At 49.2% G+C, this 60,948-nt stretch overlaps 1 protein-coding gene across 1 annotated transcript; it reads right to left on the reverse strand.

The window, feature by feature from the left end:
• Nucleotides 1-7,844: 7,844 nt before the first annotated feature.
• Nucleotides 7,845-60,412, reverse strand: LOC144167368 (uncharacterized). The gene is made up of 5 exons (XM_077696652.1): nucleotides 60,251-60,412; nucleotides 26,666-27,017; nucleotides 15,230-15,462; nucleotides 10,073-10,514; nucleotides 7,845-8,381 (listed from the first exon to the last, which is right to left on the reverse strand). Exons 1-5 carry the CDS (start codon nucleotides 60,309-60,311, stop codon nucleotides 8,093-8,095), a joined length of 1,377 nt encoding a protein of 458 aa, XP_077552778.1. The 5' UTR covers nucleotides 60,312-60,412; the 3' UTR covers nucleotides 7,845-8,092.
• Nucleotides 60,413-60,948: the final 536 nt, after the last annotated feature.

Raw genomic sequence — 60,948 nt, forward strand, 5'->3', positions numbered from 1 at the left:
AACCCACGTCAACAGCCATCAACAACAGTATCAAAGGGGCTGTAACAGTATTCTGGATAAATGGACACGAAGGAATTGCAGGTAACAAAAAAGCTATTCCGCTAGCCAGGGAAGCTACAGCCCGGACTCCTCCTAAGCTCGAACCAAACCAAATGCTCACGGTCCAAACAGCACCTCAACTGAATGACTGCTCCACAGGAAGGAGAGAATTCGCACCGTGTTCTGACACACTCCGAAGACACCAAGCCGCTTTCATATTATAAGCTCAAACAGACACCTTCGATGCTCCAGCTAGACTACACAGCATATAAGGAGATCCTCGCATACCACTCCCAACTTGCTTCACATGTAATGTCATACTAGGCCAAGATCACATCCTCTGAAACTGCACAACCATACAGAACACTACAAACACACCCCACACAGGATGGCTGACCGCAACAAGCACCACCAAAGAGCAGAGGCAACTGGCGGCGTACATCAGGTAGCGGCTTGAAGACGTCACCAGAGGTCCTGTTTAATGTGAGTGCTATGCAGGCCACATGCACATATTCTATAAAAGCTTTTCCCTCGTCGTTGAGTGCCCCCCCCCCCAGCCATGACGGTGGAACGCCCGGCGTTTTTACAATAATGGATAATTAGCGAAAGTAAGCAAATTTAATTGTTATACTAGCGTACATGGAGATGGTTGGCTAAAGAGAAATATGAAAAAATGAAAACATTGTCTTCAATCCATGCTGTGAATGTGGTTGGAAAGCAAGGCTTTAAACGACAGCCACATAAATTCCCAATGCGACGTCACTTGAATTCACACACTTGGCTCTACAAAGAGTGAAACCAGAGATTTTTCCAGCCGTTACGTGGAATTCGCGGGGGTGGCGTCCCGAAAGCAGCAGCAGCGTCGTTCATGGCCGGGTTAGAGTGGCGGACGCCGCCACTGTAGCCCGGCCGTGAGTCGGGAGAAAGAAAACGGAGAGGAGCGTCTTTAGAAGAGTGAGACAGCGGAACGCAGCCATCCTGATGTGCTAGAGTGGGGCTACACCACCGCGCGACACAAGCGCAGGCACCGAAACAATTCGGCATGTGAGAGTAGTGATTCCCATTTATCCCGATTCAAACTAGATAGTTTAGTAAGTTTGAGAATTGCGAGAAAGCTGAGGAAATTTTAAATGCAGAGCATTTGTATAACTCACGATGTCACCCGTGCGTCGGCGTCCGCAGCAGCCAGCCTCCCCCTACACTATAAAAAGAAATAACAGTTAGCGGCGCCTGGTTTCGATCCCACGACCATGCGGGCGGAACGCAAGGTACATGGTGCTCTACCCACTGCGCCAGAAAGCCGACACAGAATGAAAGGCTACGAACGCGCCTTATATCCTTGACTCATTAAAACTACGTCAAGAAGCTGCTGATACAACGCATTCACTACCTGTGGGCGGAACGCGAGGTACATGGTGCTCTTCCCACTGCGCCACAAAACCGACACAGAATCAAAGGCTACGAACGCGCCTTATATCCTTGACTCATTCAAACTACGTCGTCAGCGGCGTGCGTTGGCGACTCAGCGACGTGCTAGCGGCGTGATAGCTGCGTGGTGTACACGTGATAGCACCAACCCCCCAAACACTAAACGTTAACGCAATACACCCACCCCCTATGCGACGCATTTACTCGAGTCCCCCTCACGGGGAGATTTTATAATCGCTATTTATTAGAACCACTAATCGCTCCGTCCACCTTTTTTAATGCAGTAAAACCTCGTTAATTGGAACTCGAAGGGGACCATAAAATTGTTCGCATTAAGCGGAGTTCGAATTTGTGGAAGGGCGCATGAATGAATCGACATCGCGCCGCACTGCGCGGGTAGAACGCAAAGAAAACACCTCTGGGCTTGTTATCACGAATTAGGAGCTACTACACGGGTCTGGCACGTGCTTTTCTAGATAATATTCGTAGAGGTGGTGTAACGAGCGAAATTAATGGATGAGTCAGTTATATTCCCAAAACAGGCACTGATATTGCATTCATCTGAGCAGTGAGCCATAATGTCGAAATAATGACACTATCTATGCGCGACAAAAAGTTTATTTGCTAGGCAGGGTCCAGGAAAACAAAATGAAAAGTATTCGGTAATATGCCTTGCCTTGCGTTTCTTCTGTTACGACTCCATGAGCATCGCTTGGAACTTGTCGAAGAGATTGTTTCATCCCCTTTGTGCCCCTCGTGCAGTGTGACTGGTTACATTGATCACTTCATTATGAACTGCTCCAAAACCAACCCTGAGCGGACGAAGTTTTTTCGTGATCTCCAGTTGTTAGGAGTGCCCCATGCTACATCGGAGGACATTATTTTTCCTAGGGACCACTGGATTGGGCAAAGAGAGGTGTCTCATCTCCTACTCGGATTCTTGCAATCCACAGGACTAATTGAGGTGTGGTGACATTGTGTGTCTGTTATTTTAGGACTAAGTGAGGTGTGATGACTTTGAGAGTCTCTGATATTGTATTGGGGACGATTAGGCGGAGCAATTGCCGGTAGCTATGCAAGGCTTAGTTCACCTCATTCAGCAATACTTACTAGTACTACTACTACTACTACTACTACTACTACTACTTCTACTACTACTACTGCTACTGCTACTGGTCAGGCGGAGCAATTGCCGGTGGCTATGCAAGGTTTAGTCCGCCTCATACAGCAATACTTACTACTACTACTACGACTACCGCTACTACTACTACTACTGCTACTGCTACTGCTACTACTACTACTACTACTACTACTACTACTACTACTACTACCACTACTACTACTACTACTACTACTACTACTACTACTACTACTACTACTTACTACTACTACTTGCTACTACTACTACTACTACTACTACTACTACTACTACTACTACTACCACTACTACTACCATTACAGAATCGGCCGTGCAGTGGCGCGGGAAACACGTTCAGTTTATTTGACACTAGAAGGGGCGCAAGTCTCCCAAAATGTTGCGTACAATAAAAACGTGAAAATCTTACCTTCAACCACCTCGCAGAGGCACAACCGCGTTGTTTTTAACGAGCCACTCTCAGCGCTGAGAGCCGACGCGAGGCCTAAATCCAGTGATCGCTCGATCACTGGATTTAGGCCTCGCGTCGGCTCGCTGGTGTATTCCATCGGCTCGAAGGTCGGTGACTCGGAGGTGACGCTGCAGTGTGCGTCGCACGGTAGTCTAGGCTGGTTCCATTCGCAACGAGCTTGGATTGTCCGGAAGCACTTCACATCCGTTTGTGCGGCCGTAAGTTCACATCGACAATAAATTTTCCGGTACGCTGGAGCTCACACGACATACGACACCAACTGGCAGCCATTTTGTAAGGAGGCGCAGAGGAGGAAGGGGTGAAGGAGGAGGAGAAGGAGATGGAGAAGGCGTGGGTGTTTTTAATACGCAGTATAGGGACCGGGCAGCTGGACGGGTGGCGCCACCACTCGGCGCTCCCCTCGTCAGTGGAATGAGCCGGTGCATTGGACTACACAGCCTCCCGTTGTTTTTGTCGTGTTTACTTCGGTGATTTGTATGTTTTGGTGGCGTTGTGAGCAGACATGTGAGATGAAATGAAGTCTAGACAGATGTGTTGGGTTCTTAGATGCAGTAATGACTACGTAAACTTTCCGGACGCGTCTAAAGTTGGGTATCGGCTGCAATGGCATAAGCGCTTTTTGCAGCGATGTGCGCTTGGCTCCACCCGTTCTGAGTACGAGTAAAACTACTATTAGTAGTAATATTTTCTTCTTAAATGCACTTACAGCTACGCAAACTTATTGGGTGCTTGTAAGGCTGGGGAAGGGCTACATTGACACGAGCGCTTTTTGCAGCGCTCTGCGCATGGCTCCGCGCGATCTGAGTAGGAATAAAACTATTAGCAATATTAGAATTCATTTCTACCACTTTAAATTATCTTCACTGGTTTCAATGACTACGGTTTCCACGCCAGCCTTAGCGCTGGGATACCTCGATAGGTGTGCTTTAAATAGAAAGGCACCTGCATACGAGATGGATTACCGCGTAGCCGTAGAAATGTTGCGGTAGTTTACACTGTCTGTAACCGTGAGCTTGTACCTTCGGTTTTGGTGAGCGACACTGTGACAGCATGGGAGCCTGAATGCCGAAGGGGAAATTCCACGTTTGTGGTGGTCATTTTATCAAGAGTCAAAGTTATTCACCAACTCAACAGCCCAAGCTACAAACTATCCCTCCCCCCTTCCCGTTTTACCATTTGCGTAGAATAAAGGCTGGCACCGATAGTTAAAAAATGTGCTTATTCACCAACTCAACAGCCCAAGCTATAAACCATCCCTCCTCCTCTTCCCGTTTTATTCTTTGCGTAGAATAAAGGCTGGCACCGATAGTTAAAAAATGTGGCAGTGTTAACGTCAGTCGGGGTTTTTTTAATGCTTAAGTATTCTTTACAGAGTACCTAAAAATCGTGTAATACCTTGTGAAGACATCAAAAACGCGCGATTAGTTGCCTCAAATATGGGTGCATGAGCCCGAGTCCTCCACCACAGACACATTTCCGACACGCTGGAAATAGTTTAGATTTCGAGAGGGGGCACGGAAGTTCAAAATTAAACAGCAAAATCATCTAGCCCTTCGTCTAATGATTATGATGGTTGAACACAAAGCTTTCTTCGTGCGAAATCGAATGGGAAAGGGTCAAAGTCAAAGACGCTGCGATCAAAAGATCAAACTGCATGCTGGTCAAATTCGACGCTTAACTAGTCAAAGTTTAAATCCAGAAGGCAACCAAGGAAACCCATACGATACAGCTTTGCGATAAACCATCATCGTCGAGACGGAGGTGTGCATGATTTTTCAAGCGTAGGTGGCATCTTCTAAACTGACCGCAGCATTCAGTTGTGAAGCTGAGTACAGGTTTCGGGCACCCTCCTGTCTTGCGTCCTTCAGCGACGCAGGAATTGGTTTTTGTAAAACCCTTTACCAACTAGCCAGCAACCATTGCAATTCTTGTAAAGCAATGCTTCTCCACGACAAGCACTAACGTTCTACTATCATGCGGTATTTAGTCTATCAACGATTCCCGATAGCTGTAGTAAGAGCATTTCTGTGAAATTAAACTCGTTTCAGCCGTAGGTAATGAAGTTACGGAAGCGTCGTCCGTCACAATTTCTGTTTTGAGGTAAATCTCTGAAGACACCCCCCAACTTTGTCTTTCGCTTGTGCACGACGTAGACGCCGTTTCGTCATCAACTGCCAAAGGCCAGCGCCGCAGCATTCCTAGATCGGTTGCGCACACCGTCTTTGTGGAAGCATTTAGCGGCAATATATTCCTCGATTCGCGAAACTGCATGCAGGCATGAAAAAATTGCATGAAGCAACGAACTTTCACTTCCAGCTTGACTTTCAGCTTGGCGCATTGAGCGTCGTCTGCTATTTGTAAATACTGAGTATGGGCGTAAATAACACACAAGGCAAGCCTCGCAAACGTCACATCCACGCTCAAGATTTACCGATCTGAAAAATGCACTTGGGGTTACGTACGCTTTGCAAGCCGCAGCGCAGGAAAACGACAGAAAGCCATGCACAACTACGCTGCGCTGACCGCCACCGGCATTCCACTGACGAGCAGTTCGCCACGGGCGGCGCTGTTCGCTGAAACGACGGTGGTGCCCTACAACGGCCGCCCGGTCCCTATTCACAGCCAGATACTGCGTTTTGTGAAGAGGTACAATCGTGGTAAATGCGCCTATTTACGACGGCTTGTGGCCCCTGGTGCAAACTGACAGTTTTTCCACCATCATAGTACCACACGTGGGAGCAGGCCGCCTGCCGTGAGGAGTTTAAAAGACGTAATCTCCCACGTAAACTCCCATTATGGCTAACTTGTGTTTTGTGTGTAGCTTCCACGGGCGTGCACGGGCGGAGCTGCATGCACCGGCGGCCACGCGCTCGCAGTGTCACGTTCCTATCCGTGAGCACTGTACATTGATCTGGCCTGGCTGCGTTAGCTGCCCGCCGGTCGAACATAAGTGAGGCGGTGGTAGCGAGGAGTGGAGGGGGGAGGGAGAGGGCAGAATCAAAGGCCCCAAAAGGGCGAGGACGTCCCCTTTCGCCACATCCACTGCACAACAATCGCGCGGTCGTCATGACAATTATAGTGCTTCTAAGGCCAACATGGCGGCGGCGTTACTATCGCAATTACTACGAACAAATGTTTCCCCAGGCTCACCAGGGGAACATGCGGCGTTTGTACCGGAATTAGCCCGGATGCTACGTTGAAGGCTAAGAGAGCGCCTTCAGGTCTGGGCGACGCTTCGGGCGATTCGGCTGCGAATCGCTCTTCGTTGCCGCTTTTTCATGCTAGCAGAAACGCTCAACGTGTGGTAGATGCATTTTGACTCGCTCCTACGGCGCCGCCGACAGCTGATGGCAGAGGTCACACTAACAGGCCGACAGGTTTCTTCGGCAGTATGATCCTGCCTTAAATCCAACCGCCGTGATTAGTGAGACGGCACGAGATATTTTTCTGCTGCTGTGTTGACGAGCACCTCTCTATGAGCGTGTGCATTTATTTATACACTTTTTCAGAAGTGGAGAGTGGAAAAAAGCGGGAAAATTGTCTACCATAATATTGCTACAAGACTCCAAGTTCACAAAGCCAAGCAGAAAAGACATCAAAAGGACCGGAAATATTAGTGTTAGATCCTCTTTTGAAGGTATCAGCGACAGCTTCGGATAAGAGGTGATTGGATATTCGTCCTGCATCACTGGCAAAATTTACGGAAAAGAGTCTTATCGCTGTCGTAAATAGAGAAATGGAGGTTTCTTTGCTTTCTACTCTTTGAACGAAGGAAAGAAAAATTGTTAAGCAAGGATGGTCAGAGGTCGCACGGGGAAAAGATCGGGTGGGAAGGAAGAAGGAAGCAATACTGGCTAACATGGAGTCATCACGGCAAAGGTTCATCGTGTGTTTAAAGCCTCTTTGGCTTCTCCTTCAGGACGGCTGGCTGCAGTCCTCGTAACAAAGAGCTCATGCAGGTCGGTGGGTCAACCGATGCCTCATGAGACCGCTACTGTTTCATACAAGGTGTTCAACGGTGGGTTTCAGTACGCACTTGCCACATGCATAGCGGCAATGGGAAGATTTGTGGGGTCGATTGCGTGGAAGTTGATTAACCAATCTTTATCCACTTCGTAGGAGTTGCTGCCCCGTCGGGTTCGGCTACATTTTGCTTTCCCCTGGCACGACCTCAACCGTTTGGGCGTATCCAGACCATGATGGACTGATGAAAACTTTTGCGGCACGGAGAACACCAGGTGGAACGTTATTCGCGTCGATGTGCACTTTCGCTTGCAGATTGTGGCCGAGGCACACCTCGCAGCGGCACCGTTTGTCCCTGTAGCCGGGGTGGACTTTTTGGAAAGAGAGCCGCGGACCGCTGTTTGTCGTGAGGATAATGGGAAGGAGGGCTACCAGTAACTCTTTGCATTAGGAGTTGCGGGCTTGTTTGCTTTTTTGTACTCAAGTAGTTTTTGTGACCTCAGGGCAAAGTCACAGAAGGTTAGTGAGCAATATGCTAAGGACCAAGATTGGTTTCGAGGTACTCGCTGGTACATTTGTCTCTGAAACTAGACATCCAATACGTTCTGCGATAAGAGATGGAAATTGCGCGCGCAGGATCCACGTCTTGTGAAATTAACATATTAGAATGACTGACGGTACGCATGCTAATGAGTATCACTAGCTTACAAACACATTAGCTAATTCGTGATACTTGGTAGAACATTACCCGAAAGACGCTGGTGTTAGACACAAACGCACTTCTGATGTCTTTGTAGATGTATTTTATTGAGAAAAGGCTTTATTGGCATCTTTGGTTTTGGCAGCTTCTAAACAACGCACTGTCGTACAAGCAGCAAACGAAATATTAGCGAAGAATATCATTATAAGAGCTCAAAAGCATCAGTAACTCACTAGCCTCTGACCTAGGCTGAGCGTCTGCAACATTACTATGAATGGTAAGCTAGCTCTAAAGATATTTCTGAAGCAACTGTCAAAATGGCTAAGGTTAAATTTTAACCCTCATTTTTGTATCTACGGAAAGCATCCATGATAGACGTGTCCCAGGGCATGTAGGATGCAGGATCCTTGATAAATTCTTCCACTTTGAGAACCACCGCTTCGATGTACCTTCTCGACGCATCTTCGAGGGTGTTAGTTTCATCTTCGGTGAGAGTCTTGTGCGGAGGCCCGATGAAATAAGCTACGATCGGTCCAACGAAAGGTGTCAGTATATACGTGTCAGTATCCACAGGCATAGTAAAGTTGAGTTGGTAGTCGACGACCTGCAGCGTTTTGTTAACCCTGAAAACAAAGAGCGAAGTTCATGTTATTAGTTAGTCATGGTTTGAGGCGGACGGACGTTAAAGGGAAACGAAAAAGGCGAAAACTCGCAATGGCACCAATGGATACTCTGTGTCTTGATGGCAAGACTCATCGCTGCATTTTTGCGTCGTATGCTAGCTTACAAGAATGAGGAGTCTCATATTTGTGCAATTTGTGTAGAATTCAAACAATTTTTAGATTCTAGACGAAGAGCAGTAGTGCCCTACAACTTACAGCCGCAACTAGAGACCTTGTTTTTTTCTGAATAAAATACTTAGCGAATTAGAGCGTGTGAATCTTTGCATGCGTAGTTTTGGCGTAAATGTTGAAATGTTATGTAATCGCCATGAACGTTATTAGCAATACAAAGACGGGCTAAGTAGGCCAGGAAAGTGCTTGTGGATTCGGAAAAAAAACCTTTTGGCTTCGTATAGGTTTAGTGTCGTATGCACCTTTTAACTTAGGTTTTCATGCTTTCCAATCCAATGCTGATTATCGGAGAATAGGGCGAGTTTTAGCGATGCTGTCTACAGCCATAATTACAGAGGGAGTGTGATGCCTTTGTATTGTAATAGATCTTGTCCTATTAAGTGTTTGTTCCTCTGGCTTGATTTGGCCAAACAAAGCGCCTAACAAAACTAGGCATCGCGGCTGGATTATGGGAGGTAAACGGTGAGTTGATAAGCCACAGTGAAAATGGAAGTCTCGTGTTCATTTTTTTTGTATTGTCAAAAGTCCGACTCAAAACTTCGGAAAAACGCTACAAACAAAACTACAGCAGCACTAGCTGGAAGTGTATTCTATGTAAGCTTCGTAACGTCTTTCTCGAGTTCCTTTAGCCGCATCTAAACGCCTCCGAGGTGATATCAGTGCAAAGTGCGTTGCAGAAAAGGGGAAAAGACTAATTAGTTGGTGGTGGAGACTTCATTTCAAACCGGCGCTGGATAGTGAGTACAAATTTCAGAGCTTAACGACTCCCACGCTGAGCGAATGCCAATACTTTTGCTCGTACGAGATGAGCTTTTGTTTACGGTGTTATTTAGAGAAGAAACAGTAAAGTTCCTTAAGAATGATATTTGGAGTTTAAAGAAAAATGTACGCTTACATTACCTGTAGCCCTAAAACTATGGGGTGAATTTTTGCCATTTCCTAAAATTTGCACACTTGACGTGGATGCAATGACCCGTGGTAAACGCAAGCCCTGTGTGGACGTTACACGCTGATGATGATATTTGTTTGTTTTCTGGCGCAAGGGCAACGAAGGCCCAAGAGCGCCAACACAATGGGACGTTACATGCAAAACGGGGGATAATACAGTGGTAATTTCTTGTTGCCGGATTTTAGCTGTCACCCCAGCCATTATAATTTGAATCATTCCGAGCTTGAGGCTATCCTTTTGCAGATGCCTGCATTTCACAATGCCTGGAGATATACGAAGCAAGGTAATACATGATTGTTTGCTGAATGGTTTTGTATTGTGAGTCACATCCCGACACGGGTAGGTAATTTGGGAGAAATGTTTTCGATAGTTTTTGTCGTTACGTAAACACCGGCTTTGTTAAGGCTAAATTAAGAGGAGAACTTCCGGTATAATACCGATGGAGCTATCAATTTTACGCGATGCATCTTTTAACTAAACCTTCACACATCCACGCGTACTTCATACTTACTCACGTACTTCCAGGACAGCGTTAACTTCGTAAATGTGCACGTCGAGCCTCCCTGTAACGACAGACGACTTCGCGTAGATTCGGACCTTGATGTTTTGAAAGAACAGAGCAACGCGAGCGACCAGACCACACTCCTCAGCGCTGACGAAGATGTCGCCGCCCCTTCTGATGTTGATGAGTCCGTCGACGGTCACGTTGAGTATCTGGAACGTTCTGCCGTTCCAAGTGATGTCAGAAACATCGGTTAACGTCAGTGGGTCGAGGCCATTGTGCAGGACCATGCGCTTTATGCAGAAGTCGAAGATGCCCCAAGCGCTGGTATCGTTCCACGTAATAGGATTGTATATATCTGGGCCGATATCCTCGTTGCGGTATCGGTTGGCGAATATATTGACGAAAATGTCCCCTGTATACTCCGTTTCAGGCCGTGGCTGCTTCACATCTGAAATGACGGCAGAAAGAAGGGTAGGCGATACCAAGATGCTTTTTACGTGTTTAAAAAAGCTTCTTTTTAAACTGGAAGCTGTATAGTAGAAACAAAGTGTGGTTGTAAAAAGAAAAGAAATAAGGATGCAAGGTTTTCTAACAATGCGGTTGGGGCATCGCCTCAGGCGCATATAAGTGCGGATAAAAAGTCACAATAGATTTGTTATTCAAGAACGCCTCAAAAGACTGCCAAATTCTTCTGTTTTTTTGTAAGGTTCTGCGTGGTACGCGCAAGACTTTCACACGCTACGTTTTTTCTCCAACTAATTAATAGGACCCACAAGTTTCGGGTAACTCCTCCGGGTTATCAACAACACAAATTACACCCTAAGTGCGTTGAACGTATTTTGAATAGGAACTATCGTCACGCTCTTTTAACATAAAACAAAAATTCCCTCGCACTTCCCCGAGGGGGAGAGTGTGTAAGTGCGAATGCACGGTTGTTGATTGCGCGATTACGGTGGATATCGTGATCTTGGAGTGGAGAGGAGGCGCCCAACACCCGCAGTCACTGAGCGGAGAGAGGAGGAGGAGAGTAGCGCCCGCCGTTACGGCGAGGGCTACACGAGCGCCCTCACGCGTCGGAATGCGGAGCGCCCGCTACGCGAGCGAGAGCTCTCCCGCCTGAAGTGGAGAGGAGGCGCCCAACACCCGCAGTCACTGAGCGGAGAGAGGAGGAGGAGAGTAGCGCGCGCCCATCTCCCCCCGTTGCTAGGGAAGACGAGGAGGAAGACGAGGAGCGCGCGCACCCGCAGCTGTTGCTATGCGGACGACGGCGGCGGACGATTCAGGCTCGCTTAAGAAGTGCATTCGGACTTAAAATAACTTGCCAGCTACCCACAAATCATCATGACGAAGGCTGACTGTCGCTTCATTTAGAATATTGGAGGATTGGAATAAGTAGACGGCCTCAACATCCGTTGGGTTAAAGATATGTGTATAAAAGGTACGGGTTTTACCGCTGTCAAGATGAGCACATCTTGCCCGTCCTATGGTCACATTTATACGCGACTAAAAAAATCGCGTATTTCAGTTTTTGGAAACTAGTACCAAGGGAGCTCTTGTTAAGGCTGCAAGTACATCGAACATGAGGTCACATTCGGGTATTGTAACTTGGCTCCCTATATCCACCCTTCATAAAAATCTGGAAACCTGCAAAGGGGCTATCTAACATATCTGAACTATGTAAATTTAAGGAACCAAAGGAAGTGACGAATTGCGTTGGGCGAGTGAAAAAGGCCATTTGAGGATACTTAAGGCATCAAGAGGCCGCAATGTAATAGGGGTGTACTTAGTACAACAGGATGGGACTGTACTTAGTAAAAACAGATAAATCACTCATAAACACGAATAATTTATGCGCCGCCCTTTGGAAAGACAAGTTACTTGAAAAGGAGCTCTCTTGGCTCAGGGTGCTGTACTGGTGACTGCGTTGCTCTACGCTCTTAAGAAAATGTACTTTCTCTTGCAGCTTTCAAAGCTTTGTTTTGGCGGTTGCGTGTTAGGGTGGCTGCTGAGATTGAAAGCATCGAACTTATTTACCCTAGTTCTTTGGAGTGAGAATCCACATGGGTGATTCTGGTACGCCGCTATATACTTGCGACAGCAATGGATAGTATGCCTCAGCTCACTCGTAGCAGGTTACAGCAGCGTGGGCTAGCAAACGCCTCATGTAAAAATCGAACTGCACACGGGATTGGACTTAAGAGGAATATACAATTGAACGTCGTTATAACAAACACTAATATAGCGAATTACCGGCTCTAGCGAACTAAATACAAACTTTGTTTGGTGACACTTTATTTTGGCGGCACTTATTCTTTTAAAATGAAAGTTAACTGTGAGAGCCGCGCCCACTATCGGATATAACTAAGGCATACTTGACCAGTAGGCTGAGAAGCTACTTGGAAAAGTTCCCGTCGTCCAAAACTGGTGAAGCAGAACAAACCCTTTGGTTCATAGACTGTGGAAAACTTCATCCTGCTCAGTTATGTGAATAGCCACCAGACAAAGATCACATCCTTCCTCGAAAAAAAAAAAAAATGGGAACGCAGGCCTGATGTGTCAAATGAACTTCGTTCGGTTGTAATTTCCCCTTCCAACACGTACTGGGTCATTGAGCTTGAAATGTCACTAGGAGAAGTATAATGGTTACCTTGTTCATAGTAGGTTCGAAGATTAAAATAATGCGTTTTTGTATCAAGGAATTTTGCGGGAGCCGGATTAACAATTGCTTTGAGCCGACTTTTAGCACTACTGTTACAATGAATATCGGATATAGCGAACTAAAATTACGGTCCCGATACTACTTCGGTATAACGAGGTTCGTTGTCCGAAGGGTACCAAAGGTCCCACGTGACCTCAGTGGCAAGAGCTGCGGAGTTGAAGAGAGAGGGGGGTGCTCTAGCGCCTTCGCTATACTACCCCGTCCACTGATTTTCTCGGTGCGCGAGCATTCGCGATAGTACAGGTCGAGCGCTCCACGGGAAAGCGCGCAATGCTGTGGTACTCTCCCGCGATTTCTCGCTCAGCACGCCAGCGGGGTATATGAGATTAATGATTATCAAAGTAACGAACCATTTATTGCAATGGTTTATAGCAATTGATAACAATAAATACCTTGTTGGGATTAGATTCGATTAATATCAAATGAAATTAACTTAGATCATATTACAACAGAATAGAATGAAATTAGATGGTGTAAGAAATAATAATGATTGAGGGGAATTCGGGTGACATTTCTTATAACGTGCGTTTAAAATGAATTAAAGTCGATTAAGGTGGATCACAAATGATTTAGGCGGATTGGGATGAATTGGGAACCTGAAAATAACGTTAATGATGTGGCGACAGATAGACCTATATTTGGTTTTGGTTTCTAAAAGCGGAGGGAGGGGGGGGGGGTTCAAGGTACGTGAAAAGACATAAGCGTTTAGAGAAATTTTCATTGCATGAGCAAAAGATTTGACATGTATGCAATATTTTCGAAACACTCTGTCAACAAAGCGAGCAATAGAAGAGAACAGAACGGCAGTGGCGGAACAAATCTCGTCGAGAAAAGTGTCTTCGAAAGTCGAGTGAGCTGCTTCTTCAGCGCTGGAGACTTGCCATAGATAAGAGAATTCGAACCGCGGCTCGCAGGTTGCTGTTACCACGAGCAATCTTATAGCTCCCGCCACCGCTTATAACAGATGTGTGTAAGCGAGCCCGCAGCCAATGTCTAAGGGCAAAACATGAATAGGAATGACAGGAAACAGATGGCGGTGCCAATCGGAAACAAAAGGAGGAACAAGCACCCAATGCAGAAGGATGCCTAATGTGACAGGCATCCTTCGGGCAGAACTTCTTGGGTTTATCAAAATTGAGGACAGAGCCACTGGTTAAGTTGCCTGTAATGGTGGGAACCGAGTCAGGGAAAGTCGGTTTATGCCGATGCATGGCGTTGACATTTGGGGGAGACGTTGGCATTTACGCCACAATCTCTAAGGTGAGGAGGGAAGGACAGGTTAATGCAAGTTACAGATTTGGCCCGCAAGCGAAAAAAAATTGCTTCAGGGGAGGACGCAAGGAATTTATTTTATGCTCCGCTTTGCCAAAAAAGCGTTGCAGCAGGAGGGTTATAGACTGGAATAAAACAATTCGTCATTCACACAGCAGACTTCCATCACTTGAAGTAAATCGGCTGTAGCAGAAAGAAGGGGGCGAAAAGTGTCATAGCATCCGTATAGCAGTCATGATAGCAGAAAGTTTCGAAAAAATTCTAGACCGAGGATGATGTCTTGAGGGCAATGACAAAGGACACTGAACAAGACGGGAACGTGGTGATCGGCAAAGGGTAGCGTGCAACGTTACGCTTGTCAAGAATCGTAGACATGCCCACACATGCCGGTCCATGTTTAATTATAACGTTGTGGTGCTTACAACATAGACAAGGAGTGGTGGCTGAGATATTCGCTCCCGCATCAAGTAGGCCTGCACAAATACATCTTCATTTCATTCCTCTCAAATGTGGTCACTTTTATGTTGGCCAAACGGGCCGCTGCTTAAATGTTAGTTTGCGGGAGCATGACAGTTGACTTAAGGAAGTGCCTTCAGGCCATCTTTCCACCCATTGCAGTGATTGTGGTTGCACGCCTTTCCTACATGATACAACAGTAGTTCCGGCACGGTGACCAAAAGGCGGGGAAGTAGTGGAAGCAGATAAATTTTGAAGAATGTCTGACTCGTGTGTTAGCGCTCCGTCTTTGTCGCTTTCAGATGCAGATTTTGCATATCTTGATGAGAGCGGTACATGACAACGTGCGCCTGCGCAGTTGCTTTTGATGTGTTCATGTGTCAAGATTTTCTTTGTTTTATACCTTCAATGGTTTTATATTTGTGTCTTTTCAACAAAAAATTAGTTTTGGTTCAGGTCTAGTCCAGTGTTATCCTCCCCTTTGCCCTGTTGTTTGTGCGCTGCGAAGATTAATCTGCACCAACCAGCCCGGTTTTCTACGCAACTACCCGCGGCCAACAAAGCCGTTCTTACTAAGGGAGGATGAACGATGCAATAAATTGTTCACAGGTTTTCTGATCACAACATATACAGCTTTCCTGGTCATCGGCTTCACAGGGGGATTGGCCACGACTTTTTTTCAGGCACGAAAGAAAAAAGCAGTGTAAAACACATACCTCCTAAATTGGTTCCATTCCTGGCGTAGAGCTCCACCATGCCTAAGAACTGGTGCCCGAGTTTGTGAATCACTGTGCCCACCTCTTCGGTGACCTTGTTCTCGATGTCGTCAAGTTTAAATTGCTTGCCGAGATCGAACACAATGCTGGATTCACCCTCGTTGATGACGATGACTGCAGCCTGTTTGGTTTCCGATGCGAAAGCTTCGAGCGTCAGGTGTGTGGGCACCGGCCTACGTTGGAAGTGTCATGGCACAAACAAATAGATGCAGATTTCATAACATTGAAAATGGGCTACTAGCCAAACTGTAATAGAAACAGGACAGGATACACGAACAAGAAGGTCGACTAACTACATAAAAGAACAATTAATTAGTTCTCAGAATCTGCAAACTGCACGACTAGTTTAATTCTCCAAATTATTATTACAGCATAACTTACATGAAAGCGAGTGTCACTGCGTTTATGTTCTCATAATAAATATTGATTAAAAAGCTAAAAAAGTTTGAAGGCAAAAAGATTTTTAATCACTTCTTTAGTATCGTACTTGCAGTTGCAACAGAACTAAGCAAATTTGCGAAGTTTTAAACAAAACTGGCCGCTGCCTGACTGGTACGGACGATTGCGTACTCTGCAGCCCTAGTAACGCTTGGTGCTTTAGACATGACCGACGTAGTCGAGCAAGATAAAGATCAGAGTGTAGTAAGATCAGTCATAGATCGTGTTCTGTCACCGGCAACAGCGTACAGAGTGGTGAAGGCGACAGGATATTTTCTTCATAAGGCGGCAGGAGAAGCCAGTTCATAAATTAGTCGCCAATAAGAGTAACCAGCGATACGGCACCAGACTGTGATCAGGCGCGTCGTAGCTAGATCTCGTACACGAGCAGGTGAATCATTTAGCCACGCAGCGACATGCACGCGAGGAGGCACGTGGCTGTTTGGCGATTCCGTACGGGTCTCCTGATGAATCCCGCCCGTATTATTTGACATGAGGCCACATAAAACCGGCTGCGCACCAGAGGATGTGCCATCAAGGAGTAACACTAGCTGCAAGCTCTAGAAAACCTACTCTAAGCAATGCATGGCGAAGACCAAGACGGCAGGACTTTCACCGGTCTTTTACCTGCCTTGGCCGTGCGAAGAGATCTGCGCTAGCGGAGTACGTGTTCGAATGTAAATTTCAATTAAAAAAAGCATGAAATCGACGGAGAGGGTTCAAATGAGGCCATTTGGCGCAGTGTGTTTGGAAACCTAGCTTGCGAGCGCTTATTAGATGTGAGTGCTAGAAATTTCATCGATAAGTGCAGCGGCATTTCCATAATTTGTACCAGACAAACTAAGTGGAGGCTGCGAGTTTAAATAGCTGGTGAGGAGGTGAATTTCGTTTTAAAACGAACACGGATAGGGCAATGAATTCTACCTTCGTTTGAACTCTAGGTATATGCAGTAATTTAAAATTCAAGTTCATTGTGTTTGTCACCCACATTTTGCGACATCGTTATTTCATTACTATGCCCTACTCGTTTTGATGTCCCTAAACACCCCTACAGGCTCTAAAGGGTGGCTGCATAGAAAGCGCTAATTATGAAATTTCAAGTACGAGAAATTGTTTTATCACAGTTCCTTTCATAGAGAAAGCAGAAAACCTGGCCATCCCCTTTCCCATGCTTTTTGTAATACACATTAAGATGAAGAGTGTTTTCTTGATACTCTTTTGCAGCTGAACAATCTCGTTGTCTATGCTTGTTTAGGTTAACCGATGCCTAGACACTTCATTGCTACAGGACATAGCTGTAGAAGAAATGATTCAAGCGCACATTTCGCCTTTACCCTGCGTTTCTGAAGTGTGCGCTTTTGTTAGCGTTAACTACTACGAAATTTCGGATGGTTAAAAATGTGTTTGGGGTCCACTTTGACACGTTCGCTAATTGTTAAATGCAGTCGTCAGTAGCGCGATTGCTCCCGAGCTGTACTGCGGACCAAGACGGCATGAGGTCTGTAGTGAGAGCATGGCGGCACTCTAATTAGTCACTGAAAATAATGTATGCGAAATCTGTTACCAAGCTGTCGTTTGAGCCCAGTGCAATCACCACTCACTGTCGAACAGTATTTTTTTGTATGATTGTCTCGTTTAAAATGTGGAAACCTTTTGGAGGCACAAATCAGGCATTTTGCTCGTAGCGTAGTAAAAACCTCATATATGGGAGCTTTATGGATGTCGTGTATCTTCGTAGTCTAAAATGTGCCGGTAGCCTAACATGAATTTGTATTCGCTGCTCTCTGCCGCACACACCATCTAGAAAATACATACAAACGTTCATAATCGCTCTTGTGAAAATGAAAACGCGTGAGGACAACGTGCCATTCTCAATGCCTATAGTATGAGAAATGTCACTGCTGAGGAAACAAGGCTAGCCCATGTTATTACTAAATGCACGAATTCTAGCGCTACACGCACTTCCAAAGGTACAGAATAATGAATAGAGGGGCGCTTTTGGTTGACTAATTTTTTTTATTATACCTATCTTCAGTGTCCTGTCGGTAGCTGATCTACTAGGTAGTCTAATTTTGAGGACGAGGATGTAGCTTGTAGAGTGTTGCGTATTGTCTCAAGCTTTCAACGCATGCGTCTTTTGATGGAAGCGCATGCGGCAAGACAGATCCCAGCAATGACGGGAAATCAGTTATGATGGGCGTATTATAAAGACAATTATCTTCCGGTTTTAAAAATGCGGGCACATCTAAGAAGCGCTTGAAAGCCCCCACGTAACGAAATGTGAAGCACGATCATCCGGATGCTTATATAAACATTCGTTCGTGTAGGCACAAAAGGCGTAACTTGGTTTCATCTCAAGGAACAATAGTAGATAAATGTGGACTGATATCTGGCTGGTATTGTGACATTTTTTAGCCCCAGAACACTAGAAACTGGACGCAGAAAAGGGATGCGGACACGGTGCTAGCAACGGAAAAGTAATACTGTAAGGATTAACATACTTAGTATTAAAAACAGATTCAGATAACGGGGTTTAACGTGCCGAAGCTACGCGTGGCCTATAAGGTGCGTCGCAGTGGAGGGTTTCGGAGGAATTCTGACTACCAGGGGATCTTTCGCGTGCGCAGAAATCTGAGCACACGGGTGTTTTCACTTTTCGCCTGCATTTACATATTAAACACGCCAAATACACTCGATGTAGCTAAATGGCCTGCCGTAAACAATCTGTCGGAAATTGCAGTTGGTTATCAGTCGCGTGTTTCCGCCGTGACCATTGCGAGCTAAGCTACACTTATCTCACCGCGGTTTGTAATCACGTAGTAAGCTGTGATCAGTAAGGTGCCCTGGCTCAACGAGTTTGTTGCCGCTGTTCAGGTGGTTCAAGAATTTATTGGTATAGTGGCAGCTCCATTGAAGATACGGAAATTGGAATTACTGCACGAATATTATAATTATTTTTTTCAGTGAAGCAGTTCTGGACCACGTTCAGACTAAAACTGCTTGCGTCGACAGTATGTAGAGAAAACACTCCTGTGCAAAAACTTTCTTCTTGCGCGTAAGGAAACATTCCAGTGAGTGCTCTGTAGCTCTAAATTCAACAGAGGTAACTTAAAAACTCACACTCAAATTGGTCGCTAGAATGACTCTGTCGTTATGACGAGTTCATTTACCTGTCATAGTTTGTACACAGGGAAGTTGTAAGTGTCACAGATACCAAGCATCCTTTCAATGTATGGCTGCCTATTGAGAGATTGTGATTAGAAAAACCGCTTAATCGTTTCTTTGTCAAAACTATCCCGAAATAAATTCTACGAGAATTAGCTACGAAGAGAGCTATGTAATTACGCCGCTGCATTTACTAGACACAGATAGTTTACCGTGAGGTAATTATTGTAGATTTCCATCAGTCTTTCACACATGAGCTTCTAGGAGAAGAGAAGAGGCAGCCCCATGTTTGTAGGCTAGAAGAAAACTCTAGTACTTGAAAGTTCCGGTCAGCTAAAAAACTTGGAAATATTGTGAGCAACAATCGGTTACTTGTTACGCTGTGTGTAGATCATCTGGCACTTTAGCTTCTCATTAGCATTGTAACAATCTTGGCATACCTCATCTGCTTCTGCCAACCATCCACATCATAATTCCCTGGGTTCTGTGCTATGGGCTGCCGCTCCGAATAAACGCCCTGTGTCGATAATCTGGGAGGCGTCTGCCGTCTTTCCTTGGCGTGTCCCTCAATATGCTCAATCACAAATTAAACACGTGCTTTTTTATGCACTAATTACAATGCGCCCAGCTGTTTTGGTCATCCTTCTTCACAGAGGAAAGGCCGGCCATGAGTTGCAGTTGCACTGCAAATAGGCTCTGACTACTGACCCTTTCCCGCAGGAAAATCGCTTGCCCTAGCGATGAATTGTACACCACGGCGCTCGGTACATTATGGGCACCCCACGGACACCATTCTTTTTGTACGTGGTGTATTTTGGCCGAACCAACGAGATTTTGAATTAATCGCCAAGCCAACAGCTCAACTCTGCCTGATCAGTCCTAGAACTCTCGCCTCGGCGCCGCTGCTGCACGTGCGCTCCTCGTTACCAACTGCAGCGTGCCTCGGGCCATTCTCGCTCTTGGAGAACGTCATAGAAGGAGAGGAAATGAACCCCGCGAAGTTCGAGAGGACTGGCTCGGCAGAAGTTGACCGCCGTCAGCGGGCTCTACATGCGGAATCTACCATCGCTGATAAACAAGTAAACCCCACTGGAACCCCTTAAACTCAGCGATCTCAGCGAAAGCGGCCAGCGCAATGGACACCGCTGGCTACGCCGCGCCCAGCTGATGAAATGAAGATCGTTCTGCGCCCGCGTGGCGGATTTGCCCTTACTTCTGTTCCTAAAGCTACCCTTGCTGATGCTATTCAAGCCCACGCAGGAATTGCCCCCAATACCGTGGACCAAATACTAGCCGAGTACATTGCTATGTTATAGTTATAGCAACTATGTTATAGTTAGCAAACCGTCGGAAGAACGCGCACACAGCTACGCGAGCATTGGCGTCCTTTCGCTTCGTGGGCAGCAATAGGAGATCTCCACATACGTACTCGCTTCAGCCAACGCGGCCACAGACGTCATGTTTAATGTGCCCGAGGATGATATCCGCCAGCAAGTATACGACAGCACATGCACTAAAAAACCCGACCTCCCATCCTGGACGCCAAGTGCCTGAACTCATCCAGCATGGCCCAAATATTATTTAGCGGCCACAAAGGCCCCTTCGGGATCCGGTACCTCTACACGTTGTACCGCTCCAAGCCTTTTCGTCGAAAGACTGAGGCGTGCCTTACTCTATGGTCCTCCGGCCTTCGACAGGATTTGTGTCCCAAAGCTCGTGATCCCCCTCGCTGCCCTCGCTGTGAGGTCACCAATCCCGTCGAATCTCATCCGCGCACCGCGAAGTGCACTGTCTGCGAAGGTCCCACATCACTGGCTCCGCCGACTGCACGCGTCGATACCAACCACGGCGAAAAGCTCCCACTATAAGCTCAGATCGCCTCGGCGGGGCAATCTTGGAGTCACACGAAAGGTCTGCAAAAGCAACAAGCGTCTACGTCCGTGCCTCCGGGTGGGCTTACCCGACGATCCGATCATGCCAGGACCTGCGACCTGTGCCCACGCGGGCCTTGCATTGAAGCCTCCTCCCAAACATGGTCAAGTGGTTGCCGGTGTACAGTGAGGCGCTCCGGACTCACAGGTGAGCTTCCCTGTCGCTACGACCACTGCTCGTCTACCTCCAACCTCCTACCCTGGTCCCCTCCTCCGCAAAACGGAGAGAGCTCGACGCTGTTCGGGCGGAAATCTCCTTCCTCAGGCAGGAAAACGCTGCTTTTCTCCAGGAGAACCAAGCCCTGAAAGCGCTTGACAACGGCCTGCAGGACACTCCCTCCTTGCCAACTTCTCCTCCTCCCTAGCGTAAGGCGGTGTCGGACGACTTTCTTTCTGAATCCGGCCTTCCCTCCCTTGAAGAATCGGTTTCGAATCACATCACACAGGTTGAGGCTTCCTGCAAGCAGGACTTAACGGAACAGAAAGCAGAATACCTGAGTATTCCAGAGTCACTTCAAGTAAGTACAACAAACTGGCGCGCCAACATCGAAGCCCTGCGCTGCTAACTGCACTCGGGCATACGGGCCCTAGTCAATCAAATCAACTCCTTCTCCGCCCCTATCCCTATCCCGGTTCCCAACCTTAGCTAGAACTCCACCGCTCCGTAACAACATGGGGTCCACTCGGGTCTGGCAGTGGAATTGCAGGGGATTCCGTCGTAAACGGCATGCCTTACAACTCCTGATACAGGCAGCCGAATCTTCCCCCAATGTGATAGCCTTACAAGAACTAGGTACCATGGCCAAGCTCCCAGGTAAAAAAGGTTTTCAAAGCAATGATTATCCTGCTACAGCTGCACCAGTCCGCCGCAATATCCCTGCCGAACGGATGCAATTGAAGAGCGTTGATATTAACCACGAGTTAGTGGTAATTTATCCAAGAAAACGGGAGGCTGAGCGCCTATGTGCTCAACATATACAGCAGCCCTCGTTCAAGAGGACACACATTTATCCACTTGTCTATTCTTTGTACATTTAAATGGCCCACAGCGGCCCCGTCCGCGGGAGATACAACTGCCATACTGGAATGAATTTCGCGAGGCGCCGCAAGCCCACAAGCCTCCAGAAATCACCCCTTCGGGTTTTGAACAGTGGGTAAAGCAGCTCCTTACTGAGGCTCGAACCACGAGCACTGCTGTGGACTCCGGCACTCCATCCGAAACGCTAGATTCCCACTTGCAACACCTACAGAACCCATTCCCAAGAATGCAGCGCATGTGGCGGAAAAATAGTCGCAACGGAATATTCAGATTGAAAATGGCTCTCCTAAATAACAAAATAGGGAACTATTCTGTACAACTTGCTCAAAGTCAGTGGCATGAAATTTGCAACAACATGAAAGGCAACGTTTGAATGCGGAGGACCTGGTACCTTTTGAGATACTTCCTGGGCCCCACTCGCAGAAAAACAGAACAGGGTCATCGGTCCGCAGCCATCATGCAAAAAGTCCCGGCTAAAATGAGGAACTAATCGATAGAGCGTGCTCCTGATATATTCTCGCGGGAAACGCTCAGCCACTTCCACCATATCATGGATCGCTTAATCGTGACCTAGATGCCGCCATCACGAATGCGGAAGTGCGCGGCGCTCTACTGGCTATTCGCCCTTGCTCGGCACCGGGGCCAGACGAAGTGATCAACAAAATGCTGCGCAACCTGGACGATCCCTAAAATCGGCTCTCACACAATACTTTAATTACTTTAGCGAACGCGGGGCACTTCCTTCGGCCGGGAAACATGCCAAGGTCACGCTGATCCCAAAACCTGGAAAGCCCCTCACTATCGATCATCTCCGACCCATATCTCTAAGTTTATGTGTCCTGGAGCACATCATCCTTGCCCACCTTACTCTCCACCTGAATTCCAACAGCCCTCTTCCACACTCGATAATGGGCTTCCGCCCTGGACTTTCTACTCAGGATATCCTTCTGCAACGTTCCCGTGAGGTAATCACCCCTTCAACCCTACTTGATAGTGCGGCAATTCTTGCGCTGTCTCTCACCAAAGCATTTGATCGAGTCACCCAAAGCGCCATCTTGCGTGGCTTGGAAACAATATCCCCTGGAGAGCGTGTGTACAACTACGTGCGTAATATTCTAACGGCGCGTACAGCGTTCGTTCAAATAGGGGACATTAAATTTGACATGCGAACTTTCTATTGCATATGGACTCCACAAGGGGCCGTTCTTTCATTGCTACTATTTAATTGGGCTGTCCAGAACAAGCCGAAGAAGATTGAAATAATTCCGCAGCTTCATGTTACCAAGGGTCCTGGGCCTCCTGCTAAACAAGAGCGGCCGCAACGACGAGACCACTAACAAGCTTACCACCAAGGCAATGGGTGCAATACGGTTCATACACCGAGTCTCGACGTTACGGGCGGGCATGCGTGAAGACAGTCTCATGCGCCTTGTGCAGTCGCTCGCGATCAGTCACATCGCATACGTTGCACCCTACTTCAACTGGCACGTCACCGACAGGACCAAGATCAACACGCTGATCAGACGGGCTTACAAGACGGCGCCGGGCTTAACGGAGACCACAAGTACGGCTCGGCTTCTGCAGTTCGGTGTCCATAACACCCTAGAGGAAATAAATATCCGAGGCGCAGCTCACCACGCAAATGGAGCGCCTCTCTACCACCAAGAGGGACCGCAGTATCCTGGCATCCCTAGGTCACAACCCCCGAGCTCCCAGACGGCAACCGTGCGACATCAGCCACGAGGCGCGGGCACCAAGGAGGTTGTATAGTTTTATACAACCTCCTTGGCGGGCACACATCCGCGTGTACCCCATCCCGAAAAACATGCATCCTGAGTATAACCAAGAACGACGGCAGGTGCTGGCCAATGCCCTCACCGAGCAACACGCCCAAGACCCCCACGCCCGATACGTTGACGCATCGGAATACCAACGAGAAGGCTTTGCGGCAGAGGTTGTTGCGGCGGCTACCGGCACCAAGACAGCGGCAGCAAGCGTGCGGTGCACAGACGCCACAGACGCCGGCGAGGTTGCCATCGCTCTGGCGATCTCCGAGACCGAGTGTCGCACCATGCTCAGCGACACGAGGAACGCCGTGCGCAACTTTGCAAAGGGGCGAGTGTGTGCGCCGGCGGCCGCCATCATCGCAAAGCTCAAGCTCCAAGATCGAGGCTGCAACATCCGCATCAAATGGTTCCCGGCCCACGCGGGCGAGTGTGCATCCTCATCGAACCGCAACGAGACGGCCCATTTGGCGGCGCGAGCGCTTGCACTCCGCTACCCCGAGAGTGACCGTTCTGTGTGGTGGTTCGAAACAAATGACCGAATGGCCAGTTGTGGCGAAGTGACTAAGTCTTATCGCCTAGCTTGACGAACAATGCCGCCTCCCCACCCGGCACTCAGTCGGGAGGAGGCCGTCATCCTAAGGCAGCTACAGACCAGGTCACTCCCCGCCCCGGCAGTTCTACACGTGCTTCACCCAGAACACTATCAGGGTGGTGTGTGCAGTGTTTGCGCAATGGGTGCGGCGGACCAATGGGACATCATGTGGGACTGTGCCAGGTTCCCGAACGAGGCAACTTCCAGGACATACCCGCCCCAACTTCAAAGTGCAGTGCAGCCTAAAGACAAGGACAATCAACTATGGGCCGTCCAGCAGGCCTGGGGTGCGCTCGAAAAGCACAGGCCACACGACCTGCCACAAACGGGCCGAAGTGGGCATTGCAGAGTAGGGCATAACCCAGGATCGACGCTTGCCCAACGTCACGACGCTTTAAACCGTCAGTTGCCGGCATTTATTAAAGTTGCTCCTGACCTATCCTATCCTATCTTATCCTAACTGATGGTAGCGAAGCATTCATTGACAACACATTAAAGCAAGGTGCATGTTTTGTGACCGAGGGAGCACAGTTTGGGGGCCTGCAGAACTTTCCAGCGAAATTGGAGCTTCTCCTCCTACCAGCCATACCTACCTCTCAAAATTCTCCCGACTCCAAAATTTGCATGAATAAACATTTCATCCCAGAGGTGCGCACCCTAAAGGTCCTTGGCTTTTCATGCAGCATAGTGACAGTAACACAAAATACACCTTGCAATTAAGCTAACACGTCACCAGACGATCGGAGTTACCGATGAATTACCGAACGCCACCATGCTCTGTCAACTATGTCTATTGGACTGCATATACTGGTCCGCCTAGGTATCGGGGCCCCAGTCTGTTACCAACCTGTTATCCCTATCCCCCGGCCAATTCGCGACTGCCTCCGCGTCCGCCCTCTTCCAAGGAACATGCACCCCACCTACCACAGAAATAGAAGGAAACAACGGGCACGGGCGCTGGCCAAAAAAGTTCCCAGTAAACCTTACATAATGTACGTGGATGCAGCAGAATGCCGCCATCACAACGCCTTTGTCCTCGTCGTAATTAATAGCCCGAATGACCCCGCTGTTAATTCTCTAAACTTCCGCACGAGCACCCCTGCAGCGGCAGAGGAGGCGGCAATACCGCTCCCACTAACAACACGGCCGACACCTACAATTATAATCACCGATTCGAAAACGGCCATTCAAAACTTCGCCCGCGGGTACATATCGCCTGTGGCGTCCAAAAGTCTTTTTCGAAATCCCGCCCTCCCTTGTAGACATCGTCTCGACCCCGCCGCACACTGCACAATGCAGCACAAGGATTGACTCGTCCCCTACGACGGCACCAAGTCATCCAGGGATCAATTATTAGGTACCACGATATAACTACGCATTAGAAAATCTTTCGCCGTCGATACCCTCCTGCCCACCCTGAGCTAACCAACCATCCGGTCCCTTATGGCGACTCCTCAAGACAAACTCTTTGGCCTGCGGCGCACTGCTGCATCACATTCACCCCTCGCAAGTGTGTGGGGACTTAGCCACACTGGTCCACTCTACGTGGGCCTGACCTCAAGATCCCTTTCCTCCATAGTTAATGACGAGCAGTGGGAGGAACCACTCGGCAGGTCGGACGCAGAGGTACAGATACATCTGGTCACCCGCCACTGGCAACGTCGCCGACAGAGTCGAATCGATAGCAACACCGCTACCTAAAGCTTGATAGAGTGGTCTCTCTCTCTCTTCGGAGTGATCAAGGGCACTGAAATAACAGCGTTATCTGATAAAAACTACATTTGTTGCGTTAATCGACAAAGAAAGGAAATCTGTTTAAAGGGACGTAGACCCTTGACAACCATTTTCTTAGCCGACCATTGCCAGCCTTTCCTGACCATTTACTTTGCCGAATCTTAGGGACCAATCTCTTGCTTACCATACTTGATATAAGATCGGATACTTCGACTGCACTTGTTTTGTTTGTTATAAGTGTTGATGCATTATGGGGTTTAACTTACCGCAGTGGAGTTCTCCGGATTAATTTGGACGAACAGGGGATTTTTAACGTGCGGCGAAATTTCGACACACGGATGTTTTCGCTTTCGGCTTCCAAATGAAAAGGAGCCGCCGCGGGCGGGTTACAACACGCGTATTGAGTCTCAGCCGCCCAACCCCTTAGCCACTGAGCCGAAACGGCCAGTTTTGTTACAAGGGTGTTTAGGTTAATTCTTTCAATAAAACGTTTTGTTGTTAGACATTGATGTGTCACCGTCCCTCTTGTGTGTCTGTTCCAACTGCTTTGGTTTCTAAGAAACGAACAATATCTCAGGTATACGCACGTTCACCACTCTTTTTTCTATGTTCTGCACGTCGAAATCCTCCCAGATATAAGCATCACTGGAAGCCAGTTTTGAACAAAAGAAATGAATTCAGTATACTTACTCTCGAACGTAGAGCGCCAAGCTGATATGCGGAAAGTAAACATCGACCCTTATGTCCGTGTCCAGAAACGGGGCTTTCACGTGACCCCGAGGGTAGTACACTCGAAACATTCCACCCTCCACTTGGAACACGACGTCGACGCCTGCGTCTGTGACACGTATGGAATTGTGGGCGCCCCTCTTCAAATTACTGAGGTAGTAGAAAGCTCCATCGTGAAGTCGGATCCAGACGTTGAACCACTTGCCTACCCGTTCGTAGATATCGGGAAGTGGGATAGCCTCAAACTTTGTCGAGTTGAGCACTTTTGCCAGTCCGATGTCGAACAGCGTGTCGTGGTAGGCACACGAGGCGCCTGCAAGGGAACATCGAGTAGAAAACTGAAGTATACGAAGCGTTACAAGGTTCATTCAAACACATGGAATTCAAACACAAGGAATGCCAACAAGGAATTCAAACACATATATCTAAGCGCCGCTGGCTAACACCCCTTTGCGGATGATACACTTACGTGCAACAAAATGCGCTAAAATAGAAGTGAAATTCAGCAACTCTGGCCGCTCAAATTTGTAGAACTCCGGGTTTGTTATATATGGGAACCAGGGCGCTTATCTTTCTCCATTTTGTTAACACAAAAGTGTGTTATGCCCGGGTACACAAAGATCTTACCGGCGTCATATCCGTCACAAAGATGACATTGCAGAACATATTCCTCTGGCGCGGCTCCACCTGGATTCGAGCCACGAGCTCTCTCGCCGCAACGGCGGGTACACAACGCTATGCCAACTGAGCTAGATGAGTTCAAGCGGATGTATGTCATGTATGTTTACGAACCGGGCTTGTATTTTTGCCACTACGTTCTTCATGCAGATGGTGCTACCGTCTAGGTAAGGCGAAGCGAAGTAGTTCTTCATGACGCTAAGAGGCGCCGACAGTTGGCACCTCGATGCCAGCGTCTTTGTGTACGCGGGACGCGGGTGAATTGAGGCGCCCACACCACCTACTGCTTTCCGTTTTGCTTTCAGTTCATTCGCACGGTGTTTAAGAGGCTGTGGTGTTAGTCGGATTTACGCAACGTTCCGGCGCGTGCAATCCAGTTTCTAACGTTGATGCGTCTAACGGTGCCATAGCGACGTAATATAAACAGCGAAGTGCCAGTTTATATTAATGCACAATAAAAATTTTGCATGCTCCTCTGAAGGCACGTTTCACTTGCGTGTTTTAGCGATTCCTATGAAAGGCATCACCCACATTTGTGTTGCCACAATTTAAATAATCACATTTTCCCACAAATATGAGGCGCAGTACTTCCTTGCGTGTGGGCAATACGTTCCTTTTTCTGTCCGCGTCTTTTCCACTATTGGCATTGTCGTTTTTTACCAACTGGCCCAATTTTGTAACCTCATTCCGTATGGCTGCGTTGACAATGTTGGCACTGGACGTTTTGTGCTTATAGAACGAACTTGATATGTATCCATCGACAAATTGATATATATCTTTGCCTATCAATATAAGTGCCTGGCTGACTTACGGACTGATTTATCAACGCCCAGCCGAAACTGGTAGACCAAGAGGTTGAAATTTCCGGAGTTTAGGGATTTCTATCATTGCGTAGGGGCTCACTAAGGCAGGATTTCCGGAAATTATGCCCCTAACATAACAAAAAAGGGGAAATTGTGTTTTCCGGAATTTGTGATTATCTCGCCCACACGTTACAGTTTTCCCTAGAGCGTATCGGAATTTTGGAGAAAATTGGGTGTTTTTAAAGATATCCCCATATATGTTTAATAGCTTAATATACCTAATTGTTTTTGTTGAAAAATGTTACTCACACAAATACACAATGCAAATTTTAAGGATTTCGCCGTGGGATGCCTCTAAAAGAAAGAAAAGGGTGTTTCGAAATTACAGCCCTGACGGACCGGAGAGGCCTTACAGGTGACGTCAACGCCCAGCCAAACTCCAAGTTATAGATGACTCAAATTTCCGTTGTAAACCCTTTTGTGGCGTATACACGTGATATGGCTCATTTGTTAAAAATTATTTCCACGATAAAAGAAGAGCGCTCTAACAAATTTTTACTCAATTTTTTTATCGGTGGCTCATTTATATATAGGACATGTCCAGGTTGACATACGCAATCCGGAAAAATATCTAAAATATGTTTTACAAGCTTTCCCAAAACACTCACGTGATGGAAAGAATAAGGTTGTAGGAAACATTACGTGGTTTTACAGAATTTTCACTAATTATTTAGTTTTTGCTTCAAATATAGCCGGTGTTAAAATCTCCCAAAATATTATCGCGACTTTTTCCTCATAGCCATTCACACATGCGAGCTGGATTTTTTCGACTGCCGCCCCCAGGAAGTGGAATTCAGTTGAATTTTCGCGCGTTCGCATTACCCACGCCTTCTCCTGAAATATTCAGTAACCACACGCTTCTCGTAGGAGCCCATGTTATCTATACCAACAAAATTAAATGCCCTACTGGCTGTCTGACTGACTGACTGACTGACTGACTGACTGACTGACTGACTGACTGACTGACTGACTGACTGACTGACTTACTGACTGACTGTTTAATTCATGAACGGCCCTCCGAAACTGCTGGATTTAGAGACATGAAAATTCTGGAGCATGTTGCTTGCATTGCAAAAGGGCTAACTGAAGTGGGATACTTGGAAGCTATGCCCCTATCACACAAAAAAGAGGGAAATTAGGATTTTGCAAATTCATGATTGTCTCGCTGACCAGCTAAGATATCGAGTGGTTTTTGCTGATATATATCTCCCGCAGGAATATATAAAAAGTGGCTTTACGGTTTGTCCTAACCAAGATTCAGCGCGTGAATCTGCATCATGCAGCAAATTGGGTGTTCTTGAAGATCTTTAAACATATGCCTCACTGGTTGGTACCTCCAACATATGCCTCACTGGTTGGGACCTCCAATTGGCTGCGGATGGCAATTTTACCCTTAGAAATGCACACAACCAATTTTAAGAATTAAGGATTAAGTGCCCTGCGACGCCGCTTAAAGAGCGGAGGGTATTTTTTTTATAATTATACACCTGTCGGGCCGAAAAGAGCTAGCAGGAGATGTCAAAACCAAGCCAAACTGCAGGAGTAGACCCTTCAGATTTGAGGACCGCATTCCCATTATGGTGCAGGAACTACTTATTTGTTGTACTTCTCAAAGAAATAAGCCACTGTTAAGTTCGGGCTCCGCATGTAATTAATGAAGGCCGCCGGTGGCCCATGTATTGGCGTCGCCTCCGCTGGTAGCTACTTTCCCGTGTCCCTTTCATGTAGCCGCACGGACGCCAAGTTCGGAGCCGCGGAGAGCTATTGTGCCCGTCCTTTTGTGTGTCAAAGGATGGGGGCGATTAGCCTGAGTACCTCTGTCGCGTCGAAGGTGGCAGGGTCATTCGGCATAACAAGCTAGGTCGTATCTCTTAATGTTGAAAGCGCGCGCGGTGTAAGTTTGGAAAATCTTCGACTCCGGTGGCGGGCGCTCTTCGTCGACGGATCGTTCGCCTCGAAGATGGTCGCCTCGGCTGGCAGCGTCTCTCCCCGTGGTCTGTTCAGGTGGCCGGCGGCGCCCCTTCGTCTGGGAGGGAATTAGCGACCCTCGTTGTCCCGCGACGCGGGCGTCGCGGGAGGCGCCGCGCGGAGGGAGGTCAGCCGCGCGAGGACCGCTCCGGGCCCTCGGCTTGGCTGTTGTTTGTGCAGATGCCGCACGCTGAACGTAATGGATGGTTCACTTTAGGCCGCAGATGGCCTGTATTTTCTGGCCGAGTGCAACAGCGTGCGTAGGAAACGCACTATGAGTGTGTAAGAGAGAGTGTTAGGTCACGTGACCACAGGTGGGGACATGTGTGTGATTGGCTGGTTCCTGTGGCCAATCAATGGTTTCTATTAATTGTTTGAAAGGTTTTTTTCTCTCTTTCTTGTACGCCCCCTTTTTGGAGGCGGGGTTTTTGTTATCAAAACCGGAGTGTTGGGTTTTCTGGGGGTCGGTCGAGAGGGGATCTAGTTTAGTATAGATCTCGGCCGAACAGGCTGCTGCTGTCAGAGTGACAATGTAACCGTCACTCTGACCTGATGTAAAGTTGGAGTTTTGTAAATAATGTAAATAAACCTAATATCTAGCAAGGAAGGCAGTCCTCATCCCTCACCCGCTCCAAGCATCGGTCGTCGGTCATCGGAGCGAGTCGAGATCGTCCTCTCGGCTCGCGCATCGAAAGAACATCACTATTTCGCCTCCATCAGTTCGCCAAGAAGATGGAGAGGCGAAATCTAACTGCCACTGAAAGAGGGATACACGTAACAAAACTTTTTGCAATGTTTAGTTTTTATCGCGAGCCCCCTGAGATATCGAGCATGTTTTGTTTAATGTCACTGGTAAGGTTCCAGGGTATCACCAATTTTTTCTCCATTGTTCCATCGCACCACTGTGATCATTGTTCAGTTCGCTTCACGTGACATTTGTTTACACTGCGACAGTTTACGGACGCCGCCATTTGGTTGTTTATGCGTTTTCAGTCGGTCAACTGTGGCAGTCCTAGGTTGTCCTCTTTGCATTGCGGGTGCGCGCGACTGACGTTGTTCCGACCGCGAATCAAAGATAGCAGGCTTCGCAGCATTTCGGCAGCGGAAGTGTGTCAGAAGACGCCACTTTGCTTCGTGTTCGTCGGTGTCGTTTACAAACGACCCGGTCAAAGCTAGCGGCAAGGCCGTAGAAACGGCAATCTGGCAACACTGATCAACACCAAAATTGCCTCTGTTGCTCAGTTGCGGGTCTCCGTCTCTGTACTCCGAAAGCTTATTTGGTGACTCTAGTTTTGGTGTTATAGATAACCAATATAAATGTGCAAAAACAGTTTTACGAGATTTTCCCATCTTCTTCTTTTCTTTTTTTTTGCAGATACGAAGCGGTGGTCGCTGCACCTTGAAAAGCCCAGAGGAAGCAAGCGCATAACATACTGCCAAAAATACTCCCTGTTCTGTGATACTGCTGTGATGTACGAGCAGCTGGTTGCCGGCTGGTTTACAGGCTGGTTAGCAGGCGGTAAATACGCGTCAGTGAGCATTAAAGGGACACTGAAGTGATTTGTAAACATCGAGGGATTACGAGCGCAAATTGTAGTCCGGAGTCTCAAGGCCCTGTTTCGAACACTCTGAGCGCGTTTACGCGAATTTATTTAGTAGAAAAATCAATTCGAAAAGGCTGTCCTCCTCTCTGCACTCTCGCCCATTTTCTGTGGCGTTTTCGTGTGACATCGGGAGGAGATGAGCTGGCAATGGACCTCTCCCGGGGTACGTCACGCTTCGGCCGTGACGTCACGGAAAGCGCACGTGCTGGGTGTGGCCGGGAGGGTGGTTGGCAAAACATTCGGACCGGCGCGCGGGGCGCATGCAGTGAGGCTGCATTAAACGCGCGCAAAAGTGGAGTTTTAAATGCAGAGCATTTCAGTAACTCACGATGTCACCCGCGTTGACGTCCGTAGTCGTAGTCCACATCCCTCCCCCTACAATAAAAAAAATACTATCCGGCGCCTGGTTTCGATCCCTCAACCCTGCGGGCGGAACGCAATGTACATGGTGCTCTACCCACTGCGCCAGGAAGCCGACACAGAATGGGAGGCTACGAACGCGCCTTATATCCTTGACTCATTCAAACTACGTCACGAAGCTGCTGATACAACGCATTCACTACCACTAACTCCCCAAGCACTAAACGTTAACGCAATACACCCACCCCCTATGCGACGCATTTAGTCGAGTCCCCTCGCGGGGAGACCGGCCCAATATTTTTGTTTAGGTGTTGGCTTTTCTGATGCCGGTGGGCTGCTGTGCTCTCGGCTACGCAAATCTTGCGAGCAAAATCAGCGGCATCAGACTTTTCGGAGTCCCCAAAGAGGTAAATTCGGCGTGTATTGTGGATGCGCGCAATGTGCCGAAGAGGCTGGCAGCCAAAGCAGCGACATGTTCTGCTCTTACTCATAGCAACATTTCCCATTCTCGAACTGCTGCTGTTCTGCAAAGCGCAGTCATACCGTCTACATTGGCAGTCCGCGTTGATTCGTGCCATCAACCACCTGCTATCATGCCAGCAGAAATTTGGTCAAGTGAAATAGTGCCGGGGGTATGGGGCAGACGGAAATTTTCTTGCTGCGAAATATTGTCATGTTTTGAGGAGGTAGAGTACTGTATTAAAAACACAATGAATGCCTAACCTGCTTAGGCGGCGCGAAATAAATGTTTCGACGAGGGATCCGCGTTAGCCGCCTGCCTCCAGATCGACAACGACAAGTTTGGTTTTATGGGGGGTCTGTTCAAGACGAACGAAATTGCTTGTAAGGGCAATAAATTTGTACCTTGATCAATTAATTATATATTCTGCCTTGATGATGCGGCAAAACAGAGACGCTTGCCGTGCTCACATGTAGCATCGTGCCTTCAGCGCGAGATGGGCCGCTCACGCGACTCGAAAAATCTCGAAATGTGTTTGCCCTAAGCGAACAGATTCAGTGAATGTATTCTTCTGTTACGGCCTCCCGACGCTGGCGTATGCAGCGGGCGCCTGCAAGGACACTAACTTTAACTATCATGAAATAATGACTACCGAAAATTATTTCAGTGCACTGTCGAAAGCTATACACACTAACCATATGTGGCTGCTATGTTACTCTCGCAATGACGGTGAAGCGTTTCGCGATTTCACTGGGGAAAACGGTAACAAACAATCGGTAAATCACGTAGAGAACGACATCATCGCGATATTTTTATTGGAATAATTTTTGGCTGTTGCTCTTTATATTTTTGTTTCGTTGCTGCTGATTTTATTTTTTCATGCTTTACCTTTCCTTTTTCCCCTCGACATGAAATCGTGTGTACGCCACTGTCTCCGGGCGACGGAAAGAGAACAGGGAGCGTGTACGCTGCCTGAGGTACCGCGCTTAGCTTAAGCGGACCTCGAAAGCAACAATGAACTAGCTTTCCTTGGGGTGTGTCCGAACACAACGCATCTTAAAAAACATTCTTGAAATGCGTCGCAACAGCACCAACCTTCAGAATGACTCGTTTATGCTGTTCTGTCGCGCACTGATTATCCGAAAGCGTCGCCCTTCAGTTGACCGCACGGTAAACGAAAGTGTTGCGGAGGTTGTAGATGCGGAAAGCTACATGGAGGTGCGAAGGCCACAGCTAGGATAGCTAGACCCCCACCTGCAATGTAGGCGGCCAGTGACGGCCCGAACCAACGGCACATCGTTCCTTTCGGGTGCCGCGCAGCCTGGCCGGGCCGTCGGCGCATGCGCGTTCTGCCAACCGCCACCGCACTTCGCGTCCGCCAGCAGTCGCTACCCGCCGCGCACGTGCGCTTCGTGACGTGACGGTGTTTACATACAGGGAGAGGTCCATTGGCTGCGCTACTGTACGGCTCCTCGGCCTTCAGGCAGAGTCAGTCGGCCCAGCGTTTCGTCCGTCGGTCGCCGACGGGTCGTCACAATTCGTTCGCTCAGTTGAAACGAAGCCAGGATACGTTTGTGAATGGAAGAATGTGCCTTTCTTTACTTCGTTAGCTTGTACACTGTATCTAGCTCCAAGTTAAGGTCGCTTCACACAAGCGCTGCAGAAGCGCACATGCGACGCTTCGCGAACTGGTACGCCAGTAGGAAAATATAAGGCCTCTTGAAGGCGAGAGAAAAGTCAGCGAAGGCAATATAGGTACTAAGGAAATAAAATCAACTGATACTTTTACCTTACAGCGTAAAAATAGGGGGCAGGAAGCATTTTTCGCGCTGAGTGAACAAGCACAGCGGTCAGCAGCACGACTACGCATCTGCGAACGCTTTTCTGTCTAAGAAATGCAATTTCTAGACGGGAGATCCTGTGGAAACTTAGGGGACGCTTACTGCACGAGCGCAATGCAACAAATAGTCACCTAAGGTGCTTGAAATGCTAAAACTAAATAAATGTGTAAAATGGTTATACATTATATACCTTATATTTCGAAGGTCAGCAGCGCTCGCTCGTTGCCGAGTGGTCTGGAGCGCTAGGTATGTGATTGCAAGTGTTTTGCAAGTCACGAGTTCGCATTTCCGCGGCTACATTCTGTTTTTTTATAAGTTAACTTTTTCGTTTTCCTCCGATGTTTTCCGCGCTGAGTTCACCTTTTTTTGGCCGCAACGTTCATTGCTCCACGGACTAGTTCACAGAACGCGCGCCGGCTGACACTGGCACGCTAGCGAGATCTCGTTGGCGTGCTGTTGCCATAAGCACCGACTGCTTGCGGGCAGTGGGCACAAGCCAGAGTCACAGACCCTTGCCCTGGTGCGAACACGCTTTTTACGATACAGGCATGAGTGAGGCAAGCTCCAAATATGGGGGAAAAGCGCATGGCATTTGAGCGTCTGCGGGAACGCGGAGGGCGTTCATCTACTGCGTAGGCCTCGGCTAGTGATTGCTACGATTCCAAGCCGTCCTGGAAGGCTTATCTTATGCACTTTACAGCCGACAACATGGCAGAAGCGCGAGACGACGATTACTTAGATATTGAGAATGTCTATCGAACGATGCCGTCAGATGTCAAGCACGTTGTTTTACAGAACCGAACGCCAGACTTGTATGGTTGCTAACCTTGGGCATCGTCCAATCACGGTGCGGCTCCCCCCGTCGTCACAGCCTTCAGTTGGTGCGGCTGCCGCAAACCGCGCACGTTAGTTTTAAATGCAGAACATTTCTTAGCCTCGCCTCTTCCTGCGTCGGACGGCGTCCACAGCTCCGCGTCCGCAGCAGGTGCGCCTCTCCTCTTCCCCTCCTCTCTCTCAAAAGCAGCTGGCGCGCGCATGCGTCGTAGTCAGCCCGTTCGCTCCGACGTGGTCTCGGCTAACAGGTGCGTGATAGTAGCGCGGTGGGGCGTGGAAGGGCGTGCGCTGCTTGCGCATGCGCGCTCCCCCCCCCCCCCGTACTGCTCTTGTACTGCCCATACTTGTCGTTTATTTTCCTTTCAATACGCGAGTTCAATCGAATGAATCTTTTTTGATTCACCTGTACTGTTTTGCAGAGTTACTGTAAAATCTCGTACTTCGTTTTAAACCAAAAGGGGCCACTAAAATTGTTCATTCGCGCTGTAAAAAGGCGACCGTGTCTCAGCGAGGAACGTGGTGGCTTGCGGGTACCGACTGAGTGTTGAGCGTATCTGCCACAGGTGGCGATGACTGACGCGGGCTCTGTGTCGCCCAGATCCGGTTCCTATAATAGTCGGTTATGAAGACACGTATAGCGGATCGGTAACTTCGCGTTTTTAAGGGATCCAGGTAATGAAAACAATTGTAGGAGAGACAGCTGCTAGCATACGGCACGCAGACGCTTTTTTTGCAAACGACTTTGTGTCCCGACTTGCAGGCGCTACGTATTTCATCTTGATAAAAAACGCCACTTAAGAAGTAGACGACACATGCTGATAGGTAGGTCAATCCTGCAATATTTAATTTGCGCTTTTTCTCCTGTTTTGTTTTTTCAGGGATTACATAATGTATTGTTACGTAGGCTATGTTGAATTGAGGACTGCATCAGAGGCGCGTTTACAGTCAGCCAAGGTGGCGGATGGCAACGATCAGCCAGTTTTGTGTTATTCCTCTTAAAGGGACACTGAAGTGCATTTGTCGAACTTCTATTTTAGTTTTAATTGCATAGACTGGCTAAAGTAAACGCACTTTAATCATTTATCCGATCGAACAACAAATGCTTAATTTATATAGCCTGATATACAAAAAATACCGCGGGACATTTGCGACAACCGCTACAACTAACAGCAGTGCCGCGTTTTGGAGATGCGATGGGATTGAACAATTTCGAAGATTGGAATCCAAAGCATTTTGGTTTCGGGTCAGTAAATCATGCCTGGCATCCGACATTATCGTTGAATGGGCCGATTATCCATAGCGTTTAGCGGCCGACGACGCTTCTGTCATGTCGTCCGCTGTAGAAGCGTGATGAGCCTGCCCGCACCGCTTAGAATCGTAACGTTCCCTTGCAGAGGCGTACGCTATTCCTGTGGCGTAACGCCCTTCGCGTCACCGGAGACGCTCAACTGCGAGGCATTTTGCCCTGTTTTGGAGCTTGCCTAGCTTGGCATGTGTAGTAAGAGGCGTGTACGCACCAGGTGGATTGTCGGCTGATTCGGCAGTGTGCCCGCAAGCAGTCGGTGCTTATGTCAACACCACACGAATGACAACTCACCAGCGAGGCGGTGTCAGTCTGCACGTATTCTGCGAACTCGCTTGTGGAGCAATTGAGAGTTGTAGCCCAAAATGGTGAATTCAGTACAGAAAACATTAGCCAAGTAAAAAAAAATGCACTAAAAAAAGGAACAGATGCGCTATCGGCGATTCGACCTCACGAATTCAAACACAATGCACCCAGTGCTTCAAAAGCCGAAAAATGTTTGCGTGGATTTGAGGAGAGATCTGAGCGATGCACTGCTGGCATAATCACGAAAAGGCTAAGCTCAATTTACCAATTCGTAAAAGCATCACGCGCGTGCTGGGTATACCGACGAATGCCACCACAGAGAGGCTCATGCAGATCGGGGTGGACAACACTTTAGAGGAAATCATCGAAGCGCAGCACACGGCTGAGACTGCCAGGTTGTCGTCTTCGGCCGCTGGCAGGGAGATTATGGCGGTTCTGGGCTGGCTGTAATACATCCCTAGAGGAGGAGCGCAAGGTTGGCCTTACTAAGGAGCAGAGAGCTACTAAAACTATCTCCCCGTTTCTTCGCAACGTGCACCCGCAGCACAATGCAGGCAGGCGAAGGGCCGGAGGCGAGGCCCCGCTAAAACCATTCGCGACGACCCGCACTCCGTGTGCTTTGCGGACGCCGCGCAGTACGGCCGATCGGCAAACCTCTCGGAAGTTACGGTGGATCACAGTTACACAGTTCTCAATTCTGCGCCTTTCAGAAACACCACCCCGGCTAGAGTCGAGCAGGCCGAGGTTGCTCTGGCTTTACATGACGACAGCAAGTATCGAATTTACGCCGATTCCCGCGCGGCCATTAGGGCCTTTTCATCAGGTTCCTTTTCGGCTGAGGTCGCTCGCATCATAGGAAATAAGGTCATACCCTTACACACCATCACCTGGTTTCCCACTCACCTAGGGTCGCACTTGTCCTGTTTAACTAACCTCAACGAGGTCGCCCACACCCGCGCGCGAGATAACCCATCGCGCCGGGTCGGACGGAGGCGGTTCCTCGGGGATTGGTTGGGAGGTATTCAGAGGCAATTTATCCATGTTCAACGAGATTATTCAGCACTATAAGCTTGACAGGCGAACGTTTCCTCTTCCGCACGAGAAACTCTCCGAAACTCTCCGCACGAGGCAGCCATGCTGAGAATGTTGCAGACCAGGTCTTATCGTAGTCTCTCCACTCTCAGCTTCTACACGGGCACTTTTGAACCTGACTGCCCGGGTTGTGGCGAACGTAGCAATTTAGATCATATGCTCTGGTGGCGTCCCTCACTTCGAGGCCCTCAACGCATAACCGAGGAAGACTGGCGCTGCGACTTGGAGAGCCCCGATATACTACACAAGCTAAGGGCCGTCCAGAGGGGCCACGATGCGGCGGAGAGGCTCGGCCTCCCCGTCCCCACGTGAGAGCGGCCCGCAGCGCTGCCGCCCTGAACGGCGACGGTGGTCCTCAGGGCCTTCAATAAAGTTCATTGTCTGTCTGTCTGTCAGCGCTTCAAACCTGTCGGCCATAGCCACAGCAGTGTCGGAGATGGACAGGTAAAGTATATGTCATCATCATCATCATCATCATATCCATTATCATCAGCATCACCAGCCTATCTACGCCCACTGCAAGGCAAACGCCTCTCCCGTTAAAGGGACACTGAAGTGATATGTAAACATTGCGGGATTACTTGCGCAAATTGTAGTCCGGAGTCCCCAGGCCATGTTACGACCACTCTGGGCGCGTTTACGCGATTTTATTTAGTAGAAAAATTAATTCGAAAATGCTGTCCTCCTCTCTTTACGCTCGCCCATTTTCTGCGGCGTTTTCGTGTGACGTCGCGAGGAGCCGAGCTCGCAATGGACCTCTCCCTGTATGTAAACAACGTGACGTCACTAAGCGCACGTGCGCGACGGGTGGCGCCTGCTGGCGGCCGCGAAGTGAGGTGGCGGTTGGCAGAAAGCGCCTGCGTCGACGGCACGGCCTGGCCGCCGCCAGAAAGGAACGATGTGCCGCTGGTTCGGGCCGTCACTGGCTTCCCACATTGCAGGGGGGGGTCTAGCTATCCTAGCTGTGGCCGTCGCACCTCCATGTAGCTTTCCGCATCTACAACCTCCGCAACACTTTCGTTTACCGTACGGTCAACTGAACAGCGACGCTTTCGGATAATCAGTGCGCGGCAGAACAGCCTACACGAGTCATTCTGAAGGTTGGTGCTGTTGCAACGCATCCGAAAATGCTTTTGAAGATTCTTTGTGTTCGGGCACACACTAAGGAAAGCTAATTTATTGTTGCTTTCGAGGTCCGCTTAAGCTAAGCCCGGTGCCTCAGGCAGCTAAACGCTCCCTGTTCTTGGTCTCTTTGCGTCGCCCGGAGACAGTGCCGTACACACGATTTCATGTCGAGGGGAAAAAGGAAAGGTAAAGCATGAAATGATTAAATAGTAAAATAAGCAGCAACGAAACAAAAATATGAAGAGCAAAAGGCAAAAATTATTCCAATAAAAATATCGCGATGATGTCGTTCTCTACGAGATTGACCGATTGTTTTCTTACCTTTACCCCAGTGAAATATCGAAATGGTTCATCGTCATTGTGAGAGTAACATAGCAGCCACATATGGTTAGTGCGTATATCTTGCGACAGTGCACTTAAATATTTTCGGTAGTCATTATTTCATGATAGTTAAAGTTATAAGTGTCCATGTACGCCCGCTGCATACGCCAGCGTCGGGAGGCCGCAACAAATGAATACATTCACTGAGTCTGTTCGCTAAGGGCAAACACATTTTTCGAGTCGCGTGAGCGGCCCATCTCGCCCCGAAGGCACGATGCTACATGTGAGCACGGCAAGCATCTCAGTTTTCCGGCATCCTCAAGGCAGAATATAATTGATCAAGGTAAAAATTTATTGTATACTTACAAGCAATGAATTTCGTTCGTCTTGAACAGATCCCCCATAACAAAAGACCAAACTTGTCGTTGTCGATCAGGCGGGATGCGGCTATCGCGGATCCCTCGTCGAAACATTTATTTTGCGTCGCCTAAGCAGGTTAGCCATTCATTGTGTTTTTAATACAGTGCTCTACCTCCTCAAAACATGACAATATTTCGCAGCAAGAAAATTTCCGTCTGCCCCCTCCTCCAGCTCCCCCCCCCTATTTCACTTGAGCAAATTTCTGCTGGTTCTGCATGATAGCAGATGGTTGATAAACAGTATCATTTCATTGCACGAATCAGCGTGGACTGTCAATGTAGACGGTATGACTGCGCTTTGGAGAACAGCTGAAGTTCTAGAATGCGAAATGTTGCTACGAGTAAGAGCAGACTATGTCGCTGCTTTGGCTGCCAGCCTCTTCGGCACATTGCGCGCATCCACAATACACGCCGAATTTACCTCTGTGGGGACTCCGAAAAGTCTGATGCCGCTGATTTTGCTCGCAAAATTTGGGTAGCCGAGAGCACAGCAGCCCACCGGCATCAGAAAAGTCAACACGTAAACAAAAATTCCACTTTTGCGCGCGTCCAATGCAGCCTCACTGCATGCGCGCCGCGCGCCGGTCCGAATGTTTTGCCAACCACCCTCCCGGCCACGCCCAGCACGTGCGATTTCCGTGACGTCACGGCCGCCGCGTGACGTACCCCGGGAGAGGTCTATTGGCTGCCCTACTGCACGGCTCCCCGGCCTTCAGACAGAGTCAGTCGGCCCAGCGTTTCGTCCGCCGGCCACCGACGGGTCGTCGCAATTCGTTCGCTCAGTTGAAACGAAGCCAGGACACGTTTGTGAATGGAAGAATGGGCCTTTCTTTGCTTGGTTAGTTTGTACACTGTATCTAGCTCCAAGTCAATGTCGCTTCACACAAGCGCTGCACAAGCGCACATGCGACGCTTCGCTGACTGGTACGCCAGTAGGAAAATATAAGGCCTCTTGAAGGCGGGAGAAGAGTCAGCGAAGTCAATATAGGTACTAAGGAAATAAAATCAACTGATATTTTTACCGTACAGCGTAAAAATAGGGTGCGGGAAGCACTTTTTTGCGCTGGGCGAACAAGCACAGTGGTCAGCAGCACGACTACGCATCTGCGAACGCTTTTCCGTCTACGAAATGCAATTGCTAGACGTGAGTTATTGTGGAAACTCGGGGGACGCTTACTGCACGAGCGCAATACAACAAATAGTCACCTAAGCTGCTTGAAATGCCAAAACTAAATAAAAGTGTAAACTGGTTATACATTATATACCTTTTATTTCCAATGTCGGCGGAGCCCGTCCCGTGGCCGAGTGGTCTGGGGCGCTATGTATGTCGCCGCAAGTGTTTTGCGAGTCACGAGTTCGAGTCCCCGCGGGTACGTGCTTTTTTTTTTTTGTAAGATAACTTTTTCGTGCCGAGTGGTCTGGGGCGCTAGGTATGTCGCCGCAAGTGTTTTGCGAGTCACGAGTTCGAGTCCCTGCGGGTACGTGCTTTTTTTTTTGTAAGTTAACTTTTTCGTTTTCTGCCGATGTTTTCTACATTGAGTTCACCTTTTTTGGGGCCGCAACGTTCATGGCTCCACAAACTAGTTCACAGAACGCGCGCAGGCTGTCACTGGCGCGCTAGCGAGTTTTCGTTGGCGTGCTGATGCTACTAGTTCACAGAGCTGCCACTGGCTAGCACTGGCGCTCTTGCGAGTTCTCGTTGGCGTGCTGTTGCCATAAGCACCGACTGCTTGCGGGCAGTGGGCACAGGTCAGAATGAACAGACCCTTGGCCTGGTGCGAACACGGTTTTTACGCAGAGGAATGAGTGAGGCAAGCTCCAAACACTGATCTCCACCAGAGTTGCTGGATGGCGCTTCGAGCTCTCCGGCGCACGGCCGCCGGAAGTTCGAGCGCTCGTCCCGGAAGTCGGGCCGTTCCAGCATAGCGCATGCTACGCATGGGCTGGTTTCGCACGCATTTCGCCAAAAATGCCTGCTTGTTGCGCCGTAAACTGCACAAGCAGACCAGAGAAGTCGTCTGGGAAGACGTTCTACTTGGAAGTATTACAATATTCTGAACGAAGTGCGTGATACGCAGCGAAACGCAAATGTCATATCAGTGTCGTTTTTAAGCTGGGGCTCTTGTTACGCAGATTCCCTCGCTCTAAGCCGGATTTATACCGGCGTTGGGTGGCAAACTTATACCCTAGTTACACGGCGAAAGTAACCGCAGTTAAGTTTAACCGTGGTTACTAAACTTTAACCGCGGTTATCGCCAACTGCGGTTTTGGATGTTGCACGCGAAATTGCAAGTTTGGTAACCGCAGTCACTTGATTATGAGCGCAACAAAAATAAATTACCACACTTTTAACTTCACGATAAAAAAAGAGAAGCAGTGTAGACAAAAAGAAATATCGTTAAAGCATTCGCTTCTGACACAAACGCAACGCACTCGTGCGCGGCGAGAAGAGGGGCTTCCCCAACAGCTCGCAACCGGCTTGGTTTGCTTAGGTCTGTTCGGTGTTGGGAACTTTCATCTTAGCATCGCGGTAGATATTTGACCACCGCTATCTCTACAACTGCGAGTTACAATCCATAGCACAATTTTTCACCGCACTAACATTCATTTTCTCGAATGCGGAAGTTCTTTTCCGCGATCAGATTGATTTCGAAGAGCGGCGATGCGATAAGCTGTTTGTTGCTGCCGTGGTCTGGGATGGTTCGGGCCGCAAGCAGTGCCGTGCGGGCAGGCGCGCCGGCGTGTTTACAGGCACGGCCGACGCGCGCGCCGATCGTTTCCGTGTGCTGAAAACGCTTGATTGCCTGCTATATCCATTTCTGGCGGACGACGCGCGGAATTTACAAATTTAGCACGGCGTTTGTCGTAGTTGATCGGGCGGATCGGGAAACGAGCCGCTGCTGACGGGCAGTCGCGCTGATTGCGAGAGCGATGCAAAGAACGTAAGCGCGTCTTGGGGACAGCTTTTGGGCGCCCGCTATTTGAGAACCTTTGTCTCTTCCGAACGCCAGGTGATTTTTTTTTTCGCCTCCGCTGATGCGCCGCCACTTGCGTCCGAACTGAATTGTGCGATTTTGAGCACTGCGGCTGCAGAAAGTGCGGTTAGCGTGACCGAACTGAGGTGCCAAGCTCAGTTTGCGCTAACCATGGTTAGCGACGTAACCGCAGTTTCGTCTGTCGTGTAACGCAGCAAACTGCGGGTTTTGTCTAACAGCGGTTTGCTTAACCGTGGTTAACTGTGCCCGTGTGCTCTCCATCCCCAGGCAGCAGGCTCTGCAATTACCACTTTACTGACAACTGTTTTGACAGAACGGGCGCACGAACTCGGCTACAGCCTGTCGCCGTGCTCACGTTGTTTTCTTTCTAGCATAAATCCCTAGCATAAATTTCTAGCATAAATCCCGTTACAGCTGCGTCGTCTCTCAAACCAAGACCCAAGTGACATTTTCGTTCTCCTTTGCAATTAAATTCTGCTTCATATTAACGTCGCATATTTCGGTATAGCATATGTTGCGATCTGAACGCAATGTGTATAGCCAAAATGCAATGAAGTGAGAACAAAATGCCAAAATCCGCCAATCGGGACGCTTATCAGCGGTTGAAAAGCATAGCAGACGCCCGACTTCCGGGACGAGCCGTTGAACTTCCGGTGGCCGTGCGCGCGCCCGGCCGCGACAGCGGCGAAGCGCCATCCAGCAACTAAGTGGAGATCAGTGGCTCCAAATATGGGGGAAAAGCGCATGACATTTGGGCGTCTGCGGGTACGCGGAGGGCGTCCATGCACTGCGTAGGCCTCGGCTAGTGAATGCTACGATTCCAAGCCGTCCTGGGAGGCTTATCTTTATGCATTTTTACAGCTGACAACATGACAGAAGCACGGTACGATGATTACTGAGTTATTGAGAATGCCCATCTAACAACGCCACCGGTTGTGTTTTACAGAACCGAAACCGCAACCGAAACTTGTTTGGTTGCTCACCTTGGGCGTCGTCCAATCACGGTGCCCGCTCCTCCAAACGTCACAGGTTTAGTTGTTGCGGCCGCCGCAAACCGCGCATGGTAGTTTTTCTTCTTTCGCGCTTTGTAAAATAATTACCGATTTGTCAACCGGATAAACGATGAAAAGTGTGCTAATTTGAGCCAGTCTACGCAGCGCAAGCAAAAACAGGAGCTTGACAAATTCACTTCAGTGTCCCTTTAATCTCCAATTATACCGCTCCTGTGCTAATTCCGACCAATGTATATCCGCAAACTTGATCTTATCTGCCCATCTAACCTTCTGCCACCCCCTGCCACGCTTGCTTTCTCTAGAGATCTACTTGTTACCCTTAATGACCAACGGTTATCTCGCCCTGGCATTACATGCTCTGCCGACGTTCATTTCTTAATTTCTACTAATATGTCCCTAACACGTGCGTGTTCTCTGATGCACTCCGCTTTCTTTTTGCACTTATCATCTTGCGTTCCATTGCTCGCTGAGTCATCCTCAATTTAAGTTGAACCCTCTTACTCGGCCTCCAAGTTTCTGCCACGTAGGTGAGTGCCGGTAGGATGCAGCTGCCATACACTTTCTTCTTCAGGGACAATGGTAGGCTGCCCTTCATTAACTGAGCATATCTGCCGTATGCACTCTACCCCATTCTGATCCTTCTAATTATTTCTGCCTCATGGTTTGGATCTGGAGTCACAACATGGACTAAGTATATATATTCGCTTACCACTTCCACTGCCTCACCACCTATCTCAAACCACTGTGCTGTCCCTAGGGTATTGATCATTACTTTATTTTTTGCATATGAATTTTCAGGTGCACCCTTCTACTCTGTTTGTCCAGAGCGGCAAGCATGCTTTGCAATTCGTCCCCAGAGTTACTTAGCAAGGCAACGTCATCAGCAAGTCTGAGGTTACTGAGGTATTCTCCATTAATCTTACTCCCACCTGTTCCCAATCCATTGTTCAGAATACTTCTTGTAAACATGCTGTAAATAACATTGGAGAGATTGTGTCTCCTTGTCTGACGCCCTAACTTATAGGAATTGAACTGCTGTCCTTGTGGAGAATGACGGTAGCTGTAAATCCATTGTAAATATCCTCTAGTACTCTTACATAATGCTCTTCTACACCCTGGTTCCATAATGCCTGAATGACTGCTGAGGTTTCGACCGAGGCACAGGCTTTCTCCTAATCAAATCTTCTCCTAATCTATGAAGGCTATATATATGGGTTCAGTATACTCCACGCACTTCTCTATCACCTTGTTGATCATGTGAATAAGGTCGATTGCTGAACAGACTTTACGGAACCCTGCTTGTTCTTTAGGTGTACGGAGATATAAAGTGGCAGAAATTCTGTTAGCTACCTTGGCACGTATATATTCCGCCTTTTTTTCCGGGAGCGGGAGTCGAACCCACATATCCGCATAACGCCTGCGGTGCACTGACCAATTATGCACCGCACGTGTTATGCGGAGATGTGGGTTCGACTCCCACTCCCGGAAAAAACGGCGGATTTTTTTTCAACTTATATTTTCGCTTATTTATCACTGTATCAAAGGAACACTAAAAACACACGAAATTCGACATTATAAAATATTTGGGAAACAGCCGAATAGCACTGGTAATGACGACTGGAACCTTGATATGTGTCGTTACCGAGTTTCTCGTCCCTTATCTTTCCGTTCTACTACATGCATTACGACGGCTCTGCCTTCAGCAGTTCGGATATGCCAATTGCTAACCCTGACCTCCGACCACGTCTTACGTGGCGGCCGCTGGGAAAAAAGACGTTCTACGTCTTCCGCGGTGGTCGAGGGCGGCGCTAATTTACCGTCCTCAGAGCACTTGTAAATATAAACCCCCGCTGTCAAGTCGAGAGAGGAGCTGCTGCGGGATAGCATATTTGGTCAGTGCACCGCACGCGTTATGCGGAGATGTGGGTTCGACTCCAGCTCCCGGAAAAAAACGGCTGCTTTTTTCTCGACTTATATTTTCGCTTATTTATCACCGTATCAAACAAACATGACAAACACAGGTCATTCGGCACTATAAAATATTTCGGAAACAGCCGAATAGCACTGGCAATGACGACTGCAACGTTGATATATATATATATATATATATATATATATATATATATATATATATATATAAACAACTGGCATGCTGGCGATGGGGCCGAAGGTGTGGTGAACACAAAGTAAGAAACCTCGGTAACAGCAACAGCGGAGGGTTTATTTCGACGTTTCGACTTCGAGACAAGTCTACAAAATAAACCCTCCGCTGTTGCTGTTACCGAGGTTTCTTACTTTGTGTATATATATATATATATATATATATAGTAAGGAAATGAGGGGCTCGTTGAAGAAATACAGAAACATAGGTCAGCAGTCTACAACGCCAAAGGAGGCATAGGGGTGTGGTTAGGTTCTTTTCTTTTTCACTACGGTTAATGAAGTAAACATTTTTTTTAATATACAGAAGAAAGAAAGAAAGAAAAACACGCGCCCAGAGCGGGGACCGAACCCACGCCTTTCGATTACATGTCGAATGCCTTACCAATTCGGCTATCTGGGCGACTGTGTTCTCCTTCACTTTCTGGGCTGTTTATATTTACTAGAAGTGTATCTGACGCTTGAGGGTGGTGGCCAGCGCCACTCTGACTACACGGGGAGAAGAGAGAGAGAGAGAAAAGACTTTATAGAAAACATCCGGCGTGCGGGAGGTCCCCGGCCACACAGGGCGCGGATACTCCCTATCTATAGACTATGGTAATGGTCCATTAGCCTTAGGCCTAGATCTCGAAGATTCGTGCCCCGGCTAGGCTGCTGATACTCGGTTCCCTCCGCTCCTATCACTGCCTCTGGCATCTCTGCCGTTGGCGGTCGGGGCGTCGGGTCCCTTTCTCCGCTGCTTCGCCAGGGCTTCTTCGAGCCGCTGGATGGCCTTCCGTTGATGTTTGAGTTCACTAGAACACACGCACACGCGCACTTCCTCGGGATACGTGTCTCTCGAGCACTGCACATCCCCAGCGCGCACCACACTTTTGCATCCCCCCCCCACATGATGTGCTGGAGGGTGGCCGGTTCTCGCTTGCACACACTACACATAGTGTCCTCGTAAAGGTCCGGGCACATGTGCCGGGCCAGGGTCGGCGTCACCACACACTCCACCTGCAGTTGTCGAAGCCTCACCGCCTCCGCTCGAGACAGTTCTTGGTGCGGAGGCGGGAAGGTTCTTCTGGCTTCGCGGTGCCAGGCCAGGATCTCGCCGTAGTCGGTGAGGGGCTCCGCGAAGTCTTGATCTTCCCCGCATGCCCCGAGGTGGCGATCGGCCGCGACCCGGCACGTGGTGAGACCACGGGCCGCAGCGTCTGCCTCCTCGTTGCGGTTCACGATGTTCGGTGTTAGCTCCCTGCCCGCGTGGGCCGGGAACCACTTGAGAGTGATGAGTCTGGGTACGGTCTCCCGAGCAGCCCGCGAGACCTCGGAGGATCTTACTAGCCGCTCGGTGCCCCGCCAGACTATTCCTCGGGCGAAGTTTCTGATCGCCGACTTGGAGTCGCTTAGCACCGTACGCGTGCCCGGTAGGCTCATGGCCGAGGCGATCACCATCTCCTCCGCCTGGCCGGCAGTTCGGGCACGCACGGTGCTCGCCGTTAGGAGTTCCCCGGTGGTTGCTCGAACTGCCACCGTCACGAAGGCGTCGCTCCTCCCCGGATACCTCGCGGCATCCACGAAGACTGCACCTTCGTCCTCTCGATGTTGACGAGCGAGCGCTAGCGCGCGCGCCGCCCGTCTGTCGCCGTCCCGTTCTGGATCGGTGTTCTTTGGTAGCGGGTAGACGACTGTTCTTCGGACCACCTCGTCGCCCAGGGGCACGAGATCGTCCTGGTCGTCCGTCGATTCGCCGGGAGGTAGTAGCCCGGCTCTGTCTAGCAGTCTCCTGCCCGCTGCCGTGCTGCCCAGGCGGCTCAGCTGCGATGCGCGTTGGGCCTTGCTGATCTCCAAGAGCGTGTTATGTACTCCCAGAGACAGCAAGGCCGACGTCTTGGTTCCTTGTAGGAGCCCGAGGGCCCCCACGTAGGCTTTGCGGATTGCCGCGTCGATTTTCTGTCTTTCCGTGTTGGTCCACCGATGGAAAGCCCCCGCGTATGCCGCATGGCTAATGACGAAAGCCTGCAGCAGACGCAGGAGGCTTCCTTCTCTCATGCCTCGCGAGCGAGACGAAATCCGCTTTACGAGACGTGCCGCGATGCCCGTCTTGGTGACGATGTTCTTCACCGCCGTACCATTGGTTTGGGTGCCGTCCACGAACATACCCAGAACTCGGAGCCCCGGGACGTGTGGGATCGGTTCCCCGTCGCCCGTGCGTACGACGATGTGACGAGCCGCTTCTTGGCTTGCGCTCTTCCTGTGCCGTCCTGGCGGTGGTAGGATGAGCAGTTGTGATTTTTGCGGCGAGCATCGCTGTCCCGTGCCCGAGAGCGCGGACTCCACGGCATCCACCGCAGCTTGCAGGCCTGCTTCTATGTCGCCGTCGCTGCCACCCGTTGCCCAAATGGTGATATCGTCGGCGTACAGGCAGTGTCGGATTTTGGGATCGAGTGTCTCCAGGTTCCTGGCCACCTCTATCATAACGAGGTTGAACAGGAACGGGGAGATTACTGAGCCTTGTGGAGTCCCCACGCTGCCCAGCTCTCGCTCTTCCAGCTTCGTTCCTCCCACCTCTAGCCGAGCTGTGCGGCGGGAGAGGAAGGCCTTGATGTAGTCGTACGATCTTGTTCCCAGCCCCAGGCGGGATACCTGAGCCAGGATTGCCGAGTGGCGGACGTTGTCGAACGCACTCTGCAAATCTAAGCCCAGAATCGCTCTGTTGTCGTTCTTCGGGATCCCGCCCGGGGGGTCCAGGATTTCCCGTTGAAGCAAAAGCATGGCATCTTGGGTTCCTAGTTTTGCTCTGAAACCCAGCATGGAGTCCGGGTACATGTTCTGGGACTCCAGGTAGTGGTTCCACCGGGTGTTGAGGACATGTTCCAGCACCTTGCCCACGCAGGACGTGAGCGAGATGGGGCGCAGGCCCTCTATTCCTGGTGGCTTATTTGGCTTTGGCAGCAGGATGGTCTTTGCTGTCTTCCAGGCTTTGGGCAGCTGCCCGCTGTGCCAGCACTTGTTGTAGAAGCGCGTGAGCGACGAGATGGCCGAGTCGCTGAGGTTGCGCAGAGCTTTGTTGGTGATTCTGTCGGGTCCGGCCGCCGAACGACAGTTAAAATTTTGCGTGGCCTGGCGTACCTCCCACTCCTCGATGTTTCGGTCGAGGGTAGGGTTCGGCGGACCCGCGTAGCTCGGGTGATCTTCATGCTGGGTGGAGGGGAGATAGCGCTCGTTCAGGCACCTGTGCATCTCTTCCTCCCCCAGTTGTCTTGCGGTGGTGTGCAGGATTTGGGCCATGCGCGTGCGTTGGTATTCACAGCTCTTGGTTTCGTCCATGAGCTGCCTCAGGAGCTTCCAAGTGCCGCCACGGTGCAGCCGCCCGTCAGCCTGGCTGCAAAGCGCAAACCATTGCTGGGAGCATAGCTGTCTACTGTAGCGTTCAATTTCTCGTCCGAGCTCTGCCACTCTTTTGCGCAGCTTCCTATTGTGCCGCTGCCTTCTCCAGCGTTGTTGGAGCGAGCGCCGAGCCTCTAACAAGTGGGCTAGGCGTGGGTCCATCTTTTCGTATTCTTCTGGCGCGTCGACTTCGTCTGTCGCGCCTTCTGTGGCTGTCAACACTCTCGCTGTCCAGTCTTCGATATTGTCAATTTCTCCAAGTTCCGCGTCTCGGAATTTGTGCCAATTGACCAGCTTGTGCTTCGTTGTTTTGCCGTAATTCACTCCTTCGTTGGGGTGACTTAGTGGCACTTCGATTTCTATGATAAAGTGGTCGCTGCCCAAGTTGTGTCCCGTGTTCTTCCACCTTACGGCCCCGCCGTAAGGGCAGGAGCGCAAAGGCAAGATCCGGGTTCGTGTCTCGGGCAGTCGACGTTCCAATTCTCGACGGATGAGCTGGGTTCGTCAGTAGCGTGAACTCGGCTGCACTTGCGTCTTCTAGGAGATCTCTCCCCTTGGATGTGGTGTGGGTGTATCCGAGTTCTGTGTGTTGGGCGTTGAAGTCGCCGCAGATGATTGCTGCCGCGTCTCCTCTTTTCGCCAGATCCTTTTGCGTTTGCATCGTGGCGTTCTTGACTTTTTGGAACAGGGTTCTGAATTTCTGTTTTCCATGCTGTGGGTTGCTGTAGGCGTTGGCAATGTGTATCGTTGTCGACGTCTTCTTCTTGCCGCCTCGAGTCTTATGTCCCTTGCTGGAAATGACTAGCTCGGTGACGCAGAGCTCGATTGCGGTGTCTCTGTTGCCCAAGAATTTGTCGTGTTTTACGTGAGCGATGCCTTTGCGGACAAACGTGCACACTCCCTGCGCCGCACCCTTCCCGCATGTGCGGGCGCTCGGCGGGCAGGCATGCGCACGGTATCCGGGCAGCGTCGGCGTGTCTTCCATGTGTGTTTCCTGTATCGCTATTACGTCTGGTTGTTCCGACGGGTCAAGTGATTTCATGTGCTTTTGCAGTATTGCTTTGCGGCATCGGAACCCATTTGCATTCCAGTGCCATATCTTCATCGTGCTGTCGCTGTTTCTATCCATTATTGCGGCGACAGTTTCTGCGCGTTGCAGTAACGTTGCACCGCCGTCTCGATGAGTGGTTGCAACTTCTCGGGGCTTAGTAGTTGTTCGATCGCCTGCTTTACTTGCAGTTGTATGGTTTGGGCCAGCTGTTGCTGGATGGTTTGGGTGCATTTAGTCAGGAGTCTTTGTTCGAGAGCCTCGAAGTTCCTGCCCCAGCGGTTCACCGTTGTGGTGAGCTGGTTGACGCGTCTGTTGAGCCCGGCATATCCAAGAGGTTGCCTCTTAGCCTTGTCCCCTCCGTGTGTTGCAGTGGATTTGACGGAAATGTCGTCGTCTTCATCGTCTTCGCATTCGCTGTCTCTGTCGAGCTCCTCTGTAGGTTGCTCTTCTATTCTTCTTGCGGCCGCAATGATGGACGCCCTAGTCTTGGGAGTCGTCGCCTTAGCGGTGAATTGAAAGGTCTTAGGTACGGTGGTGTTGATGCTGCAGCTTGTCGAGGCTTTTGCCTGGGTGCCCTCGTCATCTTCGTCGGCGTCTATCGACATCATGGTGTTGTTGGCTTCGCTCGTTGCTCTGCCTTCCTTGAGTTTCGCTATGGTTCCGCGTTGGTGCGTTATCGTTAGCTGCATTGCAGCCATCTTCGTTTGCTGGTCCTGCATCATCTTTTGCAGTTCCCTCACGGTGGCCTTTAGCTCGCCCACCTCTTTCTTGTATTGCTCCTCGCAACCGTTGCTGGGCATTCTGCCAGACTCCTTATCTCTGCCTGGCGTCGCGTCCGCGTTATCAGGGGTTGTTTTCGTTCCCCGGGACACGGACCTCCTTCTCTGCGTCTCCGTCTTTCCCTCCTGTGTGACGTCAATCTTGTTTTGCGATCTTTCGCGCTCTCGTTTCTGCGAAACCGAGCGCTGACGTCGAGTTGTTTTCGACTCTCCAGTAGTGATGTCAGCCCACGTTGGGCCGTCTGACGTCATCTTACGCCAATCGCGGTTCACCACATTGCTCCCCTTTCGGCCTGCTTCCAGTTCCGGGAATTCGTCTTTTCGAGAAAGTCTGGCCTTCATGGCGGGTTGCAAGGGCGCGGGCGCCATCTTTGCAGGGGCTTCAGCGTTCTGCTTGGCCCACTGTCTCTTCTTGATTTGGATCGGCGTTTTGAATTTGTTCTTGCAGCTACCCGCGTTGGTAACGTGGGAGCCGCCACACAGCCTGCATTTAGGCTTGCAGTATTCTGCGTGATCTTCGCCCGGATTTCTCCGTCCGCACGCAAAGCACACTTTGACATTTGGGGTAGGGCATACATCCTTCCTATGCCCCACTTGGCCGCAGATTTTGCACACCTCGCGGTGCTGGCGGTACAACGTACACTTTGCAATAAAGCCTCCGTACTTTACGTAGTGCGGGACCTTTTGCCCTTCAAATAATATTACAACCGACGTGGAGTTGCCCAGTCGGTGCGCGGCCATGGCCGTTGGATTGTACTTGTTCACGATGCACTTGATGATCTCCTCATCAGTTTCATCGTGCTCAACCCCGCTGATCACGCCACGGGAGGTGTTGTCCGGGGTAGCTTTGTACGCGAAAGTCTCGTACGAGCATTCTCCGATCGTTAGTCTTCTGATCGATCCGTACTGGAAAGATCTCTTTTCGCTGGGCGTACTCAGCACTATGATGTTTTGAGCAGCGTTAAGGGGGGACGAGGGTCTTAAAACTAACTTTTTTATTTATGGGTAGAAACTTATGAAAATTTGCACACTGATGTGCTTTTCTCTGTAGATTTCAAATATGCAATTATATTTGAGCTGGTGCTGTTAGTTCAAAAGTTATCATACAAAGTCTAAACCGCAATTAGGTAATTTCTTACGCAGCTTTAATGAACTTTCGCATTGCATTTTGTCGCTTTTAATTACATGAATGGATAGCCAGAGAGTTCCCATACCCGATGACATTCTTCGTTTTTCTCTAAAGTCACGGCATCCTAAAAAAATATGTCAAGTACAAAAAATGGCAGTATTGGATATTTTGGCTCATCAAAATAACTGCAAGTCATTATTTATGCGTAGCCTAAACAGAAAAACTAAGAATGTCATCGGCTGCCTCAGGCTGTACTGAAAAAAATGGTACCAAGATTGACCTTATGAAGCAAAAATAAGTTTCCAAAAAGCTGCGTAAGGCTGAGGGAAGTGACCCAAAATATGAAACTGAGAAAACTGCATTTGAAGTTTGGCCATGTGTTATGAGATGAACCGTCAGTAGTGTAGCTTCAAAATTTCCCAGTAACAAAGACATGTTCTTCCCATTTTCAAATCTGTCTTTGGATTCCAAAAATATCAACTAGAACTGGAGATACAAAAGGCCAAGTAACGGACCCCAACAGGAATTTAGCAAAATTTATCGACTTCGAATCGGTTGGCATTTTGTTAGCGTTGTGAAATCTGGTGGTGTCTTGCTGGCGTCGGCAACAGTCCTTCGTGAAGAGCCATCATCTATTACAGTGCACTGTGGTACCCAGAATATTGTGTACGGCAAAAGTGTGAGGGTGAAACTTGCTTTAGGTGCCCCCCTTTTTTGTTCTTTGGTGAGGCTATTTCATTCGCGGTTTTTATGCTGGAAGTTTGAGAGGATACAGGGGTGGGACACTGCGCAGTGCGTTTTCCGCAAATGCATCATGTTGTTGGCCCTCAAAAGAGTCTTTTGGGGAAAATAAATGTAGCTGGAAGGCAAACTTTCTTGGCCTCAGGGGATAAACCCATAGACGCCTTTTTCCTTCAAGCCGTGCATGGTGCGGCTATCTCCATCGGACATCACGGTTGTGTACTGCAGCCCATTCTTGGAGAGCGAGCGCTTGAACATTATCAGGTCTGCCTCTACCTCCATGCGTCCTGCACCACAGTCAATGTTTCGCTGACACATGGTCTGCCAGCCAATCTTCGTAGCCCTCATCTGAAGCTTTGGGTCTGATGGTGCAACCTAAGCAAATGTTAGAGAGGACTACATGATCAATCACCAAGCCGGTGTACACTCCAATGATGCAGCCCACTCCAATGTGTGACAACCGTCCCTTTGTCATCCACGTGCCATCAAACATCACATCTATGTTGTTTGGCGGCTGACCAAGGTGTACAAGTCCTTGATGGCACGCACACTATCAGCTTCAGAGGCTGCTGCAGTGTCCTCGCAAACCTGAACCACTTTCCTCAAGTGCGCTTGGAATGTCTTGTGGTGCAGGCTTCTGTGGGACAAGTTCATACCAGCACAAAAATCTGAAAGAGCAGTCACCCCCTTCCCCATGCTTTGAATACTTTTCAAAGCCCTCATATTCACTTCAAAAAGAGTGATATTGCCAGATCCTTCGGTCCTTGGCGAGGAAAAACGTTCCACACGGTGTTCACAAACCGAGCACGTCACCTCGAGCTTCACGGCGAGGCCGTACTGCCGCGGTCAGGCTTCCTCAAATCCGGCGCCGCCAGCCCGCACTTGCCGCACCTGACGTGCGCGAAAAGGTCCTTCAGCATTGCAAAATCCACTAAGACAAAATCTGTGCCGGATTCTTCCTCTGAGTGCGCCAAATCCACTTCAAGGAGGTCGAATTTCCGCTGCGTTGCTGACTTGGTCTCCGTTCCGCGCTTGACCTCGTCCGCGTGTTCCGTACGCGCGGCGATCTCCTCCGCCGTGTAATACCTCGTGTCAAGCCAGCAGGACGTGCTTGGACCAGGTATGGATTCCGGAGGTGGTTGGTCAGGCGATGGGGCAGGCGAGGCAATACGAGGCGGCGAACGATTCTCATCCGGCGGAGTCGAGCGGCCCGAAGTCGCACCACGCGACCTTGGGATAGGCGGACGACGCTTTCGCTTCCCGTGCGCATGAAGGGTCGTCTTCTTCAAACGTACGTCTCCTGGCATCATTCACGAAAGTACGCGATGGAAGAATTAGAAGAAACTGTAAAAAAAAACTGCTCTAAGCGAGCGCTGCGCCAGAAGAGCGGACTCCGTCAGACGCGCGTAGCAGACGCCATGATGGCGACCGCCATGACAGCAGTCGCGCCGACCAATGGGAGGGGTCGTATGGCGAACTCAAACCGCGCGCGCCCGCTCTAGCCAATCGGCGGCCGAGAAGGTGCCTTCGGAAAACTGGCAAGGCCGGTCGTTCTACTCAAGCGACGCCATTTTGAGATATCGCAAAATGCGCACAAAGAAACAAGCTTCAAAACAAGACCAAGATGGCGGCGATCGGTCGGCTGCTTCGCCCGCGGGGCGCGCGGGAATTTGAAGCAACTTTTGCCCAATTCTGGGCATTTCGTGGCCCTCGAGGCGTTTCAAAACATGATTTTAGAGTATTTCCCGATGGAATTTCGCGTTGGTATTTTGAAGGCAGGTGCTTGAAGGTACAATAAATCCAAAAATTGGATTTTCTCAAAATCGATATTTTGGCCATTTTTGACCATTCTAAGACCCGCGTCCCCCCTTAAGGGCAATTGAGTCCTCCTCTGCTTCCTCATAAGTAATGTTGGCTGCTGCGAGTATCGCTCCACGCAAAACAGTCATCGCAGTCGTGCTTACGACTAGCCCGCCACGAGGCCTAACCACCACGCGGTGCTTGTCCTTCCCGGCAAAGTTTGGCATGCGTGCCGATTTGGCCATATTGGCGTTAACTTTAGCTACAAATTGCGCTTTGGCTGCGCGTTGTCGCTCCTCTTTACTTCTAGCGTTCGAAGCCGAGAGAGATGTGCTCGGCTTACCTTTAGGCTGGGTCCCTTGCTGCGACGAGGTTCCCGTTGCCTGCTGTTTCTTGCTGCGGCGCGAGACTACAACAGTCCAACCCGCGCACAAGTTCGCCGGTTCACTCGCACAGTCCACTGATTCGGTGCACAGTCCGGTGCCGCTCTTGGCAAAGCTGCCGTCGCCGATAGCCGAAACGCTCCCGCAAGCACTGGGTGGCGGTCCCGAAATAGTGTTAGCAGCCTTCTCCCTCGCTGGGTCTACGTCCACGTGGCCGTGTCTCCTCTTGCGAGTCTGGTCTCCATCCGTAGTCGCAGCAGTGATGTCCATGGCTTGGATTTCTTCATTTCCGTAATCCATTTCGCCTCCAGGAGTCGTGGCGAACTCAGAAACGGCGCCCAAGGCCGCTTCAGGGGCCGCGACGGCCGAGCACATGGCCGCCGCGGAGGCAGTCAGCGTTAGGCTTAGCGGGGCGGCGCCCACTCTAGACGCAAAAGTCGCCTTAATTCCTCCAAAATTGGGTAACATGGCCGAAACTTGGTATCAACGTGGTCCGCTAGTTAAGAGGAACGCTCACGTACCAAAATTGATCCGGTAGGGGTCGATGATCCGCTGATAATTAGCATATTCGACGGAGCCGATGTGAAGTGCGTTCGCTCGCTCCGCGCGCTCGCAGCGCCCCCCCACACGGGGAGAAGGGGACCTTCTTTTCAACCCCCGGGACGTGACTAGAACGTCTACAGCCTGTCATGAGCGGGTAACTGGCGGGAAGCCCTCTTATGCTACCTAGGCATCAAGACTGCCAGAACCGAGACCCTCGCTAGGCTTTCGCAGAATAATATAGTAAGGAAATGAGGGGCTCGTTGAAGAAAGACAGAAACATAGGTCAGCAGTCTACAACGCCAAAGGAGGCATAGGGGTGTGGTTAGGTTCTTTTCTTTTTCACTACGGTTAATGAAGTAAACATTTTTTTAATATACAGAAGAAAGAAAGAACGAAAAACACGCGCCCAGAGTGGGGACCGAACCCACGCCTTTCGATTACATGTCGAATGCCTTACCAATTCGGCTATCTGGGCGACTGTGTTCTCCTTCACTTTCCGGGCTATTTATATTTACTAGAAGTGTATCTGACGCTTGAGGGTGGTGGCCAGCGCCACTCTGACTACACGGGGAAAAGGGGACCTTCTTTTCAACCCCAGGGGCGTGACTAGCACGTCTACAGCCTGTCATGAGCGGGTAACTGGCGGGAAGCCCTCTTATGCTACCTAGGCATCAAGACTGCCAGAACCGAGACCCTCGCTAGGCTTTCGCAGAATAATATAGTAAGAAAATGAGGGGCTCGTTGAAGAAATACAGAAACATAGGTCAGCAGTCTACAACGCCAAAGGAGGCATAGGGGTGTGGTTAGGTTCTTTTCTTTTTCACTACGGTTAATGAAGTAAACATTTTTTTAATATACAGAAGAAAGAAAGAAAGAAAAACACGCGCCCAGAGTGGGGACCGAACCCACGCCTTTCGATTACATGTCGAATGCCTTACCAATTCGGCTATCAGGGCGACTGTGTTCTCCTTCACTTTCTGGGCTATTTATATTTACTAGTAGTGAATCTGACGCTTGAGGGTGGTGGCCAGCGCCACTCTGACTACACGGGGAGAAGGGGACCTTCTTTTCAACCCCCGGGGCGTGACTAGAACGTCTACAGCCTGTCATGAGCGGGTAACTGGCGGGAAGCCCTCTTATGCTACCTAGGCATCAAGACTGCCAGAACCGAGACCCTCGCTAGGCTTTCGCAGAATAATATAGTAAGGAAATGACGGGCTAACCTAACCACACCCCTATGCCTCCTTTGGCGTTGTAGACTGCTGACCTATGTTTCTGTATTTCGTCAACGAGCCCCTCATTTCCTTACTATATTATTCTCGGTCGCCCCGAGCGGAGCAGCGGAGGGAGGGTCCCGCTCACGAATTCCACCCGCGCAGACGATGGGTGTTGGGGCAGGCCGGGGGTCATCGTTGCGAGACATGCTGGGAGGGTCGAGTGTCCGGTTGCGGAGCTCCAGCGTAAGAGAACGAAGATCGTTGCACCTCCACCAAAATTATAAGAGGGTTTTCAGGCTTTATTCTTCAGCCGCACCAGCAGCAGCGGTAGCACCGAAGCACCAAGTCGCGCTGACCAGCAAGTCGAGACGGAGAGCCAACGAGACGAGACTTCTTCTTCGTCCCAGCGATGGCGATGGGACATCCACGAGTTGGTGCCTCTTCAATGTGTGGCTTCTGTGTCACATACCCACGCATTGCGAATGACCAGTGCTGTCCACGCTCCTACATTATTTAAACGAGTAAGGTGTTGGCGATGGTCTTCTTTACAATATATATATATATATATATATATATATATATATATATATATATATATATATATATATATATATATATATATATATATATATATATATACACGGCGAGCAGGCGCAAAAATTGCCCCAGTGCAGTTTGCAAACGCAAAACGCAGCATTGCTACGGCAATTTCTTTGGTGTTCCAAATAATTCAACTACAGTCCATAAACCGGAGACCACTAATTGCAGTGCGTGCAGTGTATAGAACGAGAACTCACACCACTGGACGAACCTTCTAAGGAAAGAGAAAAATAACTTCCCGAAAGCGAAATGACGCGATTACAGCAGGCAAATAAACTTTGCCAAGGTTGCTGCCTATTGGCGGTGAGCGCGAACACGGGCGGCGCTGCGAAGCGCGCCTCCGTGACGTCAGCTTAGGGATTCTCGCATTTGTCGTCTGCTTCACTAGACTCGCTCTCCCTGCTGTTTCTTTGCGCTCGGTCAACGTCTGATGCTTTTCCGTACCAGAATTGGCGTGTGGGTAACTTTTTATCATAATAATAAGCTTAAAATCGCATACACTATAGCTCATGGTGTCAGTTAAAGTATAGTTTTGAATGCCGCTACGGAAGAAACATTGCCGGCGCCGCCCCATTCCTTGCGAAGCCGGTCCTGTGCGGAGCGCGAAGAGTCGGAGCTAGGCGTCAGCTTCTCAATTCAGCAATATTTCGAACAAAAAGAACAGTCAGCTGCTAATAACCGATAACAGCGAAAATGGAAGACCGAAACAAATTCTAGGCCTTCAGGGCTGTTGGCTTTGGCAGAGGGCATTACGATTCCCGGTAATCATATGTAAGGTAAAACAGTTTTTGCAACCTTGCCGAACGCTCGAACGTGTTGTGTCACATCACTCTACGTTGTCAAGGCATGAAAGTTTGCCGACATGCACTATAGGCTGCAAAAACTGTAGGTTGAGTTCCAAATAACCCACTGTGTATATAGGCGCGTGCTGATTTTATACCAGGCATCTAACCAGTATGGAGGTTTCTTGAGCAAAACGAGCCACGTCTACGTTAAATATACAGTAACACTGTGTTTGTTCAGACCTGGAATGATATTTCGGTACATTTTCCACAGCCATATCTTCCCGATATTTGGATATGCTTTATAGGAAAACTACACTCAAGAGGAGGAGGAGTAGGAGGAGGAGGAGAAAACTTTATTTAACAATTAAATCCAGCTGATTAGTGGGCCGGGTCCTCAGTTGAGGACAAGATAGTAAAAGTGATTTTCTTCGATTCATAGAACGCCATCTCGAGTAGAATATGATTTGTTCTTTGCGTCTGGAAGGGTCGGAAAGCAATAAAGAGCTACTTGGAATTATTCTTCGGTTTCGATTCTTGTAATATATGCAGGTATACTATTTATTGCGTTAGTTAGCGAGTATATCATGCCTTCAACACCGTAATCATGTCATCATTGTTCGGGTTGAGAGTCAGTTCGTTATGATAACGATATTATTACGATAGAAATTCGGAGCACAAAAGCCGCCTTCGACTACTGTGGACAATGTTGTTTAGGGCGCGATCGCGGTGGCGTAGCACAACCCTTCTCATTGTATTTGCATGTGAATAAACAAAGCACGCAGCGGATATGCACCTTCTTGCACGCAGCCGCAATGAAAGCGAATTTGTAAAGAAGGGAATGTATGCCATACAACATGAAGGAAATATCCAACGATCTTTGTGAGCCTCCCAAACACCCCAAAATCTTCTCATAAGACGTTTGTGACGGCGCGGAAAAATTAATGCGTTGGGCGTAAAAAAAAGCAAGAAACATTAATCTGCTACAAGACAACAACAACGAAAGAAATAGAAGAAAGCTGCTTTATTTCCTGCTGTACGATGCGCGTGTAGGGGCCGCTGCTTGGTACATAGCATTAGACTGTACGTTGAGTCTTCATAACTGCATCTAAAAAATACTACAGGGAAGCCTACGCATTTTGAATACTTATCAAGAAGCTCTGATCGCTGATCCTCGCGAATAAGCTAGAAAGGACGAGTTACACACGATCTTCTGACCGATGCTCCGAAGAAAGTTGTTCTCTATCTCCTCGTGTGTTGCAAACTTGTGGGGGATACAGCTTCAAATTATTCAGATGCGTCAGAAGCTGGCAAAATAACTGAGTCACTAGAAATACGCTTTTTAACGCACTACAGCAACAAAGCGGGCGATTTCTAGCACAGGCACTGCTGCCCCTCACAAGTGGAGTGTAGCAGACGACAGCGGCGCGAGTCCCTAAGCCGACGTCAGAGCCAGGGGGCGCCACTCAAACATCTCACCGCCAATAAAAAATTCGTCGCGGTTTTTTTCAAAACCACAATTACCCTTATTCCTGGTTATTCGTTCAACTTCCAACACCAACCAGAATAGCGACGAGGGGAGTGAGACTCAAATGGCAGACAAAGCGCATTCAAAATTCATTTGCGTCATTCGTCGAAAAGGCCCTAATGAAATATTGTCTGTGTTATATTACCTATCTTCTTCTGGCGCAATTTTGGGAAGGAAAATCCTGTAGATTATCGAAAGTGCCATTCTGTTTGTTTAGCTGGTTATTTAGCCATCTGCTGCTCTCATGCCGTTACACACTGGGTAAAAAAGCTTACCATTTTCTGCGACAGACTTGCCGATGGATAAGAGGAACAAGAGCCACCACAGCAACTTCATTTCCACGATAGAAAACGACAGTGCTTGCGTGAACTCAAGAGAGCTACAGGGTTTAGTGGGGGCCTACTGAAAGAAAAACATCTAGAGGACCAAACAACGGAACGTCCGCTTTATATGCCCAAGCCCCTCCCCCGCGGTCGTATCACTCTTTTTAAATGAGCACGAGTGGAAGGTATCAGGAAGTGTTGAGGATTGCGTCATGTGAAGAAACTCAGGTTTCGCCTGACACGGAACTAAACCAGCGTATATTTGTTGTCTTGGGGTTAGGCCGTCGAGGTTAAAGTGGTGATATTGTTATCTCAAAGGCTTGGCTGATCTCAACCTCTACGAAACTCAAAGCAGTTGCTCAAATGTAACCAGAACATTAAACGGAGCGATTTGAAAAGAGCAATATGAGCCCCTTTATCCGAAGATGAGGCGGCCACCGCCGGCACCAGTGAAACATGGCCCAACGATATGCCGAGAGCGCAAATAGATAAACGTATCAAAAAGAAAATACGGTTGTTTTGTGTCTCGAATCAGAACCCTGCAGATACGGTGCGAGTACGAAACACCCCTCTACGCTATTGCTGACTTGCTGCCGTAGGCACTACAAAGGCGGAACTAGCAAATGCGTTGTGGCCTTCGACTTAAAAAC

This window comes from Haemaphysalis longicornis, unplaced genomic scaffold (genome assembly GCF_048455015.1).
Source record: "Haemaphysalis longicornis isolate Haplotype H1 unplaced genomic scaffold, Haemaphysalis longicornis Haplotype H1 scaffold_2, whole genome shotgun sequence".
NCBI lineage: Eukaryota > Metazoa > Arthropoda > Arachnida > Ixodida > Ixodidae > Haemaphysalis > Haemaphysalis longicornis.

What these genes read in the sequence shown, in the direction of transcription:
- LOC144167368 (XM_077696652.1), bottom strand. Translation starts at nt 60,311, where the DNA reads ATGAAGTTGCTGTGGTGGCTCTTGTTCCTCTTATCCATCGGCAAGTCT. An exon ending in CAAGTCTGTCGCAGAAAATG is followed by an intron (nt 27,018 to 60,250) that starts GTAAGCTTTTTT and finishes GTTCCCTTGCAG; the next exon opens with GCGCCTCGTGTGCCTACCAC. An exon ending in GAATGGAACCAATTTAGGAG is followed by an intron (nt 10,515 to 15,229) that starts GTATGTGTTTTA and finishes CCGTCATTTCAG; the next exon opens with ATGTGAAGCAGCCACGGCCT.